The following is a 72089-nucleotide window of genomic DNA, read 5'->3' on the forward strand; positions in this document are numbered from 1 at the left end:
TCTGCCACTGCGAGGACAATCAGCTGTCCATCCTGTCTACCTGTAGCGCTGTCTTAGTCGTCTCACAGTAATTTGCAATTTATTGCCCTGGCCACATCTACAGTCCTCATGCCTCATTGCAGCATGCCTAAGGCACGTTCACGCAGATGAGCAGGGACCCTGGGCATCTTTCTTTTTGTGTTTTTCAGAGTCAGTAGAAAGGACTCTTTGGTGTACTAAGTTTTCATAACTGTGACCTTAATTGCCTACTGTCTGTCAGCTGTTAGTGTCTTAACAACCGTTCCACAGGTGCATGCTTATTAATTGTTTAAGGTTCATTGGGAAAAAGTGTTTAAACCCTTTACTATAAAGTTATTTGGATATTTACGAATTATTGTTGAAAGACAGGGTCCTGAAAAAATGGTGTTTCTTTTAATGCTGAGTTTATTTTTGGCTACATACAGACCGTTACTGGAATTCCCACAAGAGAGTAACAGTTAATGTGATTGGATGTAAATTATTTGACTAGGCTACCTGTATTTGACATTGTGTTGTTATTTCACTGAACACTAGATGGTTTCATTTTATTTTTGGCAGTGAAACGAGGCTACTCAGGCGAGAAAAAAAACTCAACCAAATGTATAGCACTGTTGGAAAATATAAATGGACTATTTGAAAATGTGAAGGATTTTTTTTTTCCAAAAATAAACTGAATATTTTTTTTATTATAATTTAAAACAAAATGTAAATCACATTTTTATTTGGCAGAACAGGAAAATTCTCTTCAACAAAGGAGTGATCAAATTAAGATCCTAAATCCTTAAGACTCATCTCAGCCTGAGTACTCACCATCATAGCAAAACCTAAACATCATTCTCAGCTGTTACCCACTATCACTGTAGTTCAAATTTGGTTTGGGAAGAGACAGAGGATCATAGGATCCATCTTCCTTCTTGTTGTCTGTAAAAGTGAACCTCGAATAGCAGACATTGCTTCAAACAGTGGTTCCCCACTTTGTGAGTTCCCCTGTGACTCAGTGATTTAAAAAAGCCAGTTGCTCTTCTAACTTCAATCCAGCTTGATCACAACCCATGGACTAGTGGTGACCCACCAGTGGGCCGCACTGCTCTAAATGCTACTGTATCATAATCTTCACAGAGAATCCTACATGTTCATAAACATGTAATCATAAAATGTCATAAATTATACAATGGGTGGGTCTAATCCTGAATGCTGATTGGTTAAAATCGCATTCCAGCCGGTGCCTATTCCACAAATTGCCTACCAGCTAAATCTATGCCTATAAAGTGCCTATTTACATTTACATTTACATTTAAGTCATTTAGCAGACGCTCTTATCCAGAGCGACTTACAAATTGGTGCATACACCTTATGACAACCAGTGGAACAGCCACTTGCATCTAAATCTTGTTGGAGGGTGAGAAGGGGGGTGAGAAGGATTACTTACCCTTACTTACCCTATCCTAGGTATTCCTTGAAGAGGTGGGGTTTCAGGTGTCTCCGGAAGGTGGTGATTGACTCCGCTGTCCTGGCGTCGTGAGGGAGTTTGTTCCACCATTGGGGGCCAGAAGCGAACAGTTTTGACTGGGCTGAGCGGGAACTGTACTTCCTCAGTGGTAGGGAGGCGAGCAGGCCAGAGGTGGATGAACGCAGTGCCCTTGTTTGGGTGTAGGGCCTGATCAGAGCCTGGAGGTACTGAGGTGCCGTTCCCCTCACAGCTCCGTGGCGAGCACCATGGTCTTGTAGCGGATGCGAGCTTCAACTGGAAGCCAGTGGAGAGAGCGGAGGAGCGGGGTGACGTGAGAGAACTTGGGAAGGTTGAACACCAGACGGGCTGCGGCGTTCTGGATGAGTTGTAGGGGTTTAATGGCACAGGCAGGGAGCCCAGCCAACAGCGAGTTGCAGTAATCAAGACGGGAGATGACAAGTGCCTGGATTAGGACCTGCGCCGCTTCCTGTGTGAGGCAGGGTCGTACTCTGCGGATGTTGTAGAGCATGAACCTACAGGAACGGGACACCGCCTTGATGTTAGTTGAGAACGTCAGGGTGTTGTCCAGGATCACGCCAAGGTTCTTAGTGCTCTGGGAGGAGGACACAATGGAGTTGTCAACCGTGATGGCGAGATCATGGAACGGGCAGTCCTTCCCCGGGAGGAAGAGGAGCTCCGTCTTGCTGAGGTTCAGCTTGAGGTGGTGATCCGTCATCCACACTGATATGTCTGCCAGACATGCAGAGATGCGATTCGCCACCTGGTCATCAGAAGGGGGAAAGGAGAAGATTAATTGTGTGTCGTCTGCATAGCAATGATAGGAGAGACCATGTGAGGTTATGACAGAGCCAAGTGACTTGGTGTATAGCGAGAATAAGAGAGGGCCTAGAACAGAGCCCTGGGGGACACCAGTGGTGAGAGCGCGTGGTGAGGAGACAGATTCTCGCCACGCCACCTGGTAGGGAGCGACCTGTCAGGTAGGACGCAACCAGCGTGGGCCGCGCCGGAGATGCCCAACTCGGAGAGGGTGGAGAGGAGGATCTGATGGTTCACAGTATCGAAGGCAGCCGATAGGTCTAGAAGGATGAGAGCAGAGGAGAGAGAGTTAGCTTTAGCAGTGCGGAGCGCCTCCGTGATACAGAGAAGAGCAGTCTCAGTTGAATGACTAGTCTTGAAACCTGACTGATTTGGATCAAGAAGGTCATTCTGAGAGAGATAGCGGTAGAGCTGGCCAAGGACGGCACGCTCAAGAGTTTTGGAGAGAAAAGAGAGAAGGGATACTGGTCTGTAGTTGTTGACATCGGAGGGATCGAGTGTAGGTTTTTTTCAGAAGGGGTGCAACTCTCGCTCTCTTGAAGACGGGAGGGACGTAGCCAGCGGTCAGGGATGAGTTGATGAGCGAGGTGAGGTAAGGGAGAAGGTCTCCGGAAATGGTCTGGAAAAGAGAGGAGGGATAGGGTCAAGCGGGCAGGTTGTTGGGCGGCCGGCCGTCACAAGACGCGAGATTTCATCTGGAGAGAGAGGGGAGAAAGAGGTCAGAGCATAGGGTAGGGCAGTGTGGGCAGAACCAGCAGTGTCGTTTGACTTAGCAAACGAGGATCGGATGTCATCGACCTTCTTTTCAAAATGGTTGACGAAGTCATCTGCTGAGAGGGAGGAGGGAGGGGGGAGGATTCAGGAGGGAGGAGAAGGTGGCAAAGAGCTTCCTAGGGTTAGAGGCAGATGCTTGGAATTTAGAGTGGTAGAAAGTGGCTTTAGCAGCAGAGACAGAGGAGGAAAATGTAGAGAGGAGGGAGTGAAAGGATAGTTTTCCTCCATTTCCGCTCGGCTGCCCGGAGCCCTGTTCTGTGAGCTCGCAATGAGTCGTCGAGCCACGGAGCGGGAGGGGAGGACCGAGCCGGCCTGGAGGATAGGGGACATAGGGAGTCAAAGGATGCAGTTGAGGAGGCAGAATCAGGAGATAGGTTGGAGAAAGTTTGAGCAGAGGGAAGAGAAGATAGGATGGAAGAGGAGAGAGTAGCGGGGGAGAGAGAGCGAAGGTTGGGACGGCGCGATACCATCCGAGTAGGGGCAGTGTGGGAAGTGTTGGATGAGAGCGAGAGGGAAAAGGATACAAGGTAGTGGTCGGAGACTTGGAGGGGAGTTGCAATGAGGTTAGTGGAAGAACAGCATCTAGTAAAGATGAGGTCAAGCGTATTGCCTGCCTTGTGAGTAGGGGGGAAGGTGAGAGGGTGAGGTCAAAAGAGGAGAGGAGTGGAAAGAAGGAGGCAGAGAGGAATGAGTCAAAGGTAGACGTGGGGAGGTTAAAGTCGCCCAGAACTGTGAGAGGTGAGCCGTCCTCAGGAAAGGAGCTTATCAAGGCATCAAGCTCATTGATGAACTCTCCAGGGAACCTGGAGGGCGATAAATGATAAGGATGTTAAGCTTGAAAGGGCTGGTAACTGTGACAGCATGGAATTCAAAGGAGGCAATAGACAGATGGGTAAGGGGAGAAAGAGAGAAAGACCACTTGGGAGAGATGAGGATCCCGGTGCCACCACCCCGCTGACCAGAAGCTCTCGGGGTGTGCGAGAACACGTGGGCGGACGAGGAGAGAGCAGTAGGAGTAGCAGTGTTATCTGTGGTGATCCATGTTTCCGTCAGTGCCAAGAAGTCAAGGGACTGGAGGGAGGCATAGGCTGAGATGAACTCTGCCAAGATTGGCAGTTCCAGAGGCTACCAGAGACCTGGAACTCCACGTGGGTCGTACGCGCTGGGACCACCAGGTTAGGGTGGACGCGGCCACGCGGTGTGGAGCGTTTGTATGGTCTGTGCAGAGAGGGAGAGAACAGGGATAGACAGACACATAGTTGACAGGCTACAGAAAAGGCTACGCTAATGCAAGGAAATTGAATGACAAGCGGACTACACGTCTCGAATGTTCAGAAAGTTAAGCTTACGTAGCAAGAATCTTATTGACTAAAATTATTAAAATGATACAGTACTGCTAAAGTAGGCTAGCTGGCAGTAGCTGCGTTGTTGACACTACACTAATCAAGTCGTTCCGTTGAGTGTAATAATTTCTACAGTGCTGCTGTTCGGGGCTAGCTGGCTAGCTAGCAGTGTTGTTTACGTTACGTTGAGTTAAAAGAACGACAATAGCTGGCTAGCTAACCTAGGAAATCGGTCTAGACTACACAATTATCTTTGAAACAAAGACGGCTATGTAGCTAGCTATGTAGCTAGCTACGATCAAACAAATCAAACCGTTGTACTGTAATGAAATGAAAATGTGATACTACCTGTGAATGCGACCGGGTTGTTGGGTTCTATTCAGTAGACGTTGGCTAGCTGTTAGCTGTTGGCTAGCTAGCAGAGTCTCCTACGTTAAGGACGACAAATAGCTGGCTAGCGAACCTCAGTGAATTAAGATAATCACTCCAAGGCTACACACACTAAACTACACAATTATCTTGGAAACAAAGACAGCTATGTAGCTAGCTAACACTGAACTAATCAAGTCGTACAGTTGAGTGAATAGCACTACAGTGATGCTAATCTGTGCGTTAGCTAGCGTTGCTAGCTCCTGGGCGAATAGCAGTGAAGGCTACGTTAGGGCGACGAAATACGAAATACGATAATTAATGCAATTATCTCTGATACAAGGACGGCTATGTAGCTAGCTAAGAAGAATGGCTAAGATTATGTAGCTAGCTAACAGTAAACTAATCAAGTCGTACAGTTGAGTGAATAGCACTACAGTGATGCTAATCTGTGTGCGTTAGCTAGCGTTTGCTAGCTCCTGGGCGAATAGCAGTGAAGGCTACGTTAGGGCGACGAAATACGATAATTATGCAATTATCTCTGATACAAGGACGGCTATGTAGCTAGCTAAGAAGAATTGCTAGATTAGACAAATCAACCGTTGTACTATAATGAAATGTAATGAAAAAAGTTATACAACCTGCAGAGCGAAGTGCGAATGCGACCGCTCGCTCAACCGCGCAATTTACTGTCTCATCAGCCTGGCCATGCAACTTATAAACTTGATCTCCATTATTAAAAGCATCTAGACATTATTTCACATTTCTTTTACACTAACATTATGTTTATGTTTTATGTTTTCAACAGTGGAGATATGTAGTTGTGACGAGACAGACAGGCAGGCAGCATTTCTCAGCAAGTCGAAATCATGAGTCAGCTGGCATCATTTTAATGGATATATACAAAAATATATATAATTGAAGAAGGTACAACAAAACGCAGCTAATAAGCTGTCTTTCCAGCTTCAGTTTGAGGTGATTGTGTTACTGTAGCTATGTTGTTGGCTAGCTCCACCGAACAACAGTGTCCTGACGAGTGAGCACATTTTCTATGCCAGGCGAAATCATGCCTCATTAGCGCATTGTTATGGATGTATCCAAATAAATGTGATCCGATTCAGGAAACTAGGCATGTCACAAGTCACGACTTCACAGGAGAGCTGTTTGAACGTAAAACGTTTTTTTTTAAAATCAAAATGTGTTTTTGGGCAGAAATGCCTTCTCGAACATGTGAACTTTCATGTGCCTTAATATCAAACTTGTATGCCATCTGTAAATATGGATAAAAAATGTCAATTACGAGCCTAGTTGGTTTAGCCACGGAAAAAGCCAGCAACCTTCCTGCTAGCCATGATTGGCTGAGATAATGAGTGGGCTGGACATGCCAAGAGATGAGTTTGGATTGGTCTGCCACACGTCTGTCTAATGGAGCTGGTCAGTATGTCTAGGTATTCATGTCAAATGTTGCTTTTTTTAAAAATGTGTCGCGTAATAAAACTGCATAAACCTAGTTAAAGGGTACTGTTAGCTAGCTAACGTTAGCTGGCTGGCTCATTAGCTAACGTTATGTGTATGCTCTCCACTTTTTGGAGGACCCAGTTTTGAAATCAGTGGAATTCGAGCATGATACTGTAGCTAAGGAGATGGAGAAAACGCCAGTCTGGATTACGTCATCAAACTAAGGTACTGGTAAGATAGTCTAGCTAGCTACATTTTCAGATATTACACATTTCAAATTTTTGACAGAAAGTGGTTTAATTTCAAGTGTACTGTTAGCTAGCTAACGTTAGCTGGCTGAGTTGCTAGCCAACGTTGTGTATGATCTTATTCTTCGTATCTCAGACACATTTGTTTGACTAGTTATAGCCATAGAAACTGGTTGGTTAGCTACCTGCAGATTCATGCAGGGTAGTAATGTCATGAGTTGGGATTATGGTCCATTGTTTAGCTAGCTAGCTAGCTACCGGTCTTAACAAAAGACTCCATTCTAATTTTGACAAAGTATTTTCATTTCATGTTAGTGTACTGTTAGCTAGCTAGCTAACGTTAGCTGGCTGGCTCGCTAACTAACGTTACATCATACTTTGAGATTCATTGTTAACCTAGCTAGCTCTCTAGCTACTTTTCTTAACAAAATACTCTCGTCTTAGTGCGCCAGACGCAAAATGACTGATACATTTTTAAATGCTCAACACCCGTTGAATATGGCCGGTGTCAGTAAATATCAGCAACAAAGCGTAATTCAATTGTTGCCAGCAGCACAGTTACAGTTACCAACGCTCTGGGTAACATGAAAACTGCCTAACCAGCTCTGCTAGGGGGAGTAAAATGGTCAGAGTGGGGTATTCTCTCATTACGTGTCTGGAAGTAGCTAGCCAATGTTAGCCAGTTAGCTTGGGTGCTTCACTATCGTTGTGAGGTCAGAGCTTTCGGAACAACCCTACTTATTGGCCAGAACATCCAGTGTGCACACTGAATGCGAAACACTGAATTTATGAATGGACAATCTGACAGCACAGTTGCAGTCACCAACGCTCTGGATAACATAACAGCCTCACGAGCTCTCCAAGGGCGAATAATGTTCAGTGAGGTGTTCGCTCTCTCTTAGATGTCTGAAAGTAGCTGGCTAGTTAGTACAGAACACATGGATCAACCCTGAAAGAGATGGGTTGGGCTAAGGGTTAAGAGGGTGTGAACATTGCTGAATGGGTATAGACAAAGAAGGGCTCTCCAATAGTAGAACCAAAACATTGAAAGAAGGTTCTCAAAAGTGAGTTTACAAATTGATCAACTTTCAAATAATAATTATGTTCCCATTGTTTCTTCAAATGCAGTATATAATATACCATTTTGTAGCTCTGAGTCTTTACTTTTATCCAATGTAAAAAACTGAAATAAAAATTTTGAACATGCAAAACAAGTAAGACCGAATCCAGGTGGTGAGTCACAAATGTGACTATGAAACAGCTTAAACAAATGCAAAAGCAGCTACTTTGCTGTTATTCTGGCTAAACTTCTTGACATGACTGTAAGTCAGCCGTAGTTGGCTAGCTAGCAAGCAAGGGATAAGACCGCTGCCAGCCAGTATGGCAATGGAACATTTAGAATGAACGACTGGGCCGCATCCATATATACAGAACAAAAAGACAACGACTGGGTCTCTAGCAACCCTAGATTTGCGTCTGGACTATATCTTGTGTAAGGATGAAATAGTATGAATGAATTAATCAAATTAACGTTTTTAATTAAAATATGTCAGTCTTTATTTGAATATGTTGGTAACCCGTTGTATAAAAGTGATAATACCCGAGAAGCCGGTGTCTGGAGGATATATTTGCACGGGTGTTGTTAGGCCCGTTACAAAGTCGAGTATTGCATTGCATAGGCCAGCAAATTTGTGTCTGATGACTGTAGAGTTGTATTGTTCCTTCTTCTGTTCGGGAATCCCCAATTACTTCTGGGAAATTGTCCATCTCAGAAAGTGTTTCTTTTCCCTTTTTAGAGGTTTTGACAACTTCGTTGTTTATTTTGAGGTTCGGGGGGTGGAAGTGTGGATGGGGGCGAGTCAGGATTGATTACTGCAGTTTTATAATGGACTTCATTCTGGACTTCATTCTGTACTTCCCCTCATGGGGAAATAAGGAAATGTCTGCATCCTGTCACCAGGGTATTTTGGCACAACTTTCACATAATTACATTAACATTGGAAAGGGCCTAATTAACATGGATACTATTGTCCATATCAGTTGTGACCCGTCATTCAGGGCAGGTGGGGCAGAGACATCTATTTAGCAAAAAAAATGTTGGATGTTTTACCATTTTTTTATTCAATATCTTTGTTTTGCATGTCCATTGATTAATTAATCAATCTTATGTTACCCAAATATAAATAACATTTTTTTTAAATGTACTAATCCAATCTGTGACTTGGGCTTGTTGCTCCCGTTACTGAAATGGTTGTTCCAGTTTAGATGGTTTCGGTCAGCAATTCTCAACCGGTGGTTCAAGAGGTTTTGAATGTCTAAGTAAAAATATGTATTTTTTGTATTTATTTTTTGTATATGATTGTCTTTTATGAAAAATACTCCAGAAACTGTGTGGAAATTATAATGAATCTATATATTTGTTTTATAATTTAACCTCTGAACATTTTTTTTCAATCTCAGCAAATTTTCAATATAGATTTCTTAGAAGTGCTCTTTAGTGGATTTGGTTGATTTCGTGGTCTCAAACCAGTGAGCTTAACATTCTTCACCGAGAATATGGGCAAAATTGAATTATTGACAATGAAATAGGTGGGATTGCTATTCCCTCGTCATATAGTTGGTACATTTACTATCACTCTTAGTCTTCCCAATCTGGAAGTCATTCTGAATTCAGGTTGCGGATGAATAAAAATTCAAAATGTTGGATATCCCCACTCTGGCTGGATTCCAAAAGAAATTACACATTACTTTGCAAGCTATCATAATGTGACTTGCAGGCCTGAAGTAGTCTGAAAACCATGAGTTTCAGGCCACTGTATTAGGATGAAACTAGACACACAAAATAAGACCTTATGAAATAGTTGTTTTATTGGGTAATTTAATTTGAGCAATAAATATTTGCTTAGATCTCACTTAGTCAAGGCCACAGGACTGAAAGTGGATGATTGCAACTCTACAATTCACTCGAAAGTCAAGGCACTTTGGGAAATATGTCAATAAGGCTTTAGTTTATGCTAACTTAACACTGAAAGGTGTGGACCAATATAGACACTGGACTAGTGTTAAACTTAAAACTCTAAGTGTGAATTGAACACTGGGGAATTTGCTGTGTAGTGAAAGAGGAAAGATTTATGTACAGTAAAATATCTCTAGCGAAGATCAACCACACAACTCTCAAACGTTTCTGGTAGAATTTAAGAATTCAAAGGCAAGCCTCCTGCTGTATGGTTCTCATGGGTGTTTTCTCTTCTTCCAAATGTCTTCAGGAAGACGTCGTCAAATATCGTCAAATATCTCAGAATACTTGAACTTGAGCTTACAATTACATGATAATGCCCAAGAAGCCGATGTTTGGAGGATATATTGGCACTGGTGTTGTTAGGCGAACCCTGCCAATATATCCTGCAAACACTGGATCCGAGGGCATTATCACCTTTATACAACCGGTTACCAACATATTCAAATAATGATTAACCTATTTTAATTAAAAACATTATTGAGGAATTTATTCATACTATTTAGTCCTTCCACAAGATATAGTCCAGACACAAATATTGGGCTGTTAGTGACGCGACCCAATCATTCGTTCTAAATGTTCCATTTCCATACTGGCTGGCAACGTTCCTATACCTTGCTTGCTAGCTAGCCAACTACGGCTAACTTACAGTCACGTCAAAAAGTGCAGCCAGAATAACAGCAAAGTAGCTACATTTGCATTTGTTTAAGGTGTTTTCTAGTGACATTTATTTGGATACATCCATAACAATGAGCTAATGAGGCGTGATTTCGCCTGGCATAGAAAATGTGCTCACTCGTCAGGACACTGTTATTCAAAGGAGCTAGCCAACAACACAGCTACAGTAAAACAATCACTTCAAACTGAAGCTGGAAAGACAGAAAATTAGCTAAATTTCATTTTACCTTATTCAATTTACCTTTTTTTTGTATATATCCATAAAAATGATGCCAGCTGATTTATGATTTCGACTCGTTGAGGAATGCTGCCTGTCTACCTGCTTGTCTGTCTCTTCTCGACTCCTGACACGTTCGTTACTATGGGACAGCAGAAGATCGAATTTGAATATGGAAACAATGTTGCAAATGTCGGCGAGACAGACAGCAATGTTTATACAAATCTCCGCTGTTGAAAATGAAATGTTATTATAAGGTAAATGTGAGATAATGTCGAGATGGTTTTTTATAGTGAGGCAGGTTTGCCTAGTGGTTAGAGTGTTGGGCCAATAACTGAAAGGTTGCTTGATCGAATTCCCGAGCTGACAAGGTAAAAATATGTCATTATGCCCCTGAACAAACAGTTAACCCACTGTTCCTTGGCTGTCATTATAAATAAAAATGTGTACTTTTTATTGCCTGGTTAAATTAAAATAAATAGTGGAGATTAAGTTTATTAAGTTTACATACACTTAGGTTGGAGTCATTAAAACTTGTTTCTCAACCACTCCACACATTTCTTGTTAACAAACTATAGTTTTGGAAAGTCGGTTAGGACATCTACAATGTGCAGGACACAAGTCATTTTTCCAACAATTGTTTACAGACAGATTATTTCACTTATAATTCACTGTATCACAATTCCATTGGGTCAGAAGTTTACATACACTAAGTTGACAGTGCCTTTAAACAGCTTGAACAATTCCATAAAATGATGTCATGGCTTTAGAAGCTTCTGATAGGCTAATTGACATCATGTGAGTCAATTGGAGGTGTACCTGTGGATGTATTTCAAGGACAACCTTCAAACTCAGTGCCTCTTTGCTTGACATCATAGGAAAATCAAAAGAAATCAGCCAAGACCTCAGAAAACAAATTGTAGACCTCCACATGTCTGGTTCATCCTTGGGAGCAATTTCCAAAAGCCTGAAGGTACCACATTCATCTGTACAAACAATAGCACGCAAGTATAAACACCATGGGATCACACAGCCGTCATAACGCTTCGGCTTAGGCATTCTGTCTCCTAGAGATGAACGTACTTTGGTGCGAAAAGTGCAAATCAATCACAGAAACAACAGCAAAGGACCTTGTGAAGATGCTGGAGGAAATAGATACAAAGTATCTATATCCACAGTAAAACGATTCCTATATCGACATAACCTGAAAGGCTGCTCAGCAAGAAAGAAGCCACTGCTCCCAAACCGGCATATAAAAGACAGACTACGGTTTGCAACTGCACATGGGGACAAAGATCTATTTTTGGGAGAAATGTCCTCTAGTCTGATGAAACAAAAATAGAACTGTTTGACCATAATGCCCATCGTTATGTTTGGAGGAAAAAGGGGGAGGCTTGCAAGCCGAACAGTGGCAGCATCATGTTGTGGGTGTGCTTTGCTGCAGGGGGGACTGGTGCACTTCACAAAATAGATGGCATCATGAGGGCGGAAAATGATGTGGATGTATTGAAGCAACATCTCAAAACATCAGTCAGGAAGTTAAAGCTTGCTCGCAAATGGGTCTTCCAAATGGACAATGACCCCAAGCATACTTCCAAAGTTGTGGCAAAATGGCTTAAGGACAACAAAGTCAAGGTATTGGAGTGGCCATCACAGAGCCCTGACCTCAATCCCATAGAAAATTTGTGGGCAGAACTGAAAAAGCTTGTGCGAGCAAGGAGGCTGACAAACCTGATTCAGTTAAACCAGCTCTGTCAGGAGGAATGGGCCCAAATTCACCCAACCTATTGTGGGAAGCTTGTGGAAGGCTTCGCAAATCGTTTGAACAAAGTTATGTTAGAGTTGTGAAAATTAGAATCTGGTATCAGAATAAATATAACAATGAGTCACCGATTTTATACTATGTATTTTTTATTAGCTAAGTAATAAATGGCAAATGCAACTTTCGTATATACGGGCTCACTGTAATACCACGCAGGGCAGAACAGAGAACTGACAGGATGTATGTAAACAGTATTCTTTATACTGTGATAGGCCAACAGACGGGTTGGAACTATGTCTATCACAGTAGAGGCTGGGCATGGTTTAAACTTGCTCAGCCTATTGCAGGCGCTCAGGCGGGTCCCCGCCTCTTGGCGCTTCTTGGAGTCCTCCCTCCGTCGATGTATAGATCCTTACTGTTCTGGTATCGCAGCCTAGTTAGAACAGTTGCTCAGTTCCTGCTATTGTGTTGTTCAGTATTTTTCCATCTCAGTTAAACCTCGTGATGACCACCCCTCCCTTTCACAACTTTGTAAGATACAGCAAGTCACACCATGTGCTCAATATTGTTACATACAAACACAAGGACAAAGCATCTGCTGGGCTGTTATCTACCGTTTTGCAACATGCAGGACACACCATGTTACTCAGTTCTTGTCACACACAAACAGGCAAGTAGCAAGCAGTTGTTTAACCTCATAATGATGCTCCAGTGCACAAATGCAGACACCTCACACAACCAACATCAGATAATATTTAATCATATATATCTAATGGCTATAATGTAAAATACAGGATCCGAACGTTAAACAATTTAAAGGCAATGCTACCAGATACTAATTGAGTGTATGTAAACTTCTGACCCACTTCTGACCCCATCTACTCTACTATTATTCTGACATTTCACATTCTTAAAATAAAGTGGTGATCCTAACTGACCTAAGACGGGAAGTTTTACTAGGATTAAATGTCAGGAATTGTGAAAAACTGAGTTTAAATGTATTTGGCTAAGGTTTATTTAAACTTCCAACTTCAACTGTAAATGACCTGGCTGTGCTGATTAGACAGTGGATTGTGAAGTCAGATGGAACAGAGTAAATAGACATTGTAATGTTGTAGATTTAGCCGGTGGAATCTTGTGGAATAGACAACGTCTGGAATTTGGTTTTAACCAATCAGCTTTAAAACCTCTTATGGATAGGGGAGATGCTAGCGTCTCAAGTGACCAATATCCTCGGGAAATGCAGAGTGCCAAATTCAAATAAAACGCTATAAAACTCAAACTTTCATTAAATCACACATGCAGGATACTCAATTAAAGCTACACTCGTTGTGAATCTAGCCAACATGTCAGATTTTTAAAATGCTTTTCGGCGAAAGCTTGAGAAGCTTTTATCTGATAGCGTGCACCCACCTGAACCAGTTGTAAACAAAAGAACTAGCATAGCAGGCGCTACACAAAACGCTGAAATAAAATATAAAACATGCATTACCTTTGACGAGCTTCTTTGTTGGCACTCCAATATGTCCCATAAACATCACAATTGGTCCTTTTTTTCTCGATTAATTCCGTCCATGTATACCCAAAATGTCCATTTATAAAGCAGGTTTGATCCGGAAAAAAACAGCTTGCCAAAACACAACGTCACTACAAAACATTTCAAAAGTTGCCTTTAAACTTTGCCAAAATATTTCAAACTACTTTTGTAATACCACTTTAGGTATTTTTAAATGTTGATAATCGATCAAATTGTAGACGGGGCAAAGACGGGACTGGTGAAATCCTGTGGAAGTCGTAGGAACTGTAAAATGGTCGCTATCAAATATCCCTTGGCAAAGACAACTGAGGGAACGGTCAGAGGCAAATAAAGAAATAATTCTGAACAGTTTTTCCTCTGGGTTTTGCCTGCTACATAAGTTCTGTTATAGTCACAGACATGATTGAACCAGTTTTAGAAACTTCAGAGTGTTTTCTATCCACACCTACTAATAATATGCATATAATATATTCCTGGCATGAGTAGCAGGAAGTTGAATTTGTCCGCGCTATTTATCCAAAAGTGGAAATGCTGCCCCCTATCCTTAAAAGGATTAGACCCACCTGTTGTATAACTATAAATAAACATCCTTACACTTCATGGTCTTGAGAAATTCCTGCAAGATACATGAATACATGAGGTTCATTGGTTCAAGAAGCATCAATGTTTAGGGAGTGTCATGACGTTGGCCTGGGGGGTAGGTTTATGACCGTCATAAATACCTCTTCCCCCCTTTTTCCTCTCTCTACCCTAACTGAGGTTACATTTGCAAACCCTTGGTTAACATTGAGACTCTGGGAACATCAGAAGGTGGGGGGAAATGAACTATATTCTGGCAATCCGATCAATTGAACATATGCGGTGGTACTTAATGAATATGATGTCAGTTCGGTTGTCATCTGAGGCATTCTCATCAATGATAAGATGACATAAACTCTACAGTGGAAAGTCTACACATCAGAGTTTTCGGATTCACATGGAATTGTTGTTCAATTTAAATGTTTGAATATGAAATTATTCGTGATGGGATGAAATGTGATTTTAGCTTCTAAAATGTGAGATTTGGGTTTTCATAAGATAGGGCTCTGCTCAATCAGTGGCCCGCCCCTGTGAAGGGACATGGGCTATAAAACTTTTCAAAGACGCCCTCCTCTCCCTTCCTGTATAAAGCCTTGACGACAATATAACCTCCTGTTCCGATGATGTGAGGACGACGGTCCTATGTCAGAATGGTTCAGATAATAACTACAGAACGAAGCCAACATCAGCGTGAGCTTTAGTTGAGAATGGTATGAACTTTGAACTCTTATTCACTACAGAAGTGATACCTCCTAGCCATTGAGTTAGCAACAGCTGCTGCAAACGAGGGTTAGGAAGGAACAGACAGAGTATCCCCTCTATCACACAACGACGTTACTACAACTTATCCAATTGACCACCAGAGACATTCTTCAAAGGAGAGAGGACTCGGTTTGGCAACACGTTCTTCCATCTTCCACCAACCTACTGAAGCGCAGCTCAGAGTAAATATTTATTGTATTTTCCTTTTCCAAATGTGTGGTAATTTAGAATGCATAAGATACTGTATTTCCGATAGCACAGCTTTTTCCCTTTGTTCCTCAGTCTTCCCGCTCTTTCACTCAACCCAGTCCCTTTTCTTTTGTGTAACAAGCTGTCATATCTGTTCCGCCCTCTAGGGAGTTTTTTTGTCATCTTTTTGTAATTTGTAATCAAACATGCAAACTTGATTACAAATTACGTCATAAAGGAAAACATCCATAGAGGGCGGAACAGATATGACAGCTTGTTACACAAAAGAAAAGGGTCTGGGTATGTGTGTATGTGTGATTCTGTGTGATTAGTTAGGCATTTAGTAAATAAATAATTAAACCCAATTTTGTATTGCTGATTCAAATTGTTAGCCAGGGTTCGTGCAGATAACTAACAATTTACAACTTTCAGGTGAGACTGAATTAAGGTGACGATTAATGTTGACTGCTATTGATGTAAAATATTACTCGGTCTTTAAGAGTTTATTCGGAAGATAACAGCTCTATAAATATTATTTTGTGGTGCCCGACTCTCTAGTTAATTACATTTACATGATTAGCTCAATCAGGTAATAGTAATTACAGAGAAATTATTTTATAGAATAGCATGTCATATTACTTAATCCGGCATAGCCAAAGACATAACAGGAGTCAATTATCCAGGCTGTTTGCATGTAAAACTATATTTTCTAGGAATGTGTTGAGAGAAATAGGTCACGAGTGGTGCAGCGGTCTAAAGCACTGCATCTCAGTGCTAGAGGCGTCACTACAGACAGCCTGGTTTGAATCCAGGCTCTATCACAACCGTCCGTGATTGGGAGTTCCATAGGGCAGTGCACAATTGGCCCAGGGTCGTCCGGGTTTGACTAGTGTAGGCCATCATTGTAAATAAGAATTTGTTCTTAATAACTGACTTGCCTAATTAAATAAAGGTTACATTTAAATTAAAATAAAAAATATGAAAGGTTCCCTGAGGAGCACTTATTGGTCTCTGTTGACCTCAGAAAGGATAAATCGCACACAGGCAGATTTACTATAAATACACTAAAATGTACAGGACATATTTGACTGTGTACAGTAAAAACTGCTGCCAGATAATGTTACAGTCTCGGAGTACATCAAGACCAGTCAAATTCAAATCTAAACCAATTCCTTAAACTGTGTGAAATGTAAAATACAAAGAGGTCTTTTCATTGAAGTATGACTCACACCAACCCACACAAACTATGATCAATCAGAGCAGTAGTCATTCGTCATTCGCACCATTCTCTATCATTCACAACATCTGCCTAGTACTTTCACAACAATACTCTGTTGCAATGCCTATTACTTTCAAAAAAACATTGTGTGGCAATGCATTTTTAGGTAATGCTGTTGTTGTAATGATGAGAAGCTCAAAAACCTCAATGAGACAAAACACATTATGCACATTCACTTAAAGCTGTTTGGATCTGTATGTAAAACACATACAGTAATGACTTACAGTAGACACATTGTTTAATTGCATGCTTATATAATACTGTGTTTTTCCTCTACTCAACATATATTCTTTGTGTTTTGTGTCCATGAAGCCTGCCATTAATCATTTGTAAACATTTTTATGTAAACGGTAAAGATAAGTGTTATTTCGCAATGGCAAGGTCGTCATGCAGAATCTCATTTCTGCATAGGGGTGGCGTCAGGGAGATTGGTTTGGGCAAGATGATCAGTACTATCCTTTTGAAAGGCTTCAGGGAAAATAAAAAGAGAGGTTGATTGTAACATCTTTGTTTTAGGTCAATGGGCAAAGGAACATTGTGGTCTTACATGAATTTTTATGTTTTGACAGTTGTCGTTCTTTGCGTTCAATGATACCTAGCTGCAGACTAATATTAAAGACTAGTTCCTATTCTGTCGGTATCGATAGTCTAAGAGTTTAACCACGCGGTATGGTTAAAAGATTCTGCATCTCATAATTGAGGTAAGCATTCCTGTCCCCCTCCTTTTTTTTCTTTACCTTTATTTTACTAGGCAAGTCAGTTAAGAACAAATTCTTATTTTCAATGACAGCCTAGGAACAGTGGGTTAACTGCCTGTTCAGGGGCAGAATGACAGATTTGTACCTTGTCAGCTCAGGGGTTTGAACTTGCAACCTTCTGGTTACTAGTCCAACGCTCTAACCACTAGGCTACCCTGCTGCTACCCTCCTAATGGATGAAACACATGGTCTGGTGATAATTTCTCAAAGTTGGGTTTTATTCAGAATGGCAGAAAAGGGCTGTCCCAGGATGTCTGACCCTAACTGGGCTCAGGGGCGGTCCAGGATGTCTGACCCTAACTGGGCTCAGGGGCGGTCCACTGATTTAGTTCAAATCCAATTCCCTTTTTGAGTTTTCCTTCATTAAACAGTCCAAAATCACATTGTAAAATTGTGTAAACAGTATCATACTCACTCATTCATCTTATACAACAATTAGATGTAAACTTTATATCGGTGGCTATTATATAAACAGCGTTATGGTTATGTGGCCACACAGTCTCCCATGAGCTTCCCAAGTTGTGACAAACGGACCAGTTCGTAGCTGGATTCTTCACCGATCTTTTACACTTTCTCCGGAACATTAAATTTGTTCGTACCATTAGAGGAATCTGCATATGTCGACTCAATCGGAAATGACTTAAATGTGACTGGTGCTATAATGCGGATTATCAACGCTACGGATTGAATTGAGCCCTCGTTTCTGAGCTTTTCTCAGGACATGTCCTTCTAAATTCCAGGAAATGTTGCGTAACTATGGATGTCTTGAGGACAAGCATCAGTTTGATTATTTTAAGATGAAACAATACCAAAACAATGGCAGAGGTCTAGACTACCATCTGTGTTTCATTTTAGTGTTTGTTTGAAGATATTATCGCAAGAGATAAAATTCACTTTATTTGTATACAGATTTATTTGGGGTGGTGGGAAAATGTTGGGGAAAATATAGAATCTCTTTTTCTCGTTCAAACATGTGTGTTGACGTAGAAAGTAATGTTTGCTGTCTCATGGTGGATAAGTGTTTGTGGGGATTGGCCTCAGGCCACTTGTGCATGGGGAGAGACTGAGTAAGATAATTGAAATCTGGTAAGCAGTCAACCTCAGACATGTTTGGATCCGTGGTCAATACTAATGTGATCGGGCATTCATAATATTTCGAACAGTGGTTATATTTTTCCTCTCCTAGTCCACTAATACAGATGTAGGATCTTAATTTGAGCAAGTTTGCTACAGCAGGACAATAATCCAGTTTGCAGCAACAGAAAATGTGAATTATTATGTGGATTATAATTAATGGTCAATCTTTGTAGGGAAGATACATTTTACGTTAGGGCAATTAGAAATGTACAACTTTAGAAGCCTTTTTAATCCTTGAATAAACTACACTTTTGTATATCCTGCAGTACAGGAAAAATATTTTCAGGAAAAGAGTGATCAAAATAAGATCCTATATCTGCAAGACATGAGTACTCACCATCATAGCAAAACCTGAACACCACCATTCTCAGATATTACCCCTTAGCAATGTTGTTCAGATTTGTTTTAGAAAGAGACAGAGGATCTTAGGATACATCATACTTCTAGTTGTCTGTAAAAGTGAACCACGAATAAATAGCAGACATGAAATAATATAATATTCTCAATCTGTGTGATATTGCTTCAAACAGTGGTTCCCCACTTGGTGTTCCCCTGTGACTCAGTGATTAAACAAAGCCAGTGCCTCTTTTAACATCAAAACAGGCTTGACCACAACTGTTAGGAAGTGCTATTTCTTATGCAGGTGACCAGCTTACTGCTATTGCATTGTTATAACTGAGACAACACATAGCAACGTATTTTCACAGTAAAGCATGTGGGGCCCCCTACAGGATAGCTCCCACACACACACACAATAACTGCTAGGCCAGCGCACACACCAAATCTCCTTTGTTAGCTGAACATTGTGTGACGGCGGGATTCTAGAGTGACGGACGGCCCAGCTGAGCCAATGCAAGAAGACTACCCCCAGCCTGAACCAATCCGAAGAACCGATCTTCTAGAATCAACCTACTTTCTGTTCTGTATAAATTGTGTGTGTTGCGGTTAACTCGCTCTCTTTTCCTGCTGGTCTGATGGGCTAACGGAAGGGCCGTATTTACGAGTACCAGATATCTTCACTCTGAATAAACTGTCGCTTGTCGTACAATTTTACCACCTTGTCTGAATCGATCCTTGACCGGCTCGCCCTTCTACATATCCTATTATCAACAGAACCCATGGTCCAGTGGCGTGCAAACCACTATCTTGAAAACACTGCTCGAAACGCTATCATAACATTCACAAAGAATCCTACATGTTCACAAAAATATAATCAGAAAACGTGATACAGTGTATTGCGTAGGCCAGGAAATGAGTGTCTGATGGCTCTGTTTTTGTCTGCAGAATTGTATTGTTCCTTCTCCTGTTTGGGAATTCTCCAATTACTTCTGGGAAATTCTCAATTGTCATTCTCAGGAAGATGTCATTTTCCCTTTTTAGATGAGGCTTTGGTGACTTCATATTTCATTTGGAAGTGTGGATGGGGGGCAAGGTTGATTACTGCACTTTTATAAATAGTGGACTTCATTCTGTACTTCTCCTCGCGGGGATCCTGTCACCAGTGGGTTTTGACACAACTTTCACATGATTACAGTAGTAATGGAAAGGGCCTAATTAACATGAATACTGTTGTCCATATATCGTAAGTAAGAAAGAAAACAGTTTGTTAGAAACTGATAAAATTAGTACATGCTACTGTAGAAAACTTTTGTTCATGTTCAGGTCACATGGTCCAGAAAAAACGAATGGATCTTGGAATGAGCATCGACCTCTTTTGTTCACAAGGTCATGATTAACAAAATGAGAGCCGCACACACTAGGAGCTCAGATGCAAAAATGTAATACCAACGTTTCGACAGCCAAGTATTACATTTTTGCATCTGAGCTCCTAGAGTGTGCGGCTCTCTTTTATTTTCAAGTTTCTACTCCGCTAGCCAGCACCTCGTCTTAATAGGTGTGCGTTTCTTTTTCTTCTACATGATTAACAATATAACACATAGCTTCAGTCACCAGACAAAGGGAATTTGGCGCACGGTGGCACACTCATGGGTTTCAAATGACAGCATACGAATGATGTTTACGTATGTATGCGTCATAGGAAACCATCATGGTTGTGCAGCATGCAGCGTTGCTGTATCTGAAAACAGCCATCTCTATAAATCAACAACATCCTATAAACAAATAGGCTTACGTACGGAAGAATGTAGATGAATGAAAGCGAGCCACACAAATATTTAGGTGACAAGTTTTATTACATCTTGTTTTGTAACTAAAATGTTGAGGGTTACCTCTTGTTAGTACTGCATACAGCTTGAAACAGCTGAACATTTTGTTCTGTGATGCTCACCCAGTAGCACTGGGAAGTCAACACAATCATTCACAATAGTTTTCAGTCATTCAACCCCAGTCAAAATCATTCCGATAGTTCAGTAAACGAGCATCACAGCTCTGAATCTTTAGAGATAATTTTCATATATAACTGTCATAGAAAATCTGCAGTCAGGCTATGCCATAATAAATAACACGTTTAATAAAATAAAAAAAACTTAAATACAGCTTTATCTTTACTATGCTAAATAACATCAGCATATCATACAATGTATCACAAAGTGATGCTCTCTGCATCCCATCCTTTTAACATAAAAGATATTCAAGATGTCCAATTGCACTTTCTTCTGTGCAGAAATTCAGTCTGAATGCTTGTGCAATGTCCCAAAAACCCTGTCCCAGTGTGTGAAGTACGGAGCATAGTTGGACTTGAACTTCAGATGGTGCAGGTCGTGGTGCGGAGCTCCACCGTAGAGCCCAAAGGGCACCAGTCTATGCGTGGACCAGGGCAGGTCATAGCCAGAGTGGTCCTCCACAGAAAGCCAGATATTCAGAACATAGAAGAGCATCTCTGTCAGGGGGTGGCAGCCCAGCAGCAGAGGGTTGACCCCAGCGAAGAATCCCAGAGACAGGGTTTCCCAGGCCCCAGAGTACTCAGTGGTCAGGGCGAAGGTGGATGTGTGCTTGTGGTGCACCTTGTGGAACGCCCGGTAGAGCCAGGGCACCTTATGGTGCAACAGATGCCAGATGAAGTATTGGAAGTCGAACAGCAGGAGGCAGGCGACCACGTCCCAGATGAGACGCAGCGTTCCGGGGGCCTCGGGCATCAAGGTGGCTGGTCTCCAGAACCAGTGCAGCACAGTGAGAGGGAAGAGGAACACTACATGGTTGTAGAGGGAGTGAGCCAGGCAGCTCCACATCATGGTCCAGGAGACGTGGCTCTTCTGCTGGATCTTAAAGGTCCTGATCCAGGCCAGTCTGGGGGAGAGGAGGTCCAGCACCACGAAGGGCAGGCAGAAGGTGAGGTAGACGCTGAGGGAGAAAAGCACAGGGAAGAAAGGTGATCTGAGCCACACATGATGTCCCAGGATGAAGTCCCATAGGCTCTGTAGAAGCATTGTGTTCAGTCTTGTTGTGTGTGAGCTTGACAGGCGTGTTTAAACAACCTCCTGCAAAGCTCTCTCCTTTTATGAGTTCTCTGTGGAAAGTATCCGCCCACAGATGTCCTTATATAGACTTACTAAACTTCCGGGGGACTTCTCAGAGTGTCTTCAGAATGTATTCATACCCCTTGACTTATACCACACTTAGCTAAGTTATCTGATTCAGAGTATGATTGTTCTGTGTGCCTGTATTGAAAATGTCTATACAATCATTAAATAAATACATTCAGATATTAGTGTTATTCTAAGCTAAGGGAAATCAAAGTTTCCCTGTATTGCATAATGTTATCAAAGAGAAGAGGAGGACAAGGAGGAGGGGTGGGTTGAACATTTTTATTTTGCCAGGAGCAAACAACATGGTGAGAGCTGATGGAGGTCTGACCCACTGACAGTCAGAGAGACTTCACCACTGTTACAACAGAGCTGTGACCCTCTGATGACTCAACCTGTGAAGCAGAATTCCTGTGAGAGCTGAGAACTTGGCATAGTGACAATGCAAACAGCAGATGGTGCTGTTGATTGCTATCCGTTTCTGCTATCTAATTGTCCTTCTATTCACATTCCAATGTGTGATGAAATGAACTTTCCATTCATCAGTTCTAGGGATGTGTTCCTGAACAGTATTATGTCAGTGCCAGAGATCAAACAGAAAAGGAAACCTGTCATTCCTGATGTTGAGTGGTCGACTGCCTTGGTATTTAGAGTGAATAGCTGGATAATAGACCATGACTCATATAGGCTCTGTCAAACCGTACTCCTGATAAACATCTGTTAACAAAACCCCAGCAATTACAGTATTTTCTATGCACAATGAGGATGTCAATAGCACTTTCTGTAAACTGGATGTGGCAACTAACTAGGGGTTAGTTCGGATTAAAGTTCATCCTCATCTCCACTTTAAATTCAATCCATCTATCCTATGAATCACAGGGAGAGAGTGGGAGTGAGGCAAGTGGTGACTCTCCCTTTCTGAGATAAGATAAGGTAAGTTAAGTTCCACTTGTCTTTACTGGTTCTTTGGTGTCAGCTACAAATAGAGATCCTTCCATTCCCGGAAAATCCAAGGTGTACTTTCCAAGATTACCCCACACACAATGGTTACATTCCGAAATCTCAATTCTGATCATATCTGTGGCAGTGCTGACTGGATCTACTGGTTTACTTTGCCCCCCTGTCACACAATCTGCAAAGGTGAGATAAGGGAGGTAAAGGCAAAGAAAAGGCCATGGTGGTGAAGTAAATACAATATAGCAAGTAAATAAAATTCAATAAATAAAAAATAAACACTGGAATGATAGATTTGCAGTGGAAGAATGTGCAAAGTAGAGATAGAAACAATGGAGCTAAAATAAATAAACAAATGAATACACTAGGGGGAGAGGTAGTTGTTTGGGCTAAATTATAGATGGGCTATGTGTAACGCCGTTCTTCGTTTGTTGAAAGAGAGTCGGGCCGAAATGCAGCGTGGTGGTTAATCATGTCTTTAATGAAGAAAAAACGGAACGATACATGAAATAACTAATAAATACAAAAACAACAAACGGAACGTGAAACCTATTACAGCCTATCTGGTGAACACTACACAGAGACAGGAACAATCACCCACGAAATACATAGAGAAACCCCGGCTACCTAAATACAGTTCCCAATCAGAGACAACGAGAATCACCTGACTCTGATTGAGAACCGCCTCTGGCAGCCAAGCCTATACAACACCCCTACTCAGCCGCAATCCCAAATACTACAAACCCCAATACGAAAATACAATAAACCCATGTCACACCCTGGCCTGAACAAATAATTAAAGAAAACACAAAATATTAAGACCAAGGCGTGACACTATGTACAGGTGCAGTAATCTGTGAGATGCTCTGACAGCTGGTGCTTAAAGCTAGTGAGGGGGATACGTGTTTCCAGTTTCAGAGATTTGTGCAGTTTGTTCCAGTCATTGGCAGCAAAGAACTGGAAGGCGAGGCAGCCAAAGTAAGAATTGGTTTTGGGGGTGACCAGAGAGATATACCTGCTGGAGCGCGTGCTACAGGTGGGTGCTGCTATGGTGACCAGCGAGGTGAGATAAGGGGGGACTTTTTGGGGGGTGCAGTGCTGTTGACCGGGGTAGGGGTAGCCAGGTGGAAAGCATGGCCAGCCGTAGAAAAATGCTAATTGAAATGTTCAATTATAGTGGATTTATCGGTAGTGATAGTGTTTCCTATCCTCAGTGCAGTGGGCAGCTAGGAGGAGGTGTTATTACAGTGTCCCAAAACTTTTTTGAGTTTGTGTTGCAGGAAACAAATTTCTGCTTGAAAAAGCTTGATCGTGTTACACAGATGTTGATCTATACACAGCAAATTGGTCAGACAACGCTTCTACAGAGCCTATGGGACTTGATACTGGAATATCATACGTGACTCAGATCACATTCTCAGATTGACGTAGTCACCTACCTCCTTCGACTTTCGATACTTAATTTGACATCTGCTGCACCACAAGGTGCCCTGGCTGTACAGGACAGATTCACAGAGTTCATGTAACACCTGAATCAACACTAGAAATGTTACACTGAAAAATCAACACATTTCCCATTGCTGCAGGATTATTTTCCTGCTGTAGAAAACTGCCTCAAATTAAGATACTCCATCTATGCTACTTAGTTAACAGGGAACAATCAGAAATGTAAATATTTTGGCATTGTTCTCCTTTTAAGGTATATTTCTTGAAGAAATAAAATACATTACATTACAGAAAGGGTAGTGAATACATGTAGGGTAGTAGGCTATGGCTCCGGTGACAGTGACATTGTAGTAGTGCTGATGATAAAATACTCAGAAAAAGGGAAAGAATAGAGTAGCCAAATGTTTTATTTGCGTGTGAAAACCTATTGGGAAATAGGCATATAGCCAACTGGCTGATTCATTTCCCTACTATATACACTAGAACACCTACTCATTCAAGGGTTTTTCTTTATTTTTACTATTTCCTACATTGTAGAATAATAGTAAAGACATCAAAACAATGAAATAACACATATGGAATCATGTAGTCACCAAAAAATGTGTCTGCAGCAGAGGTAACTCTGGGTCTTCCATTCTTGTGGCGGTCCTCATGAGAGACAGTTTCATAATAGTGCTTGATGGTTTTTGCGACTGCACTTGAACAAACTTTAAAGGTTCTTGAAATGTCCCGCATTGACTGACCTTCACGTCTTACAGAAATTATGGACTGTGGTTTCTCTTTCCTTATTTGTTCTTGCTATAATATGGATTTGGTATTTTACCAAATGGGGTTGTCTTCTGTATACCCCAATACCATGTCACAACACAACTGATTGGCTCAAACGCATTAAGGAAATAAATTCCACAAATTAACTTTTAGGAAGGCACACCTGTTAATTGAAATGCATTCCAGGTGACTACCTCGTAAAGCTGGTTGAGAGAATGCCAAGAGTGTGCAAAGCTGTCATCAAGGCAAAGGATGGCTATTTGAAGAATATCAAATATAAAATCTATTTTGATTTGTTTAACACTTTATTGGTTACTACATGATTCCATATGTGTTATTTCATCGTTTTGATGTCTTCACCCTTATTCTACAATGTAGAAAATAGTTACAATTAAAGAAAAAGCCTTGAATGAGTTGGTGTTCTAAAACTTTGGACCGGTAGTGTACATATTGTATGTAGCCCTAATGCAAGTTCCCTATGAACTCTTCAAAACCATGAATAAAATAAATATTGCCTCAGATTGAAAATTGAAAGTGAGAGATCAGGAATCTGTATCTTTAGCATTGTAGTTTCATAAGTAGAATGCTGCTGTGTTGTCTGCTCTATTTTGACTGGACACTGGCCACGGATGAAACCCAAACATCTTTTGCCCCTCTTGCTCCTAGTGCAGAGCGCCATCAAGTGGTTAAAACAAGTAATGATAAGGATGAATACCGATAGTTCGTAAACGCGACCCGGTAAATTGTTGGAGAAATCCATCAGTCAATCAAATGTATTGATAAAGCCCTTCTTACATAAGCTGGTGTCACAAAGTGCTGTACAGAAACCCAGCCTAAAACCCCAAACAGCAAGCAATGCAGGTGTAGAAGCCGGATGTATGGTATGCTTGAGATACTGTTAATATGATGGTGCATACACGTTATCTAAATTTCGATTCAGTTGTTGATAGTAGGCTACTGTTTTTTATTCACATAAAAAATACTTTGTTACATGATAAATAGCTATTTGGCAGAATAGAAACTCATGGCAGTCACGTATCAGTTTCGTTTTCGTCTCTGCAAAATATAGATAATATGCCAGGGAGTGGCTAGTTCAAGTTTCAAGATTCTGTGCCAATTATTTCTATATATACTACATTACTTCCAGGGGGCGCTGTTTTGAAGCCTCGATCTTGGCTTGTAAAAAATGTTTAGGAAGCTATATAAATGCATTTATTGTCTACATTCATTTTTTCCATAAATGTATTATATTACAGACACTTTAATGCATACTTTGAAATTATATTATGTGAGCTAACATATATATATATATATATATATATATATATATATATATATATATATATATATATATAATGTATATAATGTTAGCTCACATAATATAATTTCAAAGTATGCATTAAAGTGTCTGTAATATAAACATATTTAAATATTTTATATAAACTTTTTCCTTAAAGTACATTTTTTGAGATAACTAATGTACTGTTACCATTACAACAACAAAAATACTTCAAAACAGGTAATTTTGTCCTTGAAACATTGAATTGAAATACTGTAAAATTCCATTAATTTCTATGGAGGACTGTTCCTACCAGGGAGTGCCAATACGGCCAACCCAGTGGCTTCATAGCCTCTCAATGGTCAATCCATAGAAAAATCACAAAGCCAGGGTTTATATACATGATTGGTTTGCACTAGTCTCAGATTTGTAATACCTCAATACTGTGGTCATATATCTTATCTGCCATCGAAAATAAAACGTGGTAAGAATTTTACACCAATTGTAAAATCATTTAATTACACGCACATAATCTATCTCTCTGAACTACTTCATATCACAATAACAAACAATGCTGTTGTGTTGGAGAGGAGGATGATTATGACTGTTAACAACAATAACAATGTTGGGCTAGTAATAATATAATAACTTATAATAATTCATATTTTTTCTATTTCCTCACAGAGGTCAAAGCAGATATGGAAGTCAAGCTGAAAGCACTTGAACGTCACTTTACATGGGGGAATAAAAAAGGCTGACATTAAAAATAAAAGCGAAGGTGGAGGTCTGTATCCGTCACTTCTCCAGAGCCGTGGAGTTGAAGCCCTCTAACGACCCTGGCTGAGGCCTACGGGAACAACTACCAGCTGGAAGAGAAGATGAAGATATTCACTGTCCTTTTTGAGGACAAGTCCCTCAGTGACTCAGACAAGCAGCTCTGCTATGTCGGCTTTGGCATAGCAAGAAGAGAGACTGGGATGGCGCTGTGACATAGTTAAAAAACGCCTACCAGATTTGGATTGAGAGTTGGGACAGGAGGCAGGCTGGGAAGAGGCACCTCTCAGCGGATCACAGAGGTGGCAGGGATAACAAGAGAGTTGGCGAGCCCTCTGAGATTTTGTCGTTCCACAAACAGGAAAGGTAGTCTGAGGACACAGGCGACCTGACAGATTCTTTCGGCAAAGGAATGAAACTCAAATGATATGCCTAACTACAACACAATGCATGTCTTACATGGCTCACACTGCTGCATGCATTTGAGCATTTTAATGTTTTTAATGGTGAAGTGACAAGTAAAGTTCAAGTTGGGAGTACGCATCTCTGGCTGCACTCTTCGTTTTATTTTGTGCAAAAGTTGCAAAGAAAATTTGTGTTCAAATGTATTACTTTTGGGAAAAATATATGTTTCTATGTCTTAAGATGTCAGGTAGTGTCACAAAGTTCAAGTTCAGTTGTCTGAGTAAAATTGCACCATGTGGCTGCATGATACATCTTGCAATAAAACAACAACAATCGGTCTACAATCAAATGTAGACCGCATTATCTACCAAGAGAATTCTCTTAGATTATAATCACAGCCGTATATATCCCCCCCAAGCAGACACATTGATGGCTCTGAACGAACTTTATTTAACTCTTTGCAAACTGGAAACCATTTATCCGGAGGCTGCATTCATTGTAGCTGGGGATTTTAACAAAGCTAATCTGAAAACAAGACTCCCTAAATTTTATCAGCATATCGATTGCGCAACCAGGGGTGGTAAAACCTTGGATCATTATTACTCTAACTTCCGCGACGCATATAAGGCCCTGCCCCGCCCCCTTTCGGAAAAGCTGACCACGACTCCATTTTGTTGATCCCTGCCTACAGACAGAAACTTAAACAAGAGGCTCCCACGCTGAGGTCTGTCCAACGCTGGTCCGACCAAGCTGACTCCACACTCCAAGACTGCTTCCATCACGTGGACTGGGACATGTTTCGTATTGCGTCAGATAAAAATATTGACGAATACGCTGATTCGGTGTGCGAGTTCATTAGAACGTGCGTTGAAGATGTCGTTCCCATAGCAACGATAAAAACATTCCCTAATCAGAAACCGTGGATTGATGGCAGCATTCGCGTGAAACTGAAAGCGCAAACCGCTGCTTTTAATCAGGGCAAGGTGTCTGGTAACATGATCGAATATAAACAATGCAGCTATTCCCTCCGCAAGGCTATTAAACAAGCTAAGCGTCAGTACAGAGACAAAGTAGAATCTCAATTCAACGGCTCAGACACAAGAGGCATGTGGCAGGGTCTACAGTCAATCACGGACTACAAGAAGAAACCCAGCCCAGTCACGGACCAGGATCTCTTGCTCCCAGGCAGACTAAATAACTTTTTTGCCCGCTTTGAGGACAATACAGTGCCACTGACACGGCCTGCAACGAAAACATGTGGTCTCTCCTTCACTGCAGCTGAGGTGAGTAAGACATTTAAACGTGTTAACCCTCGCAAGGCTGCAGGCCCAGACAGCATCCCCAGCCGCGCCCTCAGAGCATGCGCAGACCAGCTGGCCGGTGTGTTTACGGACATATTCAATCAATCCCTATACCAGTCTGCTGTTCCCACATGCTTCAAGAGGGCCACCATTGTTCCTGTTCCCAAGAAAGCTAAGGTAACTGAGCTAAACGACTACCGCCCCGTAGCACTCACTTCCGTCATCATGAAGTGCTTTGAGAGACTAGTCAAGGACCATATCACCTCCACCCTACCTGACACCCTAGACCCACTCCAATTTGCTTACCGCCCAAATAGGTCCACAGACGACGCAATCTCCACCACACTGCACTGAGTGCTGTTCATCGACTACAGCTCGGCATTCAACACCATAGTACCCTCCAAGCTCGTCATCAAGCTCGAGACCCTGGGTCTCGACCCCGCCCTGTGCAACTGGGTACTGGACTTCCTGATGGGCCGCCCCCAGGTGGTGAGGGTAGGCAACAACATCTCCTCCCTGCTGATCCTCAACACGGGGGCCCCACAAGGGTGCGTTCTGAGCCCTCTCCTGTACTCCCTGTTCACCCACGACTGCGTGGCCACGCACGCCTCCAACTCAATCATCAAGTTTGCGGACGACACAACAGTGGTAGGCTTGATTACCAACAACGACGAGACGGCCTCCAGGGAGGAGGTGAGGGCCCTCGGAGTGTGGTGTCAGGAAAATAACCTCACACTCAACGTCAACAAAACTAAGGAGATGATTGTGGACTTCAAGAAACAGCAGAGGGAACACCCCCCTATCCACATCGATGGAACAGTAGTGGAGAGGGTAGCAAGTTTTAAGTTCCTCGGCATACACATCACAGACAAACTGAATTGGTCCACTCACACTGACAGCGTCGTGAAGAAGGCGCAGCAGCGCCTCTTCAACCTCAGGAGGCTGAAGAAATTCGGCTTGTCACCAAAAGCACTCACAAACTTCTACAGATGCACAATCGAGAGCATCCTGGCGGGCTGTATCACCGCCTGGTATGGCAACTGCTCCGCCCTCAACCGTAAGGCTCTCCAGAGGGTAGTGAGGTCTGCACAACGCATCACCGGGGGAAAACTACCTGCCCTCCAGGACACCTACACCACCCGATGTTACAGGAAGGCCATAAAGATCATCAAGGACATCAACCACCCGAGCCACTGCCTGTTCACCCCGCTATCATCCAGAAGGCGAGGTCAGTACAGGTGCATCAAAGCTGGGACCGAGAGACTGAAAAACAGCTTCTATCTCAAGGCCATCAGACTGTTAAACAGCCACCACTAACATTGAGTGGCTGCAGCCAACACACTGTCATTGACACTGACCCAACTCCAGCCACTTTAATAATGGGAATTGATGGGAAATGATGTAAATATATCACTAGCCACTTTAAACAATGCTACCTTATATAATGTTACTTACCCTACATTATTCATCTCATATGCATACGTATATACTGTACTCTATATCATCGATTGCATCCTTATGTAATACATGTATCACTAGCCACTTTAACTATGCCACTTTGTTTACTTTGTCTACATACTCATCTCATATGTATATACTGTACTCGATACCATCTACTGTATGCTGCCCTGTACCATCACTCATTCATATATCCTTATGTACATATTCTTTATCCCCTTACACTGTGTATAAGACAGTAGTTTTGGAATTGTTAGTTAAATTACTTGTTGGTTATCACTGCATTGTCGGAACTAGAAGCACAAGTATTTCGCTACACTCGCATTAACATCTGCTAACCATGTGTATGTGACAAATAAAATTTGATTTGATTTGATTTGAACTAGGCCTATAAAAAAACACTTGTAAGTGTTATTATAATTTCTAAAGTTGATTATTCGTCATGTAAATAAGCATTGTTCAGAAACAATGAGTGAGAGTCATTAGTGTTGAAAAAACAATTTGAATATTTACTCGCTGGAAAATTATATTTCTACAAGCGTCTCCTCTCTACCCTGTCAGGATTTGGCCAGGGTTGTTCCGGTTTTTGGTCACTAGATGCCCCCATTGTGCTTTTTTACCCTTTGTTTTCCCTTGATCCCCATTATTATTTGCACCTGTGCCTCGTTTCCCCTGATTGTATTTAAACCCTTAGTTTTCCTCAGTACTTTGCTCTGTGTTTGTATGTTAGCACCCAGCCCTAGTATTCTGTGAACTCTTGTTGATCCTGGTGGACTCTCTTGTGGAATTCTTTTTGTTCTTGTTTATTTATTTTTGAGTATCTTTTGAGGCTTTTTATGCTATACCTACCACCTTGTGGATTTACCTTTTTGTCTTGGAGGATTACCTTTGTTCTTGTGGAATTCCTTTTGAGGTTGTGGAGTTTCATGTTTTCCTGAAGGACTTCACTTTTTACTTTATTAAATACACCGTCTCAAGTACTGCTGTGTCTGCCTCATCTTCTGGGTTCTGCCGACTATTCGTGGCTCAGTTGGTTAAGTGACTGTTTCTCACTCCAGAGACCCGGGTTCGTAACCGGGTCCTGACATACCCTTAAATGACCTTCTCCTTTCCCCCTTTGTATAGTACACAGCCGCCATGGTCAAACATGGCAGCACAGGAATTCTCTTCATGCAGGTTTGAATAAGGGTGTTGATGACACTGCTTTTCTATTCAAAGTATTAAAAGTTTGTCACATGATGATCACAAGTCAGTAGACCATATACCAACAGCTTCTGTAGGCTACAGTGCAAAATGTTAATAATTTACGTATTTGCACTTGTCAGAATGTAAACCGTGGCAATACAGCTACGCATGCATCAGTTTCGGTTTCGGTTTCTTTTCATTTATTTGTAAACTGCAGAAGGCCTATATATAGCCAGGGAGTGAGTACGTGTTGGCTGTGGAGCCTATTCCGCGTACCCGGACATTACAAAAACACAACTCGCTGTATTCAACAAGATGAGGTGAGAATTTTACTCCGAATATTAGACAGGATCTCTATGTGGGATATAAATATATGTTACATTGTTATTGTCAATTAATTGTCAATTTCTCAATTAATTGAAGGCACAATTTGGCATCACCTGTGATATTTCTTCTTGAAATCATGATTTATTTAGCGTATACTACAATTTGTGTAATTTCGTATTGCTAATAAATAGCTGTCCTGAATGTGACAAGTTTATTTTTGGATGCAATGTTCAGACATTAACAGAAGTAATGACATCATAACACAATCATCCAAACCGGAAAATGTAGTTTACAGTAGTCCTATCGCTAATTTATGAAATATTGATTTAACACAATAGCTAATATTTAGATAACTCTCGGCTGACAAAAAAACACAATGTGAATTAGCTAATAGCAATTACTATTTATATTTAATCATATCACGGGTGAGCTCAACATTGATCGAAATAATTGAGTAAAACACTTTTTAGAAATAAAAAATAATCCGATGATGGGTAGTTTGTGCGCGCCGCCTTGTTTGTTTTTCGCGTCGACCAAAGATAATACGAGGAGACGAGATGAGTTTGGTCTGTTTGCAGTATGCACGTTGAAGGGGCTGTGTCGTCTACCCCGTGGATAATATCATGCTTTCAAATGCTGTTGAAGATGACGAATTCCCCTCTTTACCGGTTACTCCGTTCAAACCTCCACCCTCCAAAAAACCCAACATGAACTCTGACATCGTGGCTACCCTCTCCTTACGCATCAACTCCAAGTCTGACGCAATTGAGAAAATGGTGGAGGCGCAAACACCATGGTTATCGAAGGCTTGAAAAAGACTGGAGTTTGCATGTGGTGAAATCAAGGATGTGAAAACGAGAGTGGCAAAAATTGAAAAAGGTGTGGAAAAGACTAACAATGTCTACCATAGACGTCTCAAGATGCTAACCAAATTCCAATATCGATCAATGTGATACAATCCTTTCCCAAAGCGTCTGGTCTATATCTTAACATTAATAAATGTGAACTCATGGCTGTCAAATATTGTGGGACACCTTCATATTATGGTATTCCAGTAAAAGAAGAACTTACATATTTAGGCATAACCATTACAAAAGATCAGAAGTCTAGAGGCGTACTAAATTTGAACCCTCTTATTTAAAAAAAAAAAAACAGAAGAAGCTAAATCAATGGCTACAGAGGGACTTGTCTTTAAAAGTCCTAATAACCAAGGCTGAAGGTATCTCTAGACTAACATATGGCACTCTATCTTTATATCTTGACAGTAAAATAAGCAAGGAAATAGACCAGATGCTTTTCAAATTTCTGTGGAGAATCCGTACCCATTACATTAGGAAAACTGTTGTAATGAACACTTGGTGTTCATTACAACAGAATGGTGGGCTGCATTTTCTGGACTTTACTACCTTAAATAATACTTTTAAGTTCAATTGGATAAAACAATTCCTAAGAAGACCCACTTCTATCTGGAATTTTATTCCTCATCATGTCTTCTCTACTTTTGGTCTCCTTAACTTCATGTTGTTTTGCAATTATAATATTGACAAGGTTCCAGTGAAACGTTCTGCTTTTCATCTGCAGGTTTTCTTGTCATGGTCCTTAATTTATAAACACAATTTTTCTCCACACAGATATTATATATGGAATAATCGGGATATATTGTATAAAAATAATTCTTTGTTTTTAGAATATTGGTTCCGAAATAAGATCCTATTGGTGAGCCAACTGGTAAATGCAGAGGGTCAGTTATAAGGAATTCTTATCACTTTACAAGGTCCCTGTAACACTTAAAGATTTTGCAATTGTTTTAGATGCCATTCCCTCAGGTGTTGCTCTATTATTCAGGAACGTGTGCCTCAGAGCCTACCTTCTATTGACCCTGTTGACTCATCAGTAGGAAGGATTTGTTTCTCTTTTGGTCCATTCAACAACAGAGCGATACGAACCTTGTTTCAGCAGGATGTTGTATCTATACTAGAGGTCGACCGATTATGATTTTTCAACGCCAATACCGATTATTGGAGGACCACAAAAAAGCCGATGCCAATTAATCGGCCGATTTTAAATGTTTATTTATTTATTTGTAATAATGACAATTACAACAATACTGAATTAACACTTATTTTAACTTAATATAACACATCAATAAAATCAATTTAGCCTCAAATAAATAATGAAACATGTTCAATTTTGTTTAAATAATGTGAAAACAAAGTGTTGGAGAAGAAAGTAAAAGTGCAATATGTGCCATGTAAAAAAGCTAACGTTTAAGTTCCTTGCTCACAACATGAGAACATATGAAAGCTAGTGGTTCCTTTTAACATGAGTCTTCAATATTCCCAGGTAAGAAGTTTTAGGTTGTCGTTATTATAGGAATTATCTGACTATTTCTCTCTATACCATTTGGATTTCATATACCTTTGACTATTGGATGTTCTTACAGGCACTTTAGTATTGCCAGTGTAACAGTATAGCTTCCGTCCCTCACCTCGCTCCTACCTGGGCTCGAACCAGGAACACATCGACAACAGCCACCCTCGAAGCATCGTTACCCATCGCTCCACAAAAGCCCTGGCCCTTGCAGAGCAAGGGAAACAACTACTCCCAAGTCTCAGAGAGAGTGACGTCACCGATTGAAGCGCTATTAGTGCGCACTCCGCTATCTAGCTAGCCATTTCACATCGGTTACACCAGCCTAATCTCGGGAGTTGACAGGCTTGAAGTCATAAAAAGCTCAATCCTTGAAGCATTGCGAAGAGCTGCTGGCAAACGCATGGAAGTGCTGTTTGAATGAATCCTTACGAGCCTGCTGCTGCCTACCGTCGCTGAGTCAGACTGCTCTATCAAATATCAAATCATAAACTTAATTATAACATAATAACACACAGAAATACAAGCCATAGGTCATTAATATGGTCGAATCCGGAAACTATCATTTTCGGAAACAAAACGTTTTTTCTTTCAGTGAAATACGGAACCGTTACGTATTTTATCTAACGGGTGGCATCCCTAAGTCTAAATATTGCTGTTACATTGTACAACCTTCAATGTTATGTCATAATTATGTACAATTCTGGTAAATTAATCACGGTCTTTGTTAGGAATAAATGGACTTTACACAGTTCACAACGAGCCAGGCGGCCCAAATTGCTGCATATACCCTGACTGCTTGCATGGAACGCAAGAGAAGTGACACAATTTCCCTAATTATAAGAAATTCATGTTAGCAGGGAATATTAACTAAATATGCAGGTTTAAAAATATATACTTGTGTATTGATTTTAAAGAAAGGCATTGATGTTTATGGTTAGGTTTGGTGCAACGACAGTGCAAAATCATCACCCGTTTGGCGAAGTAGGCTGTGATTCAATGAGAAATTAACAGGCACCGCATCGATTATATGCAACGCAGGACACGCTAAACTAGTAATATCATCAACCATGTGTAGTTAACTAGTGATTACGTGAAGATTTATTGTTTTTTATACGTTTAATGCTAGCTAGCAACTTACCGTGGCTTCTTGCTGCCCTCGAATAACATGTAGTCAGCCTGCCACGCAGGCTCCTCGTGGAATGCAATGTAAGGCAGGTGGTTAGAGCGTTGGACTAGTAACCGGAATGTTGCAAAAACGAATCCCCGAGCTGACAAGGTAAACATCTGTCGTTCTGCCCCTGAACAAGGCAGTTAACCCACAGTTCCTAGGCCGCCATTGAAAGTAAGAATGTGTTCTTAACTGACTTGCCTAGTTAAATAAAGTCTATCGGCCAAATCGGTGTCCAAAAATACCGATTTCCGATTGTTATGAAAACTTGAAATCGGCCCTAATTAATCGGCCATTCCGATTAATCGGTCGACCTCTAATCTATATCTTATGTCATGCATTATTGGAATGGATTTATTGATAATATCTGTTTGAAAAAAGTTTGGATGTTGCCACACACTTACCTACTTGTTAACAAAATTAAGGAAGTTCCCTTTGAAATTATTCATAAATATTATCCTGCCAACCACTGTATGAAGAAGTTTAAGGAAAACATCAACTCAAATGGTTCCTTTTGTAATGACCACCCAGAAACAGTGTTACCCAGAAACAGTGTTGCATCTTTTTTGGCATTGTATTCATATAAGAAAACTGGCAAGATTTATAATTGAACACTTTTATGAAGGTTTAACACTATTGTGGAGAGATGTACTGCTTGGATTCTTTACCTATGATAGGAATAAGCTGAAACATTTTTAAGTAATTAATTTCATTATTCTTTTGGCCAAATTTCATATTCACAAATGTAAATTTACAAACAAAAGAACACATTTTCTTACCCTACAAAAATAAATTGAACTGTATTTTAAGACAATTAAATACTCTACTAACAAAAAAGCTGTTAGAATTATAAGTGTATGTATGTCCCTTGTGTAATGTGGTTTTGTACCCCCTGGCTCAATTGTCCATTGTTTATCATTTATATATACTTGTACTTTCTGTATTGATTTGTAGTTAATAAAATAAAATAAATAATAATGATAATGTTAAACAAAAAACAGATGACAGATGTTTACGTGACACCCAGAATGCATTGTATAATGTGAACGAAACATGGCGCCACACACAGCTGGCAAATAGCTTAGCATTAGCTCATTATAATCAGTACAACCTTCAAAGAAGTATTTTACACACATCATAGATGTCAATTACAATATATGCAATAATCGGGAATGCATTATTTGTTACTAGTACTTGAAAACGTGACTAAGACTGTAAATACATTATGCTCCATCCATACATACTTCATGCTACAGTAGAAACGACAACACTATATACAGATAGGCTGTCAAGGCAGACAAATTGCTAAATAACTTTGGCTGAGCTGGAACACTAGCTCGAGCTCAGAGCAAATGACAGGAATCGAATGTTCGCCGAGCCTCTTCGGACTGGAGTGACGCTTAAAATTCAATTTTACCCCTACAATCTGTTCTTAGGACGCAACTGAAAAATAACAACTTGTGTAGAAAGTAAACATCCGCACCTCGATAGTGCCAAGTGTGCTTATGTCTGCATAATGAGGAAGTAGGGGGAAAATTACAACTTTTTATTATTTCTGGTCTAGCAGCAGAGTACGCTGCCCAACCTTATGTAATTAGAAAGAGGTTATCCACCTAGGTAAAGTTGGTTTTATATTCCAGTTTTGATTTGATATAAATAGCTCAAATCTATATAATGCCATTTAAAACGGTATAAATCAATAACTAAATCACCGTTTGTCACAGAAACATCAAACTAGGTATGATTTATTCTATAAATGTCTAGTATACTTTTACAACCTTTGTTTTGAATAAAAATTCCAGTTTTGATTTGATAGGAATACATAACATCTCAAATATTGCATTTAAAGATGAAGACATCAATAACTAATTCAGTGATTGTCACAAAAAAAGTGAAAATATGCATTTATTTGCAATAACTTTAAAGAAATGTTAATTTCAAGTGAAATGTGTTCTATAGGAAGTTAGACCATGTTTACATAAAGTTGTACTGTTTGCATTTTTAGTGCAACAGTTCCACATTTTAAAGTAGTTACAAGGCACAACAGTCATTTATTTATGTCTCTAATTTAACAGGAAAGAGGCCCCTTCCAATCATGTTCTATTTTGGCTTTGTTGAAGTCCTTCTTTGTCATCCCCAGACAAGCTGAATAGTACCATCTCCTGAGGTAATAGACTAAAATGTTCAACACTTACAGCCAAATGTTTAATACCCCCGGGTATTCCCAGAACACGTTCTGGAAAGTCCATAGATTGAGTGGTCACTTTATTAGGTACAACCCCCTTTGCATCTGGAACAGCGTGAATTTAGAACTGTTGATGAAACTGGGAAAGAAGATAAGAGTGTTCAAGTTTTTAAGTCCAGTTGGAGTTAATTACAGTCAGTTCAAGTTTTGGAACTTTTCCGAGTTACAGAAGACCATCACAGACTGCTGTCATTTTGCACATTCTAAAGTTCAAACAAACAGTAACAGAATACCTGAATAAAACTTCTCTGCATGCTTTAGTGTCTAGCAAGCCAAGACCACGGGGCTTGGTGTATGTACTAAGGAGTCATTTATTTTCGTGAATAGGATGGTGGACCTAATAAAGTAGCAACTGAGTGTAGATATCACAAATAACTCCTTTTGAGCTGTGTTTGTCTGTTATACGTTTAATCTATGGGTATAATGGTAAATCTGATTCCCAAGGTCCTCATAGGCTCACTTAGATATATAAAGTTGGAGATAAAGAAAAAAATATGAAACTAGGACTTCAACTCACTGGCAGAATTCTTTCATCCACGTCCATTCACGTAAAATATGTATTTTAAAGTATAAGTACCCTTCTAAGTATAAGTATAAGTACCCTTCTATATATATGTATTAGCATGGGTATTGAAAGATACCAGATGGTGGATAACAAAAAAAAAGCACTAATAAAAGAAGTGGACGGTACATGTTTTGTTTATATAAATATACACTGCTCAACAAAAAAAAGGGAACACTGAAACAACACAATGTAACTCCAAGTCAATCACACTTCTGTGAAATCAAACTGTCCACTTCGGAAGCAACACTGATTGACAATAAATTTCACATGCTGTTGTACAAATGGAATAGACAACAGGTGGAAATTATAGGCAATTAGCAAGACACCCCCAATAAAGGAGTGGTTCTGCAGGTGGTGACCACAGACCACTTCTCAGTTCCTATGCTTCCTGGCTGATGTTTTGGTCACTTTTGAATGCTGGCGGTGCTTTCACTCTAGTGGTAGCATGAGACGGAGTCTACAACCCACACAAGTGGCTCATGTAGTGCAGCTCATCCAGGATGGAACATCAATGCGAGCTGTGGCAAGAAGGTTTGCAGTGTCTGTCAACATAGTGTCCAGATCATGGAGGCGCTACCAGGAGACAGGCCAGTACATCAGGAGACGTGGAGGAGGCCATAGGAGGGCATCAACCCAGCAGCAGGACCGCTACCTCCGCCTTTGTGCAAGGAGGAGCAGGAGGAGCACTGCCAGAGCCCTGCAAAATGACCTCCAGCAGGCCACAAATGTGCATGTGTCTGCTCAAACGGTCAGAAACAGACTCCATGAGGGTGGTATGAGGGCCCGACGTCCACAGGTGGGGGTTGTGCTTACAGCCCAACACCGTGCAGGATGTTTGGCATTTGCCAGAGAACACCAAGATTGGCAAATTCGTCACTGGCACCCTGTGCTCTTCGCAGATGAAAGCAGGTTCACACTGAGCACATGTGACAGACGTGACAGAGTCTGGAGACACCATGGAAAATGTTCTGCTGCCTGCAACATTCACCAGCATGACCGGTTTGGCGGTGGGTCAGTCATGGTGTGGGGTGGCATTTCTTTGGGGGGCCGCACAGCCCTCCATGTGCTCACCAGAGGTAGCCTGACTGCCATTAGGTTCCGAGATGAGATCCTCAGAGCCCTTGTAAGACCATATGCTGGTGCGGTTGGCCCTGGGTTCCGCCTAATGCAAGACAATGCTAGACCTCATGTGTCTGGAGTGTGTCAGCAGTTCCTGCAAGAGGAACATCATGTCTGGGACATCATGTCTCGCTCCATCCACCAACGCCCCGTTGCACCACAGACTGTTCAGGAGTTGGCGGATGCTTTCGTCCAGGTCTGGGAGGAGATCCCTCAGGAGACCATCCGCCACCTCATCAGGAGCATGCCAAGGCGTTGTAGGGAGGTCATACAGGCACGTGGAGGCCACATACACCACTGAGCCTCATTTTGACTTGTTTTAAGGACATTACATCAAAGTTGGATCAGCCTATAGTGTGGTTTTCCACTTTAATTTTGAGTGTGACTCCAAATGCAGACCTCCATGGGTTGATACATTTGATTTCCATTGATACTTTTTGTGTGGTTTTGTTGTCAGCACAATCAACTATGTAAAGAAAAAAGTATTTCATAAGAATATTTATTTCATTCAGATCTAGGATGTGTTATTTTAGTGTTCCCTTTATTTTTTTGAGCAGTGTATATACACACACATATACAGTATATACATACACTACCGTTCAAAAGTTTGGGGTCACTTACAAATGTCCTTTTTTTTTTAATTTAAGCAAATTTTTTTGGCCATTAAAATAACATCAAATTGCTCAGAAATACAGTCTAATTTAATATGACTGAAGATGCAGAATTTTCTGTCAGGCCCCTTCTAATAGACTCGTTAGAACTTTAAACACACACCCTCTAGATGGACTACATGCCCTCTATCAAATCAACACTGGAATTTTTACTCAAAACAAAAGTTATAAAAGTATGCTAGACATTTATAGAATGAATCATATCTAGTTTGATGATTGTGACAAACGGTGAATTAGTTATTGATTTTTAAATGGATTTTGACGAATGTCTGTTGAATAACTGATGAATGTCTGAATATGTGAATATAAATCCAACTTTACCTCGGTAGATTATCCTGATTAAAATGGTGTCCAACTTTTAAAAAATCTAAAATATACATATTGCGAGATATTTGGCGAAATATACCAGCATGCCTCTCCATAAGAAAACAATGGGGGGAGCTCAGCGTTCCAAGGGCAAAAGGTATTTCGGGGCTAGCGTTTGATGACAACGGAGTACGCTACCCAGTTGAGTCAATTGCATCTGAATAATCTAAAAGGGCTAAACGAATGTTGGAGTTTATGTGATGGCCCTTCATAAATCCTGTTTGAGTCTCATTTCTAATGGTATCTATTCCTTTCTTTAATCTATTGGCATAATCCAGAGCAATCCATTTGTAATCAATATTTAATAAAGTAGTTGGTCTCCAATTGTCAATGAGAGAAGGGTCTTTATCGGGCTTCGCAATCAGTGAAATAAGGCCCTGTTTCATAGTGGAGACCATTTCATCATTTTCAATGCAATGTTGAAACATTAAAAATAGGGTCTTCTAGTAACTCCAAGTACTGCCTATAGAATTCAACTGACAGGCCATCAGGGAATGTCTGCATACTTGATCTGCGGAAACATTGGTGTAGTGCGTGGGCACTCCTCGAATGGAGAAGTTTGTCCGGCTCATTAAAGCCTCAAACATGAATTGCCCGAAATGCTGAAATGGGCTACTTCTATGTGAATTAATGAGGAGGTGGTACACACCTCAATTCAAACAGTTAGAAAATACAACTTGTTAGAAAATAATTTGAAATTGACAAGCCTATAGATAATTAGCAGGCAGCCCGTGTTAACCGTCCTGTTGCATAACAATCACATTTTGGAAAAGTGAGTGCATTCTGACATCACGTGCAGAAAACAATTCACGCAGGGGCGACTGTTAGAGATATTTGGAGCTCACCTTTGAAAAGGTTTTAAAGATGACAATTGACAGGCGGGCTACACGTGAAAAAGGATTCATATTAAAAAAATACCAAGAAGAAAATAGGGCATACTTTGTACTCACACACAGCAACTTCGATAGTGCTAGTGCTATATTAATGCTCGGGCAGTAAAGGGAGCTAGGCATTCGTGTAAGTGTGTGAAAGGATAAAATAGGCAGATAGGGCCGGTCAGGGGTGTTGATCAACTAGACGACCTTGGGTACAATTGTGATTATGTGACCCTCAGCTATATGGTCCGGCACCTTGGGAGGCAGAAGTGACAACAACCGTTAAAATGCTGGGTGTTAATTATGGTATTTTTGCTTTTCTCACAGTGCCTCGGTCAAAGCAGATATGGAAGTTAAGCTGAAAGCACTTGAGTGTCACTTCACATGGGGCATAAGGAAAGGTGACATTAAGGAACTGGACAGCCTCCCTGAAAAACTCCTAGATCGCATCATGAGGTTTACCACGCCGAAATACCATGCCACATATTTCAACTTACTAGCGTTCCTGAGCCACCTGGAGGAAAATAATGTTAGTGCTCTTGAGTATCTCCACAAGGCTGAGAGTGCATTGAAGGATAGACAGGATGATACAGAGTTACTGGTGACCTATGCTAACTTTGCATGGGTTCACTATCACTCAGGAAACCTTGATGATGTGGATGCCTACATTGGAAAGCTTGAAATCATCAGTAAGGGAATTCCAAGTGCCTTAAATATTCAAGGCAGCTTACCTTCCGTACATGGTGAGAAAGGTTGGAGTCTTATCAGGTTTGGGGGATTATTTTACAAGAGGGTAAAAGAGAGCTTCCAGAAAGCTCTTGAGGGGGAACCAGACAATGCTTCTTTCAATATGGGCTATGCCCTGGTCCTGTACAGGTTGGAGGGCATGGTCAAGAATAAGAGAGTGAGTTCAGTGATGACTGCAGCTGCCAACCAGCTAAGGAAGGCCTTATCCTTGGAGCCTGATAACTCTGAACTTATGGTCCTCCTAGCTCTGAAACTTCAAAGAAATCAAGAAAACCAAGTGGAGTCCTTGAAACTCACCAAAGAGGCCCTTAGGCTGTCTCCTGACGTGCCTCATGTACTACGTTATGTGGCCAAATATTTCAGATATGAGGGCTCCATCAATGAGTGCATACAGGTTTTGGGGAAAGCTCTGGAACTGTCTCCAAACTCCCACTTCCTCCATCACCAAATTGGCCTGTGTCACAAACAGCAGCTCATCCAGATGTTCGAGCAGAAGAGGGAAGGGGGAGAGGTGAAAGTGGGCCAGATAAAAGCAAAAGTGTTGGTCTGCATCCGTCACTTCGCCAGAGCCGTAGATCTGAAGCCCTCCAACATCCTCGCCAGGGTGAACCTGGCTGAGGCCTACGGGAACAACTACCAGCTGGAAAAGGCAATGAAGATATTCACTGTCCTTTTAGAGGGCAAGTCCCTCAGTGACTCAGACAAGCAGCTCTGCTACACCGGATTCGGCACGTTTCTTTACTACAGGAAGATGGACGAGGATGGCGCTGTGACAGAGTTCAAAAATGCCTACCAGATTCCAATTGAGAGTTGGTACAGGAAGCAGGCTGGGAAGAGGTTGAAGCAGATCGCAGAGAGGTGGCAGGCTAACAAAAAGAGAGTTGGCGAGGCCTCTGAGATTTTGTCGTTCCTCAAACAGGAGAGGTAGTCTGAGGACACAGACATCCAGACAGATTCTTTCGGCAAAGGAATGAAATTCAAATGATATACGTAGCTGTAACACAATGCATGGCTTACATTGAAACACTGCTCAAATCCAACTTTATTTATCACATTGCGCCGAATACAACAAGTGTAGACTTTACCGTGAAATGCTTATTTACAAGCCCTTAACCAACAGTGCATGTTTTTAATGGTGAAGTTCAAGTTGGCAGTACGCATCTCTGGCTGTACGCTTCTTTTTATTTTATTTAAAAGTTACAAAGAAAATTTCAGTTCAAATGTATTACTTTTGGAAAACATATGTTTCTATGTCGTAAAGATGTGTCATGTAGTGTCACAAAGCTCCGTTTTTTTTGTACAATTGTACCATATGGTTGCATGATAAATCTTGCAATAAAAAAATACTTTGAAGTGTTATTCTAATTTCCAAATTTGTTTATTCATCATGTAAATAAGCATTGTTCAGAAACAATGAGTGAATGTAGCGTCACTAGAGTTGAAAAAACAATTTGAATATATACGTACTCGATGGAAAATTATAATTCTACAAGCATCTCCTCTCTACCCCTTATATGACCTTCTCCTTTCCCCCTTTATATAGTACACAGCGCCAGTACATGGTCAAACATTGCATCACAGGAATTCTCTTCATGCAGGTTTGAATAAGGGTGTTGATGGCACTGCTTTTCTATTCACGGTTTGAAAACTTTTGTCACGTGATGATCGCAGGTCAGTAGACTATACACCACGGTCTTTGTTAGGCGACAGTGCAAAATGTTAATAAATGACCTGTTGTAACTTGTCAGAATGGAAACCTTGGCAATACAGCTAAGCATCAGTTTCGGTTTCCTGTCTTTTGCGAATCGCAGAAGGCCTATATATAGCCAGGGAGTGAGTACGTGTTGGCTGTGTAGCCTATTCCGCGTACCCGGACATTACAAAAAACAACTCGCTGTATTCAACAAGATGAGGTAAGAATTTTACTCCGAATATTAGACAGGATCTATTGGTGCGATATAAATAAATATGACATTTTTATTGGATTTCATCAATGAATTAAAGGCATACTTTGGCATCACCTCTGATATTTCTCTTTGAAATCATGAATTATTTAGCATATACTACCATTTGTGCAATTTCGTATTGCTAATAACACCTATAATTTGTATAATCGATTTGACATAACACAGTAATAATCCATGTGGTGTGCTGTATGCTTCTTCAGTTCAATTCACATTTTATTTATCCAGAGGGACAATTATTCTGGAAATTAAAGGTGACAGTTGACAGGTGGACTACACATGAAAAATGATTAATATAATTACCACAACATATAGGGAAAAAAACATTAAGAAAAAAATAGGACATTTGTGTAAGTGTGTGAAAGGATAGAGAGGCAGTGTTACTCCAATTTCTGTTGGTTATTCACCATGAAAATACGCATTGTTCAAACACAACGAGTGATTGTGGAGTCATTAGTGTTGAAAAAAACAATTTGAATATTTACTCGCTGGAAAAATATATTTCTACAAGCATCTCCTCTCTACCCATTATATGACCTTCTCCTTTCCCCCTTTATATAGTACACAGCGCCAGTACATGGTCAAACATTGCAGCACAGGGATTCTCTTCGTGGAGGCATTCTTACTGAATAAATTGTTGATAGCACCTCTTTTCTATTCACGGTTTAGAAACGTTTGTAACATGATGATCGCAGGTCAGTAAGCTATATACCACAAGATTGTGTATGCTACAGTGCTAAAGGTTCGTAAATGGCGTATTGCCGGAATGGAGACTGGCAATACAGCTACTCATCAGTTTCGCTTTCCTGTCCTTTGCAAGTTGCAGAAGGCCTATCTATATATTGCCAGGGAGTGAGTACGTTTCGACTGTGTAGGCTACGGCCGCGTACTTGTGCAATACAAAAAAATAACTCGCTGTATTCAACGAGATGAGGTACGAATTTCACTGCGAAAATTAGACAGGATCTCATTTATATAAATATAAATATGTTGTAATGAAACTTCAGAGGGTAGGTCTCGAACCCTCGACCTTCTAGCCCGAAGTCCAGCGCGCTATCGACTGTACCGCAAAAGCATGCTCAAGCAGCAGGGGCAATTTCCGCACATATAAACCCAGGCTCGTTACAATATGTAACATTTTTATTGTATTTCATCAATGAGTTGAAGGGACACTTTGGCATCACCTGTGATATTTGTCTTTGAATTCATGGTTTATTTAGCGTATACTACCATTAGTGTAATTTCGTATTGTTAATAATAACTATGATTGTATCATCGACTTGACATAACACAGTAATAATCCGTGGGGTGTGCTGCTTCAGTTCAATTCACATTTTATTTATCCAGAGGGACAATTATTTCTGGAAATTAAAGGTGATAGTTGACAGGTGGACTAAGCATGAAAAATGATTCATATAATTACCACAACATATAGGAAAAAAAACATTAAGAAGAAAATAGGTCGTACTGTATACTCCCACAAAGCAACTTCGATAGTGCTAGTGCAATATTAATGTTTGAGCAGTAAAGGGAGCTAGGCATTTGTGTGATTGTGTGAAAGGATAGAATAGGCAGATAGTGTAGGTCAGGTCTCAAGGGAGAGGGTGTTGATCAACCTGACGACCTTGGGTACAATTGTGATTATGTGACCCTCAGCTTTATGGTCCGACACCTTGGGAGGCAGAAGTGACAACAGCCGTTAAAATGCTGGGTGTTAATTATGGTATTTTTGCCTTTTTCTCACAGTGCCTCGGTCAAAGCAGATATGGAAGTCAAGCTGAAAGCACTTGAGTGTCACTTCACATGGGGCATAAGGAAAGGTGACATTAAGGAACTGGACAGCATCCCTGAAAAACTCCTGGATCGCATCATGAAGTTATGCCCTTTAAAATACCACGTCACGTATTTCAACTTACTAGCGTTCCTGAGCCACCTGAAGGAAAATAATGTTAGTGCTCTTGATTATCTCCACAAGGCTGAGAGTGCATTGAAGGACAGACAGGATGATACAGAGTTACTGGTGACCTATGCTAACTATGCATGGGTTCACTATCACTCAGGGAACATGGATGATGTGGAAGCCTACCTTGAGAAGCTGGAAAACATCAATAAGGGTATTCCAAGGGCCTCAAAGATTCAAGGTAGCTTACCTTCAGTACATGGTGAGAAAGGTTGGAGCCTTATCAGGCTTGGGGCATTCTTTTATAAAAGGGTAAAAGAGAGCTTTCAGAAAGCTCTACAGGGGGAGCCAAACAATGCTTCTTTCAATGTGGGCTATGCCATGGTCCTGTACAGGTTGGAGGGCATGGTTAGGGATAACAAAGTGAGGTCAGAGGAAAGTGAAGCTACCACTCAGCTAAGGAAAGCCTTGTCATTGGTGCCCGATAACTCGGAGGTTATGGTCCTCCTAGCCCTGAAGCTTCAGAACAAAAATAAACAAGAGTCCATGAAACTCATCACAGAAGCCCTCAGACTGTCTCCTGATGTGCCTCACGTCATGCGTTACGTGGCAAAGTTTTTCAGATACGAGGGCTCCGTCAATGAGTCCCTACACATTTTGGGGAAAGCTCTGGAGCTGTCTCCAAACTCCCACTTCCTCCATCACCAAATTGGCCTGTGTCACAAACAACAGCTCAGTCAATTGTTCGAGCAGAAGAGGAAAGGGGGACGAGTCACTGGGGGCCAGATAAAAGCAAAGGTGGAGGTCTGCATCCGTCACTTCTCCAGAGCCGTGGAGCTGAAGCCCTCCAACATTCACGCCAGGGTGAACCTGGCTGAGGCCTACGGGAACAACTACCAGCTGGAAGAGGCGTTGAAGATCTTCATCAACCTGGTGAAAGATGAATCCCTCAATGACTCTGACAAGCAGCACTGCTACACCAGCTTCGGCCTGTTTCTGTTCCACAAGAAGAAAGATGAGGGCAGGGCTGCGACACAATTCAAAAATGCCTACCAGATTCAGATTGAGAGTTGGGACAGGAATGAGGCTGGGAAGAAGCTTAAGCAGATAGCAGAGAGGTGCCAGACTAACAAGAGGAGAGTTGGCGAGGCCTCTGAGATTTTGGCGTTCCTCGCCACTGTAGACAAAGAGGAGAGCAAGGCTGAAGAGCCAAGGGGAGTCAATGTGGACTCTACAGACACAGATGACCTTACAGAAGCCCTAGGCAAAGGAATGAAACTGAAATGATATATTTTATTGTAACACAACGCATGGCTTACATAAGAATACTGCTACGTTCATTTTAATGGTTTTAATCGGGGAGTAACATTTACTTCAAGTTGCATGTATGCTTCTTAAGTTTGATTTTGTGTAAAAAAAATTGCAAAGAAAATTTGAGAAAGATTCTATTACTTTTGAAAGATTTTTTTTTAATGTCTTTGGATGTGTCCCCTATAGTGTAGATGATTAGATATCTTCATTGACTGTTAAACTGTTGCTTAAACTGACAGTAACATTCTGAAGAGTTAATAAAACACAGTACCAAAGTCTTGATTATCTTTTGTTCTTGTTAAATTGCTATGTTTTTTTCTACTTAGTTCCTAAAGCCAACATTGCTTAATAAAGGGGAACCACGTCAGATATACACGTTTCCTGTTGTTCCCTCTAAGAATCTCCATGCTTGCACTTTGATTGAAGTTTGGAGGGACTCACTCGAGGTTTGACAGACAGTGAGTCTACCTACCACTTACATTACAGGGAACAATAAGAAATAAATTCCATAACAAAATTAAAAGTCATTTTATTTCAGAAATTTAAGGTCCAATACAGCCTGGATTTTTTTCTTCTCAATATCAAATAATTTCTCTGTAACATTTAAGTCCCTTACTGTGATTGTTTTCAATTAAAATGGTCAAAAATAAACAAAAATTGCTTCATAGCAAAGAGCAATTTCTCAAGAAAGAATTTTGATAGGACTGTCTTGGAGTGGTTTGAGTGGGGAGGGGAAACTGAAAATGATCTGTTATTGGCAGAGAGGTTTAGAACTTTCTTATTGGTCTATTAACTAATTTACTGCATGGTGATGTCACCAGAGAAGGCCAAAACTCCCACCAAATTTCAGGGTCTTTCCAAACAGCTCTTACACTAATTTTCACAATTTCACAGTACTATTCCAACCTCATAGTTTGGAAATATATATAAATCACAGGAAAATCATGTTTCTACTGCACTGGGCATCAATTGTAGTGAGTAGGCTTCATTTAAGGGGTTAGGCTATGGCTCTGGTGACAGTAAAATTGCAAACTGTTGTGCTGCCATTCAGGTTGCACAGTTGTTAGGAAGAGATTTTCAATGTACCGATTCCATGGTTTATGAACATACACAAAACAACACCGGTGTCACGAACCTCGCTGAAGAGGGTGCCTCTTCCTGTTCGGGCGGGGCTCGGCGGTCGTCGTCACGGGCCTATTAGCTGCCATCGATTCCTTTTCCGTTTGTGTTGGTTAGTGGTTAATTGGGTACACCTGTTTTGTATTAGGGTTTTTTTGTAGGGTATTTAAGGGCACTAGGCCCGCTGGGTATTTGTGCGGGCTTGTTTATTGTTACTCTGTGTTTGATGGTGTGATTTGTTTTCGTATCTTTATTCTCTGGTCTATTTTGTCCTGTTGTTTTGGACTGGCGACTTATATACGCCCTGTGTGTTGGCGTGATCATTTCGGTTGCACCGGTGTAATAAATTTGATAAACGACAGAACCCTGCTCTCTGCCTGCGCCTGATTCCATCCACCACTCATAGTTATTCATAACAACCGGATTCAATTTATATTTGTATGGCCTCCCGAGTGGCGCAGCGGTCTAAGGCTCTACATTGCAGTGCTTGAGGTGTCACGACAGACCCGGGTTTGATCCCAGGCTGTGTCACAACCAGCTGCGACCAGGAGTTCCATAGAGTGGTGCACAATTGGCACAGCGTTGTCCGGGTTACAGGAGGATTTAGCCAGGGGTGCTTTACTTGGCTCATTGTGCTCTTATGGTGGGCTAGGTGCCTGCAGGCTGACTTCAGTTGAACAGTGTTTCCTCTGACACATTGGCACAGCTGGCTTCTGGGTTAAGCGGGTGGGTGTCAAGAAGCATGGTTTGGTGGGTTTCGGAGGACGCATGGCTCGACCTTTGCCTCTCCTGAGTCTGTTGCAGTGATGAGACACGATTGAAAGAGGGGGTAAAATACAAATAAATAAACCCTTTTTTATATACAATTCTTGCTCCCAATATAATTGTATATATATATGTGTGGGATACAACCATCTCAGCTCTGCAGAATTTGCCACGAAGAGAGAATCATTAGATTACTTGTTTTGGTACAGCCCATATGTAGCTTGTTTTTGGTCAACATTACAACATTTACCAGGATCTAACTCTGCAAATAGCACTGCTGGGTGATTTGAAAAGTCATAGTCAATCAATCAATAATATAATAATACTCTTAGCAAAACATTTGATCTTTAATTCACAATCTGTAGAAACTATAAGAATATAAAGGCACAGGTCTTTTGGGAAACATCACAGCACAGTTGAAAAATATATGACTAATAGAAATCAAAACTGGACGGTGTTCAGAGATAGGTGGGAGGGGTTGAGCGGAGCTGAAGGGTGGGACTAAATATAACAAATATAATAATCTGAAAATAAAATGTTCTGAAAAAATTAAAGCATAGAGTAGTAGCCTACGGAAGAGTATTACTGCCACGTGAAAAATACTAATTAAAACATGCTGATGGATGGAAGTACCCTGATAATTTTTTTTTGCGCAGATAGTACTTTAAAACGTAAAATACTTTTACAATAAAGTCAAGATTTCGAGAATAAAGTAGAATTTTAATTTTATAAAGTCACATTTAAATGCCGTGAATAAAGTAGCAATATTACGAGAATAAAGTGGGTATATTTCGAGAGTGAAGTCGACATTTTGGGAATAAAGTCGCAGCTTCAAGATTAAAGTAGGAGATTTGGTTATTAATGATTACTGCATCCCTGGCTCCTAGTTGCTTGGCGCGCCACGGTTAAAAAGCCTGAGTTAGATGACTGGTGAAACTATACTTTAGAATTTGCTTTAGTAACAATGAAATCCTTGCTCTTGTAGGACATACTAGCCATATTATTATAAGTCTAAGGACCTGTAAGAGGTTGTGCCACAAATTGGGTATTTTCAGGAGGAACCACACCGAAATGGAATAGGTATTTCATCCAAGTCCGTGTGGTTACATACACAGGTAGAGAGACTGGTCGGTTGTGTGTGTGTTTGTGGGCGCTAAAAATAGGTGCAAAACAAACAAATGGCCATCGATCTAATGATCTAATACACTCGTTCAAACAGGCAGACTCACAGACGCACGCACACATACACACACACACGCGTTCCCCCCTGGTAATTTCAGACTATAGGCATGAACTCTTCTAACGGCTATGGTGCATTATGAGCGCAAACAAAATACTTTTTTTGGCACTGTCACTGAATGCATCACTTCATCCGGGTTAGGGAGGGTTTGACCGGTAGGGATATCCTTGTCTCATCGCACACTAGCGACTCTTGTGGCGGGCGGGGCGCAGTGCACGCTAACCAGGTCGCCAGGTGCACAGTGTTTCCTGGTGCGGCTGGCTTCCGGGTTGGATGCGCGCTGTGTTAAGAAGCAGTGCAGCTTGGTTGGATTGTGTTTCGGGGGACGCATGGCTTTCGACCTTCGTATCTCCCGAGCCCGTACGGGAGTTGTAGCGATGAGACAAGATAGTAACTACTAAAAATTGGATACCATGAAATTGGGGAGAAAAGGGGGAGGTAAAATTCAACAACAACAAAAAAGTACATTCTTAAACCATGTTCCTCTAGGGTGCCTTTGTTTAAAACGTTAATCAAAAACAACCACCGACTTTCCTCTTTGCTGCATATGCCAATTGAATCTCAACATGGAAACAGTCAGTGGTTGTAGATTTATTTTGATAAACATTTTATTGAAAGGTATAGATTTCAGCAAATAAAGGCATGCAACAACAGAGGATAAACATAGGTACAAGGTAAAGGTTTAAGAATTTACATTTTGAAGCATAGACTGCATAGCGAGCAACTCAGAGTCAGAGGTTCATTTTTTTATTTTTTACTCTAAGGATCTAAGGAGGGGTTGCAGGATCATTCAACTTTCTTGCCAACATCAAATACCTGAAGGGTTACCCAGAGGAGGCCGTGGCTAATTTGGCTAAAGGATGAGGAGCTCAGAAGAGAGCACTATGAGGAGAACTGTGAGAAACATCTGTGTCACCTATGGAGACCTCACCTGGTTATGTGTGGGTGATTACATCAAGTGCCAGAGCTACTTAGAGAACTGAAGATCAAGGAGAATTTTCTGGTTCCACATCTGTCTTGTACCCTGAGGTCTATCGGGGAGAAAGGCTGGACCTACCTCAAGTTCTCCTATAACAGCTATGACAAAGCTGTAGCGTGCTTCAAGAAAGCTCTGGAACTGGAGCCTGAGGAGAGTGAGTGAAATGCAGGCTATGCAGAACAAGAGCGCTCTTAATTTTGACTCGCCAGCTATCAAACAGCTGAGACGCGCCCTAAATATCAACCCACAAGACGCAGTCCTGATGGTCCTACTGGGCCTGAAACTGTCTGTCTATCAAATATTTGGGGAGACAGAAGAGCTAGTGGAGAAAGCTCTGGAGATGTCCCAAGACTGCATGCATGTGACACGATATGTGGGGAAGTTTCTCCGACCAAAAGGAGCACGTTTGCAAGTCCATTGATGAATGATTGAATGAGCACTAAAGCGTACAAGCCAGTCTGCCATAATATATCATCGATTGGCTTTCTGCTACAAGAGGAAAAATATTGTTCTATGCTAGGAAGCTTCCATGGAAAGGGTGCTGAGATCCAGCAGCTACTCCGTAAGTGCATTTATCATCTGAAGATGTCTACTTTACTGATGTCCTCCTATGCCACGGCTAAGCTGGCACTGCACTACGGCGAGGATAAAGACACCGCCAAGGCAGAGGAACTGTTCAAGAAAGTCTTCGACAGGACTGACATTCTGCACGTGGTCAACCTGCACACACCGGCCAGTTCCACCAGTATTACAACAAATGTGAACATCTGGTCATCAAGCACGACAAAGGTTTTGGAGCTGCAGAAGGACACTGCTGAAGAGAAGAGATGTATCCAGAAACGGATGATGATCGCAGAGAATCCTTTCTCCAAAGACGCCCCGCCCCATATGAAAAGGCCTGTGGTATCCTGGGGGTTGTGTATAAAATAACAGGGGGAGAAACAGCAGGCCAGAGAATGACAAATACCTCTCTGTGCACTGTGAACTCCGTCTCTCACTGCAGTAATAATATACCAGGGTAAAACAGTCATTTACAAAGTGATCTAGTAATAAATCCCTGCAAGGGTGCATGCATCAACTTTATTAGACATAGTTTAAATTCTCCCTGAGCGGAGAATGATGTGTTTTTATAATAGCTGAAAAATATATATTTTAGCCAATGTACTTATTGAAAAGGAAAAGGCGCAACTCTTGCACACCATAAAGTATTTGTTTTATTAAGCAAGGTTCAAAAATAAAAGTTTCGGCCTTCAATGGTTTTCATCCGAATAATCACACAAAAGGAATGAACAACATCATATACAGTGGTGGAAAAAGTACTAAATTCTCATACTTGAGTAAAAGTAAATATACCTTAATAGAAAATGACTTAAGTAAAAGTGAAAGACACCCAGTAAAATACTACTTGAGTAAAAATCTAAAAGTATTAGCTTTTAAATGAAGCTAGGGGGCACTATTTTCATTTTTGGAAAAATAACGTGCCCAAAGTAAACGGCCTATTTCTCAGGACCAGATGCTAGAATATGCATATAATTGACAGCTTAGGATAGAAAACACTCTAAAGTTTCCAAAACTGTAAAAATATTGTCTGTGAGTATAACAGAACTGATATTGCAGGCGAAAGCCTAAGAAAAATCCAATCAGGAAGTGACTCATGTTTTGAAACCGTTGTGCTCCTATGCACCCCTATTGGCCATTGAAAGGGATATCAACCAGATTCCTTTTTCTATGTATTCCCTAAGGTGTCTACAGCATTTTGACGTAGATTCACGCCTTTATGTTGAAGAATGAGAGTAAACGACTACATTGCGTAAGTGGCCAGCTGAGGGCTCTCAGAGTGATTCTTGCGTAAAAGACAGGGGTAGTCATTTTTCCTCTCACTCCAATTGAAAAGTCAATTGTCCTGGTTGATATATTATCGAATAGATATTTGGAAAACACCTTGAGGATTGATTATAAAAAACGTTTGCCATGTTTCTGTCGATATTATGGATATCATTTGGATTTTTTTTTTGTGTTGTCGTGACCGCTTTTTCCGGTGGATTTCTCAACATACTGTGACCAACAAACGGAGGTATTATGGGTGTAAAAATAATCTTTATGGAACAAAAGGAACATTTGCTGTCTAACTGGGAGTCTCGTGAGTGAAAACATCTGAAGCTCATCAAAGGTAAACAATTAATTTGAACGCTTTTCTGATTTTCGTGACCAAGCTTCCTGCTGCTAGCTGGACATAATGCTATGCTAGTCTTTCGATAAACTTACACAAACGCTTGTCTTGCTTAGGCTGTAAAGCATCATTTCAAAATCTGAGATGACAGGGTGATTAACAAAAGGCTAAACTGTGTTTCACTATATTTCACTTGTGATTTCATGAATATGAATATTTTCTAGTAATATTCTTTGACCGTTGTGCTATGCTAATTAGTGTAGTTGATGACAATTCTCCCGGATCCGGGATGGGTAGTTCCAAGAGGTTTTAAGTATCAAAAGTAAATGTAGTTGCTAAAATATACTTAAGTATCAAAAGTGAAAGTATAAATAATAAAAAATTCCTTTATATTAAGGAATCCAGACGGCACAATTATCTTGTTTTTTATTTATTTACGGATAGCCAGGGTCACAATCCAGCACTCAGACATAATTTACAAACAAAGCATTTGTGTTTAGTGAGTCCGCCAGATCAGAGGCAGTAGGGATGATAAGTAAGTGTGCAAATTGGACCATTTTCTGTCCTGCTAAACATTCCAAATGTAACAAGTACTTTTGGGTGTCAGGGAAAATGTATTGAGTATAAAGTACATCATTTTATTTAGGAAAGTAGTAAAGTAAAAGTAGTCAAAAATATAAATAGTAAAGTACAGATACCCCAAAAAACGACTAAGGATTATGTTAAAGTATTTTTTACTGAAGTACTTTACACCACTGACAATTGAGGAGAAAACTCTTCAGCTGGCTGTGCTAATGAAAGAGTATGTGGTAGACTATACATTTTGGTCCTCAGGGTGAGGGGTACTTTGGACTGTCTCCACCTAGTGGTAAAATACAGAAATGGAACCAGTAAAACAATTGGGAAGACAGTATATTTCAACCTGCAGGATTTATAATTGATGTTAAACCATTACTATAGAATACATGTTGAATGTTAGGTATTTGAAAAAAAACAAGGCTAAGCAAAACTATGGATATCAAATGGCCCCTTCTCTTTGTTAGGCCAGTGACAACCAAAGGCCAACTTGTTAATATTTTAGCATTTACTAATGTTTTTATTTTAGTCATATAGCAGACTCTCTTATCCAGAGCGATTTACAGTTAGTGCATCCATCCTAAGATAGCAAAGTGGGACAACCACATATCACAGGCATAGAAAGTACATTTTTACTCAATGTAGCTATCAGTAGAGTCAGAGCTAGAAGCGTGCAATTTAAAGTGCTGGTTAAGTGTTTTTTGGGGGGTGGATTATTTAAGATACTGAAGAGGTAGGGTTTCAGATGTTTTCAGAAGATCGGCGGGACTCTGCTGTCCTATCGTTAGAGGGAAGCCAGTTCCACCATTGGGGTACCTGGACATAGAATATCTTGGACTGGGCTGAGCGGGAGCCGCCTACGGGAGGGCCATGAGACCTGAGGTGGCAGTGCTTGGGTTGGGGTGTAGGGTTTGAACATAGCCTAAAGGTAGGGAGGGGCAGTTTCTCTTGCTGTTCTGTAGGTAAGTGCCATGGTCTTGTAGTGGATGTGAGCTTCAACTGGAAGCCAGTGTAGTGTGCGGAGGAGCGGGGTCACATGAGAGAACTTGGGAAGGTTGAAAATCAGGCAGGCTGATGTGTTCTGGAGAAGTTGCAGGAGTTTGATGGCACATGCAGGGAGCCCAGCCAACAGCGAGATGCAGTAGTCCAGACTGGAGATGACAAGTGCCTGGATTAGGACCTGTGCCGCTTCCTGTGTGAGGTAGGTTTGTACTCTAAGTACACTATCAGTCAAAAAACCTACTCATTCAAAGGTTTATCTTTATTTGATTCTACTTTGTAGAATAATAGTGAAGACATCAAAACTATGAAATAACACATGGAATCATGTAGTAAGCAAAATATATATTTAAGATTCTTGAAATAGCCACCTTTTGCCTTGATGACAGCTTTGAACACACTTGGCGTTCTCTCAACCAGCTTCACCTGGAATGCCTTTCCAACAGTCTTGAAGGAGTTCCCACATATTCTGAGTACTTGTTGGCTGCTTTTCGTTCACTCTGCGGTACAACTCTTCCAAAACCGTGTCAATTTGGTTGAGGTCGAGGGATTGTGGAGGCCAGGTCATCTGATGCAGCACTCCATCACTCTCCTTCTTGGTAAAATAGCCCTTACACAGCCTGGAGGTAGTCTATGCCGCACTGACATTGCTCATCCATATATTTATATATTCTTCTTCCATTCCTTTCTTAGATTTGTGTGTGTTAGGAATTTGTTGTGGAATTGTTAGATATTACATGTTAGATATTGCTGCACTGTCGGAACTGGAAGCACAAGCATTTCGCTACGCTCACATTAACATCTGCTAACCATGTGTATGTGACCAATACAATTTGATTTGAGTTGTTGGGTCATTGTCTTGTTGAAAAACAAATGACAGTCCCACTAAGCCCAAACCAGATGGGATGGCATATCGCTGCAAAATGCTATGGTAGACATGCTGGTTAAGTGTGCCTTGAATTCTAAATAAATCACAGACACTGTCACCAGCAAAGCACCCCCACACCATAACACCTCCTCCTCCATGCTTTACGATGGGATATATACATGCTGAAATCATCTGTTCCCCCACACTGCATCTCACAAAGACACGGCGGTTGGAACCAAAAATCTCAAATTTGTACTCCAGACCAAAGGATAAATTTCCACCGGTCTAACGTCGATTGCTCATGTTTCTTGGCCCAAGCAAGCCTCTTCTTCTTATTGGTGTCCTTTAGTAGTGGTTTATTTGCAGCAATTCGACCATGAAGGCCTGATTCACATGGTCTCCTCTGAACAGGGAAAGGGGGGAAACCTAGACAGTTGTACAACTGATTGCCTTCAACTGAAATGTGTCATCCGCATTTAACCCAACCCTTCTGAATCAGAGGTGCAGGGGGCTGCCTTAATCGACATTTACGTCTTTGGCGCCTGGGGAACAGTTGATGTTGAGAATGTGTCTGTTACGTGTACTCTGTGAAGCATTTATTTGGACTGCAATTTCTGAGGCTGGTATCTCTAATGAACTTATCTTCTGCAGCAGAGGTAACTCTTGGTCTTCCATTCCTGTGGTGGTCCTCATGAGAGCCAGTTTCATTATAGCGCTGGATGGTTTTTGCGACTGCACCCGAAAAAACTTTCAAAGTTCTTGAAATGTTCCGTATTGACTGACCTTCATGTCTTAAAGTAATGGATTGTAGTTTCTCTTTGCTTATTTGAGCTGTTCTTAACATAATATGGACTAGGTATTTAACCAAATAAGGCTATCTTCTGTATACCACCCCTACCTTGTCACAACACGATTGGCTCAAACACATTAAGAAGGAAAGAAATTCTACAAATGAACTTTTAATAAAGCACACTTGTTAATTGAAATGCATTCCAGTTGACTACCTCATATGCAGCTGGTTGAGAAAATACCTAGTGTGTGCAAAGCTGTCATCAAGGCAAAGGGTGGCTATTTGAAGAATCTCAAATATAAAATATATTTTGATTTGTTCAACACTTTTTTGCTTACTACATGATTCCATATGAGCCTCTAGTCCCACTCAACATGCCTCAGATAGCTCTTTTGTCCCACCTCCAAACACATGCGGTGACCTCAGCCTGCATAACTAGTGCGTCCAGAGATGCAACCTCTCTCATCGTCAGTCAATGACTAGGTTTACCTCCACTGTACCCGCACCCTACCACACCCGTCTGTACATTATGCCCTGAATCTATCCTACCACACACAGAAATCTGCTCCTTTTATTCTCTTTCCCCAACGCACTAGACGACCAGTTTTGATAGCCTTCAGCCGTATCCTTATCCTACTCCTCCTCGGTTCCTCGGGTGATGTGGAGGTTAACCCAGGCCCTGCGTGTCCCCAGGTGCTCTCATTTGTTGACTTCTGTAACCGCAAAAGCCTTGGTTTCATGCATGTTAACATCAGAAGCCTCCTCCCTAAGTTTGTTTTACTCACTGCTTTAGCACACTCCGCCAACCCTGATGTCCTTGCCATGTCTGAATCCTGGTTTAGGAAGTCCACCAAAAGATTTCCATCCCCAACTACAACATTTTCCGTCAAGATAGCGCTACCAAAGGGGGAAGAGTTAGCCTGCAAAGTTCTGTCATACATTCCAGGTCTATGCCCAAACAGTTCGAGCTTCTAATTAAAAAAAAAAAATTCTCCAGGAATAAATTCCCCACAGTTGCCACCTGTTATAGACCCCCCTCAGCTCCCAGCTGTGCCCTGGACACCATATGTGAATCGATTGCCCCCCATCTATCTTCAGAGTTCGTTCTGTTAGGTGACCTAAACTGGGATATGCTTAACACCCTAGTCCTACAATCTAAGATAGATGCCCTCAATCTCACACAAATTATCAAGGAACCTACCAGGTACAACCCTAAATCTGCAAACATGGGCACCCTCATAGATATTATCCTGACCAACTTGCCCTCCAAATAGACCTCTGCTGTTTTCAATCAGGATCTCAGCATTCACTGTCTCATTGCCTGCATTCGCTATGGGTTTCGCAGTCAAACGTCCACCCCTCATCACTGTCAAACGCTCCCTAAAACACTTCAGCGAGCAGGCCTTTCTAATTGACCTGACCCGGGTTTCCTGGAAGGATATTGACCTCAGTAAGTCCTGTCAGTAGAGGAGGTCTGGTCGTTCTTTAAAAGTAATTTCCATCATCATCTTAAATTGGCATGCCCCTTTAAAATGTAGAACTAAGAAAAGATATAGCCCTTGGTTCACTCCAGACCTGACTGCCCTCAACCAGCACAAAAACATCCTGTGGCGGACTGCACTAGCATCGAATAGTCCCCACGATATGCAACTCTTCAGGGAAGTTAGGAACCATTACATGCAGTCAGTCAGGAAAGCAAAGGCTAGCTTTTTCAAACAGAAATTTGCATCCTGTAGCTATTACTCCAAAAAGTTTTGGGACACTGTAAAGTCCATGGAGAATAAGAGCACCTCCTCCCAGCTGCCCACTGCACTGAGGCTTGGTAACACTGTCACCACCGATAAATCCACGACAATCAAGAATTTCAAGAAGCATTTCTCTACGGCTGGCCATGCTTTCCTCCTGGCTACCCCATCCCCGGCCAACAGCTGCACACCCCCGCAGCTACTTGCCCAAGCATCCCCAGCTTCTCCTTCACCCAAATCCAGATAGCAGATGTTCTGAAAGAGCTGCAAAACCTGGACCCGTACAAATTAGCTGAGCTAGACAATCAGGACCCTCTCTTTCTAAAATTATCCACCGTCATTGTTGCAACCCCTATCACCAGTCTGTTCAACCTCTTTCATATCTTCCGAGATCCCCAAAGAGTGGAAAGCTTCCGTGGTCATCCCCCTCTTCAAAGGGGTTTACTCTCTAGACCAAATCTCTTACAGACCTATATTCATCCTGCCCTGCCTTTCTACAGTCTTCGAAAGCCAAGTTAATAAACAGATCACTGATCATTTTGAATCCCACCATACTTTCTCCGCTGTGCAATCCGGTTCCTGAGCTGGTCACGGGTGACCCTCAAGCCAAGATCAAGGTACTAAACGATATCATAACCACCATCGATAAGAGACAGTACTGTGCAGCCGTCTTCATCTAACTGGCCAAGGCTTTCGACTCTGTCAATCACCGCATTCTTATCGGCAGACTCAACAGCCTTGGTTTCTCAAATGACTGCCTCGCCTGGTTAACCAACGACTTCTCAGATAGAGTTCAGTGTGTCAAATCGGAGGGCCTGTTGTCCAGACCTCTGACAGTCTCTATGGGGGTACCACAGGGTTCAATTCTCGGGCCGACTCTTTTCTCTGTATATATCAACGATGTCGCTCTTGCTGCAGCTGATTCCTTGATCCACCTCTACGCAGACGACACCATTCTGTTAACATCTGGCCCTTCTTTGGACACTGTGTTTACAAACCTCCAAACAAGCTTCAATGCCATACAACACTCCTTCTGTGGCCTCCAACTGCTCTTAAACGCTAGTAAAACTAAATGGATGCTTTTCAACCGCTGCCCCCGCCCGACTAGCATCACTACTCTGGACGGTTCTGACTTAGAATATGTGGACAACTACAAATACCTAGGTGTCTGGCAAGACTGTAAACTCTACTTCCAGACTCATATTAAACATCTCCAATCCAAAATTTAAATCTAGAATTGGCTTCCTATTTCGCAACAAAGCATCCTTCACTCATGCTGCCAAACTTACCCTCGTAAAACTGACCATCCTACTGATCCTCGACTTCGGCGATGTCATTTACAAAATAGCCTCCAACACTCTACTCAGCAAACTGGATGCAGTATATCACACTGCCATCCATTTTGTCACCAAAACCCCATATACCACCCACCACTGCGACCTATATGCTCTCGTCGGCTGTCCCTCGCTACATATTCATCACCAGACCCACTGGCTCCAGGTCATCTATGTCTTTGCTAGGTAAAGCTCTGCCTTATCTCAGCTCACTGGTCACGATAACAACACCCACCCATAGCACGCGCTCCAGCAGGTATATCTCACTGGTCATCCCCAAAGCCAACACCTCTTTGGCCACCTTTCCTTCTAGTTCTCTGCTGCCACTGACTGGAACAAATTTCAAAAATCACTGAGGTTGGAGACTTATATTTCCCTCACTAACTTTAAAGATCAGTTATCTGAACAGCTAACCGATCGCTGCAGCTGTACATAGCCCATCTGTAAATAGCCCATCCAATCTACCTACCTCATCCCCATATTGTTTTTATTTACTTTTCTGCTGTTTTGCACCTCAGTATTTCTACTTGCAAATCATCTGCACATCTATCACTCCAGTGTTAATTTGCTAAATTGTAATTACTTCGCTACTATGGCCTATTTATTGCCTTATCTCCCCATGCCATTTGCACACACTGTATATAGACTTATTATTATTTAACTTTTTTTATTTATATTGTGTTATTGACTGTACGCTTGTTTATCCCATGTGTAACTCTGTTTGTGTTGCACTGCTATGCTTTACTTTGGCCAGGTTGCAGTTGTAAATGAGAACTTGTTCTCAACTGGCCTACCTGGTTAAATAAAGGTGAAATAGAAAAATAAAGAAATGTGTTCTTTCATAGTTTTGATGGCCTCACTATTATTCTACAATGTAGAAAATAGTAAAAATAAAGAAAAACCCTTGAATGAGAAGGTGTTCTAAAACTTCTGACTGGTAGTGTATGTTGTCGAGCATGAACCTGCAGGAGCGGGTCACTGCTTTGATGTTTGCAGAGAATGATAGGGTGTTGTCCGCGGTCACGGCAAGGTTCTTTGCACTCTGGGAGGTCGACACTGTGGAGTTGTTAACCGTGATGGATAGGTCTTTGCACGGTCAAGCCTTCCCTTGGAGGAAGAGCAGTTCTGTCTTGTTGAGGGTGAGCTTGAGGTGGTGGGCCGACATCCAAGTTGAGATATCTGCCAGGCATGCGGAGATGCGTGTCGCCACCTGAGTGTCAGAAGGGGTTGAAGGAGAAAAGTAGTTGAGTGTCATCCGCATAGCAATGATAGGAGAGGCCATGTGAGGATATAACCTTGCTTAAATAAAACAAAGCATTTTTAACCGTGAGTGAGCCTTTTCAATTATGATGTTTTTATTTTATTTCACCTTGTCTCACATTAGTTGTGCAGATGAATTTATGAAGATCTTGCACTTATGATGGTTATGAAAACTGTATGTTTCTGTGTGGAAATATGGTTTGTGTCATTTGAAGATATAGTTGTGAAATTTATATTATTGTATTCTTTATGTGCTTTTAGGTTTATAGGCTTTTACTGCACTTTTATTTACAATACACTTACAATACACAAATGGCTATATTTCCACTACTGTTTGATTAAAAAAAATAATTTTATTTAAAGAAATATCAACATAAATTCTTAGGTTTCTTCTGGACATTGTAAGAGAATACATTTAAATTGTGATAGATTCCATTTAGCAGAGGCTTCTATCCAAAGGGACTTACAGTCATGGTTGGATACATTTTACGTATGGTCGCTGGAATTGAAGATACTACCCTGGTGTTACAGGCACCATGCTCTACCAACTGAGCTACAATGACATAGTGGTGGCTTTGCAATTAATCCAAGGATACCAGGACACCTCCCCTTTCATCTAACTCCATTAAACCCTCTGTGGAAAAGGTTCTACATGGAACTGAAAAGGGTTCTCGCTGGAACCAAAAATTGCTATTCAAAAGGTTATCTTATGGGGACAGCAAAACACTCTTAGGTTCTATACCGAACAAAAATATAAACGCAACATGCAACAATTTCAAAGATTTTACAGAGTTACAGTTCATATAAGGAAATCAGTAAAATTAAATAAATCCATTAGGCTCTAATCTATGGATTTCACATGACTGGGAATACATATATGCATCTGATACCTTAAACAAAAGTGAGCGTGATCAGAAAACCAGTCATTATCTTGTGTGACCACCATTTCCTATTTCCTTGATCAGGCTGTTAATTGTGGCGTTTTGGAATGTTGTCCCACTTTTCTTCATTGGCTGTGCAAAGTTACTGTTATTTATTTATTTAAATTATTTAACCTTTATTTAACTATTGTTGGTAACTGGAACACACTTTCGTACACGTCGATCCAGAGGATCCCAAACATGCTCAATGTGTGACATTTCTGTTGAGTATACAGGCCATGGAAGAACTGGGAACATTTTCAGCTTCCAGAAATTGTGCACAGATCCTTGCGACATGGGGCTGTGCATTATCATGCCGAAACATGAGGTGATGGGGGAGGATGAATGGCTTGACAATTGGGCCTCAGGATCTGAAGTCGGTTGCGATGCTGAACTGCAGTCAGGTCAAGACCCTGGTAAGGACAACGACCATACAGATGAGCTTCCATGAGATGGTTTCTGACAGTTTGTGCAGAAATTCTTTGGTTGTGCAAACTCACAGATTCATCAGCTGTTCGGGTGGTTGGTGTCAGACGATCTCGCATGTGAAGAAGCTGGATGTGGCTGGCATGGTTACACGTGGTCTGCGGTTGTGAGGCTGGTTGGATGTACTGCCAAATTCTCTAAAACGACATTGGAAGCGGCTTATGGTAGTGACATGAACATTCTAGTCTCTAGCAATAGATCTGGTGGACATTGCTGCAGTCAGTAGGCCAATTGCACGCTCCCTCAAAACTTGAGACATCTGTGGCATTGTGACAAAACTGCACATTTTATAGTGGACTTTTATTGTCTCCAACACAAGGTGCACCTATGTAAGTATCACACTGTTCAATCAGCCTCCTGAGGGGTTGGATTAAATGCGGAAGACACTTTTCAGTTGAATGCATTCAGTTGTACAACTGACTAGGTATCTCCTTTTCCTGATATGCCTCACCTGTCAAATTGATGGATTATGTTGGCAAAGGAGAAATGCTTAGTAACAGGGATGCACATTTAAGAGAAATAAGCTTTTTTTGTGAGTATGGAACATGGAACCAACACTTTACATGTTGTGTTTATATATATTTTTCAGTGTAGATAAAACCTTTTTTTCTAAGTGGATCCAATGTGTGTTATGAAGTCATATGGCTGAGATGGCCTACAGCTTTTACGTTAAGCTCAGAAGGGTCAGACAAGGGTTGTTCTAATATGGAACAAGATAATTGTCCTCCTAGCCCTCTGGTGTAACTACAAAGTAACAAGCGGCAATGTAATAATACATTTTGTATATCTTTACAAAGCTATACATTTGGTGTACACATGTAAAGCAAATCATCCTGTCTTTTAATGTCATCAATTATTGTATAGGAAATTGGTATGAAAATGCATATACCTTTATAAATGAATAATGACTAATTCATTATTAACTTCTAAGTTCCAGTCTTAAGGAAGTTCCCATTATCATTCATTTCAATAGATCATAGTCATTCACAAAGGAGTGGAAGACTATGGCTGACCTCCCATGTCAATATCAAGTATTTACCAAACAACTGGAAGACTGTTGTCTTCAGAAATAATCTATTACAAACACCCTGTCTGAATCTTCAGATATTGAAATTGATCAACTTCTTCCGTTACATTTGGATGGACAGACATGGAAACCCTGAAAGGGAAAGGCACATAAAATGAGCAATAATATCACAGCTTTGACAGACCAGAAGGAAAATTCCATATTTCAGCTGAAGCTGTTCTGGTTCCGGCGGAATTATTTACATTCCATTTAGTGTCCGTTTATAATGGCTCATTCTGAGGAAAATCAATCCCAAACCTGAACTACCACGCTAGATTATGTGTACCAATTGACCATTGTTTCTCATAATCGTCAATATACTTTGATATTCCAACAAAACAAATGCAAAACTACACAAAAGCGTCCGATGTTAAGAATTTGCTGTGTTGGTTGAAGGGTTCACATCTTTACTTGAGGCTATGTAGAAGTCTGATCGGCTGCCTTGACAAGGATCCTGTTTGGAATCTGTGGCTCTATTGTTTTTTCTGTGCTTTTGGGTCCTGCGACAGTGGCGTATCCCAGTCACTGTGCTGATGACCAGCGAGCTGGAGATGAGGGCAAAGCCACTGAGGAAGAAGGTGGCCGTGTAGGTGCCTGTGGTGTCAACTAGCCAGCCTGCGGAGGGAGGAGGAGGAAGGAGATATGAACATTCACTTAGGCTTTAACTTGATGGAAGACTTGCTGAGTATAATGTATGTGTTAATAAATACAAAATAAATCATTTTTAAAATCAGTAAAAGTACACTGGTGGGTAATTTAACAAGCTATTGGGGCACTTAATGCAAAAATGTTGCATTCAAGACAAAAAAAAAACATTTTACATAACGTGAATATCTAACATCCATGGTGTACTCTTCGGGCCAGTTTCCCGGAATGGTTTAGTCTGTTCCCGGGAAACCAGCCCTACATTACAAAAGATTTCTTTAATAACTCTACAACTACTAAATCATTTCCGAATCAGGACTGAATAAGCGGGTCACTTAAGAATGACATAAGGTATACTATAAGTGAGATTGTTTGCTGTTGCCTTTTCTCAAAGAGACCAGCAGGCTTGCTCTACCTGATGAGAGGGAGTATATGAGAGGTCTAGAAAGAAGCCCACTGGGCACACAATGGTTAAATCAACTTTGTGTCCACGTGGAATAGATGTTGAATTGACATCTGTGCCCAGTGGGAGGTAAATGTCTGCTCATTGTTTGCTGCTCGCAAATGTGGTATTTGGCAAAGCTTTTAGTGAAGCAATAACAATGGCCCAAACACAGCTTTTTTTACCAGTAAAAGCTTTCATAAAGACCACTTTTGCGATCAGCAAACAACGCGTGGACATTTACTCCCATATCTTTTGTTCACCTCCTGTGCTATGATCGGTTAGTACTTCATCCCTTTCCTTTCAACACAAGGACACTCACCTCCTATTGGAGGGCTGAGCAGGTAAGGAATGGCATGTAGGAAGTACACAATCCCCAGAGCGGAGGAGAGGTTAGTTGTCCCCACAATGTCTGAGGTCACCACAGGTATGAGGGCCACGTAGGCGCCATCGAAGTACCCATAAAGCACAGAGAAAGGCACCAGTAGGGTGAACGTCCGCAGGAGAGGGATGAAGAGGCAGCAAAGTCCCTCCATGCCCACTGCAATCATGTAGCACACATTACGATACTTCTTCAGGCACCTGGGGGGGGGGGGAAGAAGAGGGCATACAATCAGTCTAAAAACACACCCTACCGGGCACAATGGTTGAATCAACGTTGTTTCAACGTCATTTCAATGAAATTACATTGAACCAACGTGCACTAGACGTTGACTTGACGTCTGTGCCCAGTGGGATATTTCCCATATTGACCATCTGAATGATCTGCGGCTCAACTGTCCAAGTCCTTACAGAAAAACTTCATGATTTAAGGTGGAACTTCACATAAGATCAGATGTGATCACATGAAAATGTGTTTTTGGAACAATTCACGTGATCATGTGAAATTAATGTGGGTTTTCTTAGAAGTGTGACTTCTTTGATGAAACCAGCTGTTTTCACCTTCAAGATAAAATTGGGTAACAGCTCCATTTCTTAGAGCAGGGCTCTCCAACCCTGTTCCTGGAGAGCTACCTTCCTGTAGGTTTTCAATCTAACCTCAGTTGTAACTAACCTGATTCAGCTTCAATCGGCTAAGTATTAGAATCAGGTGCACTAGATCAGCGTTGGAGTGAAAACCGACAGGATGGTACATTAGGTTTCCAGGAACAGGTTTGGAGATCCCTGCTTAAAGGTGAGACTGCAAAAACTAGGTGACAGAAAAGGCTGGATCTGTATTTATGTTAAAGCATGGCTTCTGATTTCATACAAACTCCAAGTGGAATGTTGCGGAGGAAGACCTACAGAAAGACACAACTCAACAAATACAGGTATGTTTTGGACCTGTCTTCCAGTCCAAATAAAGAGCAAGGCGGGACAGAGGCACTCTTCATGGAATTAAAATACCTTTGTTGTGGTGGCATGTTCAATGGAACAAAATCTTAACTCAGGCCTACCTCCTGTCTACGAGCCAGCCGAAGGTGATGTTCCCAACGATGTCTATGACCCCCAGGATAGACATGAGGAAGGCGGCCTGGTGGTGGCTTACGCCCACATCCAGTGCGTAGGGCACAAGGTAGACGAACGGCAGGCTGCAGCCGCTGGCTAGGAACAAGAAGCTCACCGCCAGCATCAGGAAGTCCGGCATCAGCAGGAAGCGGTACTCCTGCATAGACTTGAAGCAGCGGCTGTCTTTGCTGTTGTTAATCGCCAGAGGTTCCTCTAACGTGCTCACCAACTGAGCTTTGACCCTATATCCACAGTCGGTATCTAACGGGACCGGACAATGGGCCTCCTCTTCTTCTTTCAGAGTGATAGGGCGCAGTAAGGCCCCACAGACACACAGATTGGAGACAACGCCCCCCAGGATGAGTAGGGCCCCGCGCCATGAGTAGTGCTCTATGAGCAGCTGGACCACAGGGGCCAGGATGAAGGTCCCGATGCCACTACCTGACATGGCGATCCCGTATGCCAGGGCTTTCCTCTCACAGAAATATGACCCCACCATGGCAATGGCAGGGGTGTAACAGAGGGAAAATCCAATACCTGAAAATCAAAAGAGGAAAAGGTTGTTGTTGGTATGCCATGATCCATACTAGGGCATGTTTTTGGTACAGTATGTCTACCCAGTATCCCTGAAGTATATGACGTGTGATTTATAGGGGTTCCTAATGATACTGCAGTTGCCCTTTTAGGTGCCTGTCTGAGTGGGTCAGGAGGATGTCAGGGAGGACCCACCTGTGAGGACCCCCAGGCTGAGGTACAGGTACTCCAGGCTGGTAGCGAAAGAGCTGAGGACCAGGCCGATGGAGGACAGGAAGCCCCCAAGGATCACAGCGATGCGGCACGAGAGACGGTTCCCAATGAAGCTGCCTAGAGGAGCTTCAATCACAACACAGTACACATGTTAGTATGGGACTGTGCAGGCACGTAGCTTGAGCTGGGGGCAACCCTTTTTCATCGGTCTGCATGTATTGCTTTAGTCTGTATTAACAGTTCAGCAGCACGCACTACCCCTCTCTCTCTCTTTGTGGTGTTTGCTGAGGCGAGGTAGCTACAGGTTTGAAAAGGTTAAAACGGGTAAAAGTTCATTAACATTTTATACATGTATTCCTATGTTGTTGTGTAACTAGCGAACTATTGGTGATGAGATAACATTGTGTAAAAAGAGTGTTATACCAAGTGATACTGATGCATGCAATGTTAGGTTGGCTATTTTTTGCTAGGCTAACGTTAGCTAGCTACCTAAGCTTGCAACAAAAACACAGTATGGTGATCTTTTTCCTGTTGAACTGCAGTTTTAGATGAGCAGCACTTAGTGAGTCAGTGTTCACCCTACAGAAAAAGTAGCTTTGCCCGTAATGGAGGTGCCAACATCAAAGTTTTTAAAAAGTACAGAGCATAAGATATTTTGGGGGCGTGCAGAGTACTGTAAATCAAAATCAAATCAAATTATATTCGTCACATGCTTCATAAACAACAGGTTTGGACTAATAATGACATTTTTACATAGGGGCAATTTTCCCCCTAAACTGAGCTGCACCTCGGACTGCCACACAGATGAAATATCAGCCCGCACAGAGGATCACGAGATTGAATTTCACTTAACTCTCTAGAGTATTCTCCATGATTCAGGCCTGTACTCAACACAGACCGGTATGCCATAACCAATCAGAGCTGCAGTAGGCCTATATGCAAATAGACATAGCCATATTTGGATCATTCATTTGAACTGGACAGCATGAGCAGTCATGAGTAGATGCGCTTGTTTTGAGATCAAAGCGAGAACTGCATGAAGCAGAGGTGTAAGGTACTTTAAGTATGTTTACTTAATTACTTGAAAGTAACTCTTAAGTAGTTTCAGGGGATATGTACTTTACTAATTATATTTTTGACAATTTTTACTTTTCATGTCAAGCCCTGCATGTTTTTTTCAAAGGTCTCATGGATTGTAAGGTCTACATTGAACACCACTCATTGTTGTTTATGTTAGGCCACTCTGCTAGGCCTACATTATGATCAAGTAGCCTACTTGGCCACTGCTAAAACTGTAACTTAAAGCGGGAACAGCCTCAGTGTTTACAGGAAATTGCACAGAAATTTCACAATGTTCAAGTTTGTGCTTCGAAGACCTGAAATTTTTTTTGAGGGAATATTGCTTGCGGGCCCTTCCCAACAATGCATAGAGAAAGAAAATAGAGAAATAATAGAAAAGTAAAACACAGAATAATAGAAGTAATAATAGATACACAATGAGTGACAATAACTTGGCTATAGAAAAGGGGTACCAGTGCCGAGTCAAAGTGCAGGGGTACGAGGTAATTGAGGTGGATGTGTACATATAACTAGGAACAAAGTAGTAGATAGTAAACAGTAGCAGCAGTGTATGTGATGAGCCAAAAAGGTTAGTGCAAAAACTGGTCACTGCAGATGGCTATTTGGTTAACTGTTTAACAAACTATTTAGCAGTCTTATGGCTTGGGTGTAAAAGCTGTCTAGGGTCCTGTTGGTTCCAGATTTGGGTGGCTGGAATCTTTGACAATTTGTCGGGCCTTCCTCTGACACTGCCTGGTATAGAGAACTTGGATGGCAGAGAGCTCAGACCCAGAGAGCTCAGACCCAGCCTTACGCATTACTCCCTATAGTGCCTTACGGTCGGATGCCGTGCAGTTGCCCCACCAGGTGGTGATGCAGCCAGTCAAGATGCTCTCAATGGTGCAGCATAGGGTGTGTGTCTCACCAGATCTCAACTAGAGGTCGACTGATTAATCGGAATGGCCGATTAAATTAGGGCCGATTTCAAGTTTTCATAACAATCGGAAATCAGTATTTTTGGACACCGATTTGGCCGATTTATTATTATTTATTTTTTTACACCTTTATTTAATCCTTATTTAACTAGGCAAGTCAGTAAAGAACACATTCTTATTTTCAATGACGGCCTAGGAACGGTGGGTTAACTGCCTCATTCAGGGGCAGAACGACAGATTTGACCTTGTCTGCTTATGGGATTCAATCTTGCAACCTTACAGTTAACTAGTCCAACGCTCTAACCACCTGATTACATTGCACTCCACGAGGAACCAGCCTGTTACGCGAATGCAGTAGAAGCCAAGGTAAGTTGCTAGCTAGAATTAAACTTATCTTATAAAAAACTATCAATCAATCAATCATAATCACTAATTAACTACACATGGTTGATGATATTACTAGTTTAGCTAGCGTGTCCTGCGTTGCATATAATCAATGCGGTGCGTATCGTTGCTCCAATGTGTACCTAACCATAAACATCAATGCCTTTCTTAAAATTAATACACAGAATTATATATTTTTAAACCTGCATATTTAGCAAAAAGAAATCCAGGTTAGCAGGCAATATTAACCAGGTGAAATTGTGTCACTTCTCTTGCGTTCATTGCATGCAGAGTCAGTGTATATGCAACAGTTTGGGCCGCTTAATTTGCCAGAATTTTACGTAATTATGACATAACATTGAAGGTTGTGCAATGTAACAGGAATATTTAGACTTATGGATGCCACCCGTTAGATAAAATACGGAACGGTTCCGTATTTCACTGAAAGAATAAGCGTCTTGTTTTCGAGATGATAGTTTCCGGATTCGACTATATTAATGACCTATGGCTTGTATTTCTGTGTGTTATTATGTTATAATTCAGTCTTTGATTTGATAGAGCAGTCTGACTGAGTGGTGGTAGGCAGCAGCATGCTCATAAGCATTCATTCAAACAGCACATTCGTGCGTTTTGCCAGCAGCTCTTCGCAAGCACAGCGCTGTTTATGACTTCAAGCCTATCAACTCCCGAGATTAGGCTGGTGTAACCGATATGAAGCTCTGAGACTTGGAGTGGTTGTTCCCTTTGCTCTGCTGTTGTCGTTGCGTTCCTGGTTCGAGCCCAGGTAGGAGCGAGGAGAGGGGCGGAAGCTATACTGTTACACTGCAATACTAGTCCCTATAAGAACATCCAATAGTCAAAGGTTAATGAAATACAAATGGTATAGAGAGAAATAGTCCTATAATTCCTATAATAACTACAACCTAAACTTCTTTCCTTGGAATATTGAAGACTCATGTTAAAAGGAACCACCAGCTTTCATATGTTGTGAGCAAGGAACTTAAACGTTAGCTTTCTTACATGGCACATATTGCACTTTTACTTTCGTCTCCAACACTTTGTTTTTGCATGATTTAAACCAAATTTAACATGTTTCATTATTTATTTGATGCTAAATTGATTTGATTGATGTATTATATTAAGTTAAAATAAGTGTTCATTCAGTATTGTTGTAATTGTCATTATTACAAATAAATTGTAAAAATCTGCCAATTTAAAAAATAAAAAATAAAAAATAAAGTATTTTTTTTCTTGGTTGGTCCTCCAATAAATCGGTATCGGCGTTGAAAAATCATAATCGGTCGACCTCTAATCTCAACCCAATGTGTGTGTGCGCATGTCTTAGTCACCAGATCTTAACCCACACACACAAACTTATGGGAGATTCTGGAGCGGCGATTTCCACCACCAGTAACAAAATGGTAATCACCAAAGCTTGTTCCAGACACTTGTATAATCTATGCGAAGGTTCATTGAAGCTGTTCTGGCAGCTTGTGGCCCAATACCTTTATGTTGGGGTTTCCATTATTTTGTCAGTTATCTGTAGCTAGCTAGCTAATTACACTGTACAATTCATAATAGACTGGTACTAGCTAGCTAGCTACAGTGCATTCGGAAATCATTCAGACCCCATGACTTTTTCCACATTTTGTTACATTACAGGCCTGTTCTAAAATTGATCATCGATGTACACACAATACCCCATAATGATAAAGGGAAAACATTGCCTTGCCTGGTTAAATAAAGGTACAATAAAATAAATCAAATCCTTTCAGATGTTTCTACAACTTGATTTGGAGTCCACCTGTGGTAAATTCAATTGATTGGACATGATTTGGAAGGGACATACCTGTCTATATAAGGTCCCACAGTTGACAGTGCATGTCAGAGCAAATACCAAGCCATGAGGTCAAAGGAATTGTCTTGTAAAGCTCTGAGAGGCAAAGATCTGGGGAAGGGTACCAAAACATTTCTGCAGCATTGAAGGTCCCAAGAACACAGTGGCCTCCATTCTTAAATTAAGAAGTTTGAAACCACTAAGACTCTTCCTAGAGCTGGTCACCCGGCCAAACTGAGCAATCGGGGGAGAAGGGCCATGGTCAGGGAGGTGACCAATGGTCACTGACAGAGTTCTAGAGTTCCCTGTGGAGATGGGAGAACCTTACAAAAGGACAACCATCTCTGCAGCACTCCACCAATCAGGCCTTTGTGGTAGATTGGCCAGATGGAAGCCACTTCTCAGTAAAAGTCACATGACAGCCCATTTGGAGTTTTCCAAAAGGCACCTTAAGACACCAGTCTATATACGGTCCCACAGTTGACAGTGCATTTCAGAGCAAAAACCAAGCCATGAGGTCGAAGGAATTGTCCGTAGAGCACCGTGACAGGATTGTGTAATACTTATATAAATGTAATATTTCCCTTAAATTCTTTAAATACATTTGATAAAATGTCTATGAACCTGTTTTTGATTTGTCATTGTGGGGTATTTTGTGTAGATTGACGAGGGCAAAAAAAAAGGTAATACATTTTTGAATAAGGCTGTAACATAACAAAATGTGGAAAAAGTTAAGAATGCGTTCCGAATGCACTGTACACATAATGCCAGCCAGTAAATCAATTATTTATCTAATAAAAGCAGAATCTAATTAATGTAATTAATGTTAATAAGCTAACCCTATTGTTAAGGCCAGACATTTTTGTCATATGATAGTGGTATTTGGTCATATGATTATGGCAGGGGTCAAAGGCAGGCAGTAGAGAGAGTGGACAGAGAGAGAGCATCGACCATGCTGAGGCAGGGAGAGGACAAACGGGTCATCATCAACTCCTCATCTTTGCCGACTGTAGCCCAAGTGCTATAACACATGTTGTTGCCTACATTCTGATTTCATTTGGTTGTCATGGCAGGGGTCAGAGATAGGCAGTAGTGTGACGGCCTTGAATTTGTCTGAACCGTCTCAGTGCTTCTCCTTCCA

The 72089-nt window shown here is 41.3% G+C and overlaps 4 protein-coding genes and 1 long non-coding RNA gene across 11 annotated transcripts in view; 3 read left to right on the top strand and 2 right to left on the bottom strand.

The window, feature by feature from the left end:
- Positions 1-20580: 20580 nt before the first annotated feature.
- LOC118402657 (cholesterol 25-hydroxylase-like protein) lies at positions 20581-21853 on the bottom strand. The gene has a single exon (XM_035800831.2). It carries the CDS (start codon positions 21795-21797, stop codon positions 21039-21041), a length of 759 nt encoding a protein of 252 aa, XP_035656724.2. The 5' UTR covers positions 21798-21853; the 3' UTR covers positions 20581-21038.
- A 9808-nt stretch (positions 21854-31661) lies between these two features.
- LOC118357479 (interferon-induced protein with tetratricopeptide repeats 5-like) lies at positions 31662-47369 on the top strand. 3 transcript variants are annotated; one of them, XM_052478265.1, is made up of 3 exons: positions 31662-31783; positions 41500-41573; positions 45704-47369. In XM_052478265.1, the coding sequence occupies exons 1-3, from the start codon at positions 31779-31781 to the stop codon at positions 47068-47070; spliced, it is 1446 nt and encodes a 481-aa protein (XP_052334225.1). In that variant the 5' UTR covers positions 31662-31778; the 3' UTR covers positions 47071-47369. The 3 variants fall into 3 exon arrangements, with proteins under 3 accessions (XP_052334225.1, XP_052334224.1, XP_035590512.1); XM_052478264.1 differs by lacking the exon at positions 41500-41573 and having other exon boundaries at positions 31669-31783; positions 45630-47369; XM_035734619.2 differs by lacking the exons at positions 31662-31783; positions 41500-41573 and adding an exon at positions 43517-43832 and having other exon boundaries at positions 45630-47369.
- Positions 41580-43278, top strand: LOC127911453 (interferon-induced protein with tetratricopeptide repeats 5-like). Its single transcript, XM_052478266.1, has one exon. It carries the CDS (start codon positions 41624-41626, stop codon positions 42845-42847), a length of 1224 nt encoding a protein of 407 aa, XP_052334226.1. The 5' UTR covers positions 41580-41623; the 3' UTR covers positions 42848-43278.
- Positions 47370-61272: 13903 nt separating the features above from the next.
- The window catches only part of LOC118357481 (monocarboxylate transporter 12-B-like), a 26289-nt gene continuing 15472 nt past the window's right edge, over positions 61273-72089 (bottom strand). For 4 of the 5 annotated variants that reach the window (XM_052478270.1, XM_052478267.1, XM_052478269.1 and 1 more), the window contains 5 exons: positions 66716-66859; positions 65935-66523; positions 64821-65080; positions 63823-64026; positions 61273-62482 (listed from right to left, as the gene is read on the bottom strand). In XM_052478270.1, coding sequence (XP_052334230.1) covers positions 62433-62482; positions 63823-64026; positions 64821-65080; positions 65935-66523; positions 66716-66859 — 1247 coding nt within the window. In that variant the 3' untranslated portion in view covers positions 61273-62432. The remainder of the gene's footprint in view (positions 62483-63822; positions 64027-64820; positions 65081-65934; positions 66524-66715; positions 66860-72089) is intronic. The other variant, XR_008078586.1, reaches the window with a different exon arrangement.
- LOC118357482 (uncharacterized) overlaps positions 71190-72089 on the top strand; it is a 12311-nt gene continuing 11411 nt past the window's right edge. The window contains exon 1 of the long non-coding RNA XR_004820313.2: positions 71190-72089. This exon is cut by the window's right edge and continues 292 nt beyond it. This is a non-coding gene — a long non-coding RNA (uncharacterized LOC118357482).

The sequence above is a fragment of the Oncorhynchus keta genome, chromosome 24 (assembly GCF_023373465.1).
Source record: "Oncorhynchus keta strain PuntledgeMale-10-30-2019 chromosome 24, Oket_V2, whole genome shotgun sequence".
Classification (NCBI taxonomy): Eukaryota; Metazoa; Chordata; class Actinopteri; order Salmoniformes; family Salmonidae; genus Oncorhynchus; species Oncorhynchus keta.

Excerpts from the sequence above, each read along its gene's own strand:
- LOC118402657 (XM_035800831.2), bottom strand. The coding sequence starts at position 21,797 with ATGCTTCTACAGAGCCTATGGGACTTCATCCTGGGACATCATGTGTGG.
- LOC127911453 (XM_052478266.1), top strand. The coding sequence starts at position 41,624 with ATGAGGTTTACCACGCCGAAATACCATGCCACATATTTCAACTTACTA.
- LOC118357479 (XM_035734619.2), top strand. The coding sequence starts at position 43,669 with ATGGAAACCTTGGCAATACAGCTAAGCATCAGTTTCGGTTTCCTGTCT. Across the intron at positions 43,833-45,629 it reads GCTGTATTCAACAAGATGAG|TGCCTCGGTCAAAGCAGATA; the intron begins GTAAGAATTTTA and ends TTTTTCTCACAG.